The 57,579-nt window shown below is 40.8% G+C and overlaps 3 protein-coding genes and 1 long non-coding RNA gene across 5 annotated transcripts; 3 read left to right on the top strand and 1 right to left on the bottom strand.

The window, feature by feature from the left end:
* Window positions 1–10,311: 10,311 nt before the first annotated feature.
* On the bottom strand, window positions 10,312–14,700 carry LOC120020417. Its single transcript, XR_005472439.1, has 3 exons — window positions 14,362–14,700; window positions 13,935–14,002; window positions 10,312–11,123 (listed from the first exon to the last, which is right to left on the bottom strand). It is a non-coding gene; the product is annotated as an uncharacterized LOC120020417 (long non-coding RNA).
* An 8,919-nt stretch (window positions 14,701–23,619) lies between these two features.
* Window positions 23,620–26,351, top strand: mrps14 (mitochondrial ribosomal protein S14). Its single transcript, XM_038963447.1, has 3 exons — window positions 23,620–23,722; window positions 24,965–25,129; window positions 25,904–26,351. The coding sequence occupies exons 1-3, from the start codon at window positions 23,654–23,656 to the stop codon at window positions 26,084–26,086; spliced, it is 417 nt and encodes a 138-aa protein (XP_038819375.1). The 5' UTR covers window positions 23,620–23,653; the 3' UTR covers window positions 26,087–26,351.
* Window positions 26,352–30,058: 3,707 nt separating this feature from the next.
* On the top strand, window positions 30,059–32,822 carry LOC120020364 (calcyclin binding protein). The gene is made up of 6 exons (XM_038963962.1): window positions 30,059–30,208; window positions 30,664–30,871; window positions 30,999–31,095; window positions 31,226–31,325; window positions 31,422–31,516; window positions 31,686–32,822. The coding sequence occupies exons 1-6, from the start codon at window positions 30,191–30,193 to the stop codon at window positions 31,864–31,866; spliced, it is 699 nt and encodes a 232-aa protein (XP_038819890.1). The 5' UTR covers window positions 30,059–30,190; the 3' UTR covers window positions 31,867–32,822.
* A 1,845-nt stretch (window positions 32,823–34,667) lies between these two features.
* On the top strand, window positions 34,668–42,612 carry LOC120020363 (serine/threonine-protein kinase PLK3-like). Of its 2 annotated transcripts, XM_038963959.1 has the most exons (15): window positions 34,668–34,962; window positions 35,834–35,941; window positions 36,054–36,170; window positions 36,272–36,401; window positions 36,604–36,691; window positions 36,800–36,895; window positions 37,173–37,371; window positions 37,713–37,839; window positions 37,942–38,051; window positions 38,496–38,619; window positions 38,888–38,971; window positions 39,094–39,256; window positions 39,410–39,539; window positions 40,993–41,103; window positions 41,244–42,612. In XM_038963959.1, the coding sequence occupies exons 1-15, from the start codon at window positions 34,753–34,755 to the stop codon at window positions 41,436–41,438; spliced, it is 1,992 nt and encodes a 663-aa protein (XP_038819887.1). In that variant the 5' UTR covers window positions 34,668–34,752; the 3' UTR covers window positions 41,439–42,612. The 2 variants fall into 2 exon arrangements, with proteins under 2 accessions (XP_038819887.1, XP_038819889.1); XM_038963961.1 differs by lacking the exon at window positions 36,054–36,170.
* The last annotated feature ends 14,967 nt before the right edge of the window (window positions 42,613–57,579 follow it).

Below are 57,579 nucleotides of genomic sequence, written 5' to 3'. Positions count from 1 at the left end.
ATAAAACAATGATAACAGAAAGCAGTGTTTAACTTACCGTTGCAATTCCCTGTGACTCCGTCCTCTGAAAGCCTGAGAATCTGTCGCTCTATTGTTTCTCTCTCTGACACCTGTTGACCAGCTCAGAGCAGGAGTTTGAAAGGGCCCTTATAACCAATGCCTCTGTGGCTCCTGCAGCAACAGTCTTTCCTTCAAGTCGTTAAATTCCATCTCCGAAAGGCCTATGGCCAATGGGAAGTAGTTTGGGAGTGTCTCTTCTCTTGCTCCTCAATCATGGAATGGAGAGAGATAATGAGAGTCATTCCCTCTTCCTCAGTCTGGGGCTAATCACCTACATCAACATGACCCTCACTCATGTTGCCTCTCACCCCTTCACTACCATTTTTTTTTGTTTTATAAACTTTTTTATATGTTTTCTGTTACAATAGCAGCGGTGGAAGGAAATGAATCACTTGAGCAGGAGTAATATGTGCTGCAAGGCAACCAGAGAACGTTTGGATTTAGTGTTGAGCTCATGCCAAGAAAAATCCAGAATTCATTAAAAAAATAGATCTAGTCATATCTGTGACGTGAAATAAATTTCCCATCAGATTAGTCAACCTTTATTAGCCTATTTGAAGTGTGAATTTGGATTAAGAGATTATAGACTTTAGTTACAATATGATCTTATGCATCATCACATTAACTCCTAAAACACTACATGTGGTCATCCTTACAAGGATTGATAGGTCTGAAATAAACAAAAGAAAACATATTTAATCGTTTATACATACTGTACATGGTTTGGCTTATGCATACAGCACCATTATGAAATGTTCTTACCATTTGAAGAACAAGGAAAGACAGATATTTTTGTGAGAAAACAGCAGGCTAACACTTCTCCTAAGCTAGTACGAAACCACAAACACCACCATCAGAAATAGCCTTCAGACCATATTGTGCAACACTTCAAGAGACAATAGCAAATGATGGATAAAGTTAGATCTATTGTATGTACCAAAGTGTTTGGATTATTATGAATTGATTCCCTAAGTATTTAGATGAATTACATAAGAATATTTACACAAATACAATAGAAACCAATGCAACAACGTGAATTCACGCCCACACATCGACCCACCCTTGTCTAATGGACATGCAGCATCACCAAAGGCTCCAGGTGTCAAGGTTGGTAATATTTTTCACCGGCATCTGTTTGTCTCTAAATATATCATATGGTATCACATTACTGTGACATAGCGGCTGTCTGTGAAATAGTTCAAGTGAAACTGGAGCTGGGGCTGAGGCCAGGTGTGATGGTCTTTAAAGGACAAATACTTACTACTGATTGAAATCACAGGGTGGTGAAGGGTTAAGTTGCCCCTAGACACTGATCCTAGATCTGTACCTAAGGAACACTTCACCCCGGAGCTCACCGAGCTAGAGACTCACTGGTCTGCAGAAATGACTCAAATCAGATAATAGTTAGAAATGTCCCTTTTGGAACCATACCCTGTGAAGATTCTAGAACAACCAGATGGCACATGATAAAAGCCAGTAGAGGCAATTAACTCTTCCTCTGAGTTGAGAAATAACCTCGGAACATTCAACTGAATGTTCAAGCTTATCAAGTTTTCATGGCCCTTGGCATTATATAGCATGGTCTAGCATTGGATCATCTCCTCTGTAAAACATCGCTGAAACATTTGTGTTGGTGCATTCAGACCTTAATGTCTGACGACCTATACCAGTTGCTACTCTTAAAGCCAACCGTTGGAGGTAGAAGGGAAGGGAATTTAGTTTTTTTATTCAGGAACGCACTAAAGATGTTAACATGACGTAAAATGAAATTAAGACTTACTTCATTCTTGTTAATGAGTCTGAATCTTAGCGAGGGACTCAGCATGCACAGTGAAATTACAATGTTTTGATAAGGAAAGTGATGTGGGAGGTCTGGGAACAGAGAGCCAGGAAATAGCTGAAAGACATTGGCTCCATTTCTGTTTGGAGTAGGGGGATATCATCTGATAAAATGACATGCTACCGCCCCTCCCGAGTGGCACATCAGTCTAAGGCACTGCATCGCAGTGCTAGAGCCGCCACTACACAGCCGGGTTCGATCCCGGGCTGTATCACAACCGGCCGTGATCATGAGTCCCATAGGGCGGTACATAATTGGCCCAGCGTTGTCCGGGTTAGGGGAGAGTTTGGCCGGGGGGGCTTTACTTGGCTCATCGTGCTCTAGCGACTCCTTGTGGTGGGCCGGGCGCCTACAGGCTGACTTCAGGTGAACGGTGTTTCCTCCCACACAATGGTGCGGCTAGCTTCCGGGTTAAGCGGGTGGGTGTTAAGAAGCATGGTTTGGCGGGTCATGTTTCGGAAGACGCATGACTCAACCTTTGCCTCCCGAGCCCGTTAGGGAGTTGCAGCGATAAGACAAGATTGAAATTGGGGAGAAAAAGGGGGTAAAATACAAAAATAAAATTGATAGTACCTTTTTAGATACTATGTTCTTAGGATTGTTTTGAAAAAGCCTTTCGTATGATGAGAATCCTATCGCATTAAACTTCTGTCACTAATCATGAGCTCATAAGCGCAGGGAGATGTATTAATTCATTCAGGTAACATAATAGCCAGAGCTGCAGCTAGCTTTGCTGTTTGAGTTTGACTGTTTAACTCTCCTGTAAGATCAACTACATACTTAAAAATGTCAGCCCACCTTTCAGATGTTTAAAGTAATGTCTTGGATTTAGGTAGTACTTTATAGCAACTAATTTGAACAGTGTGAATGAGTCGCAGATGGCATGATTCCCCCATGCATTCTCCTACTAGAAGTAACCCAGTTCTGACATTATTAAACTCCTTCAGTGGGTGACGAGAGCCGATAACAGGCCCACTAAGCAAAACCTCCATAACCCTGAAGAGTAACATGACAGAAAGGCATGTATTCCACAGAGAGGAACATTAACTGTCAATATGTAAATATGGTTTCAATGTACTTGGGGAAGAAGTAGAGTACACTACAAAAGGCTGCTGTGTTTTAATTTTGTTCAACAGTTTTCTACATTGATGAGTCCCAGTCAGTCACGGTTTGAATTTCATGAGGATATTCCCAAATTCCCTTTTTGTTATTCACAGCCTCAAAGGAATGTTCATATCAGTGGCAAATCTTGTTTCTATTCCTTTACGCTTTTTTTTTAACCTCAATTTACACATTTTCCTCTCAGAACTACTGTATTTAACTTAAGCCATGTGAAATTCATTTTATCGCTGTTATTGCTGTCACCCTTCCGCTAGCTGCTGTTCAGGTGGTTGGAATCAGCAGATAGGGTTGGCTGCTGTGTAAATACTGGGCATAATTTATGGAACACCTTTGTATGCTCGCCCTAGCACTTATATTTCATCATGTTATTTTCTCCCCAGAAACATAAATAGCAAATCTCTTGATGGCAATATATTTCTTGTTAGGACAACCATATGTGAAAAGCGGCAAGGATTGCACAGAAAAATACAAAGACGTACTGTCAGTCTTTGCAATTTGTCATGCAAATTATCCAGTAACAACACAGATGTACTCCCTTGTAAACCTCATAAATGTCATGAATTACAGTTGTGTGTCTCTAGTAGAGTTTCAATGATACAAACTGCACACTCAATATTGATATATGATAATTTCTTTAAGTTTCAAGCATTTTCTGAGAAGTTTAACAAGAAATCCAGGCACTGTAATTCCAAAAGGATGTAACCTTGACTGACACTCGATGGGGAAATCCTCCCTTACACATTTTTAGGTTAGACTGGTCCTCCTTAGATTAATTATCTTGTCATTATCATCAGAGTGTTCAAAGCTGTCATCAAGGCAAAGGGTGTCTACTTTGAAGAATCTCACACTTTTTTGGTTACTACATGATTCCATGTGTGTTATTTCATAGATTGATGTAAAAAATAGTGAAAATAAAGAAAAACCCTTGAATGAGCAGGTGTGTCCAAATTTTTGACTGGTACTGTACATTTGGTTGAGTTGTCAACCAAATGTCCCCCTGTCATAGGATTTAGGTTAAAAATTGAGTGAAAAAAATATGAAATTCCCTTATTATGTTGATGACTTGGCATATCCAATCAGTTTTCCACGTTGATTCAACGTCATCAAAGTTCATTTTTGGTTGAAATGATGTGGAAACAACGTTGATTCAACCAGTTTTTGCACAGTGGGAAGCAACCTAAAATAACGACCCTACAACGCCTGATTTCTTTGGTCGAAAGTTTCTTGCTTGAGCTTTAAGGATCTCACTTTGGTCCTGGTGGTCCCACCCTAAGTGAGTTAACAGACGCTGCTCTGAAACTATTCAGAAACGTAATGTTCCCCTTATTATTTTGTTTGGCATTTTGGATCAAATCAAATGAAAGTGGCTTTGTTCTCTGTGTTTTGATGGGATTAACAGTTACAGTGGGAAATGGAGTAGCCTGGGTTTTATTGTGATGCTTGGCTGTGAGCTTGCAGCTCACTGGTGTCTTTATATCCTCGTTAATGCCAAAACGTTATATGAGGAGGACAAAACATCATTCGACTAATGGCTATACATGAAGGGTCAAACAAATTATTCAACATTATCAAACAAATTGAAAATGTGTCAATTTAACAATGAAAGCTTATTACCATTAGCCTACACAAAGCATGACTATAATGTAACCCCTCTTCGAAATTCAGGTTAATCTGAACAGAACTACACCCTTTTACTTCGCCAAACAAAAGTTCCAGATCACATATCATGATGTCTCCTATCGATCATAGTTGACAACAATTGCACTACATTATGTTTGATCGGATAGTTATCTATAAGAGATATAGAATATGGTTCATAATGACTATTAAATTGAGGAAATGGAGAGGGGAGAGACTCCTCTTTGGAACCCCTGAGTAATGACAGAGGGAGATATAGTCTCAGGACTCCTGATTGACACAGCCTCTCCAGGGCAATGCTGCACATTCCAAAGGTTCTGAAGTCAACTGCCCCCAAGGCAGACAGTGCATGACCTTAGGAAAAATGCACATGCGGTATAAATGCCTATTGAACACCCTCATTTGAAACACCTACATTGGCTCTGCCATTAAATGGTTGGTTTGAATTTATGTCATGTTAGTCTGTCCGTGGATGTTAAAGTAGGTGGACACGTTGTTAGATTAGTTTCACAGTTTATGTATGATTGCTTTGTCAATGATTGATTCAAACCTAAAAATAGGCCTGCACTGTTCCTTTCATTTGGCAGTCTTTCAGGGACATTTGGATGTAAATAATGGGCCTCTTGAATTTGTCCAGTACAGTAGCCAGGTCTGAAGTCTGCCTCCATCCCTGGTACAACCTTGACGACATCCTGCAGAAACTAAGAGTAATTTGTTTAACTGTGGAGTAGAAATAAAGATATGTGTCATTGCTACATTTTTTCATATTCAGGTACGCCTGTTACAGATTCTCTGCAATGATGATAATTATGGGATTATAATAAGCCATATGAATGAGCTGATTATAATACACTCCAGCTAAATTAATTATTACCACGACTTTGGGCACAGTATGCAGGCATTAGGCATTAGACTATCCAGTTGTTTTCCATTTAACAAAATGCTTATGCTTACAAAAGCGTATTTTAATTGGTATTACAGGATGGAATAGTATGTCCTTATTGTTTGGTTAGCCTAAACTGACATCCCCATCACAATGTAGATAATGCAACATGATGTATAGTGTTCAGTTTCTAGTACTCCATACACTTTTCTGTGGGGGGGAAATATGACTAAGGAACGCTTGTGTATTTATTATTAACCCTTTGTTGACTGCTTATCACACAGCTGCACTTTTGCTCAGTGATGTCACTGCATAGCAGCACCAAAGAGGGTACAGTTCCAGTATGTAAAAACTGTGTGCTAGCAACATTCTACCTGCAGGGTGACTCTGTGTGGTCTGTACTCTGCAGCCGAATACACTTTATGTGTTGACTCAAATCTTATAACGCCCACCCAGGTAGATGGACATTTCATTGTTTAGTCCTAATGATACATTTTCAATCACAGGATGATAGGTCCTATTTGATTACTGGTTTGATAGACTACTTTAATATATTCTATATTCTACTGAATCCTTATTAAGGCAAAGGTATGTAGGCTTCTGACTTCCCCACCAGCTGTCTAACTGCCCTATTGTTAGGAGGACATAGAAACATAAACAGTGTGGTTTAAACACCACGTTTTACCCTTCGATCCTGAGATGCTCCTGAAAGTAGACCGGCGGTTGAAAGTTTGCATTTTGTTTACACCTAAATCAGTCTGCTTTGTTCCATATCAGTGGAAAGAATGTCTAAACTCTTCTTGAGGAAGGTATTTGTGTTGAACTAGAGAGCTGGCTCTGACACTGATTAAGTCAATGTGGAATGATGTAGTAGATGGGAGTGAAATGTGCTGCATTTTACATCAGGCCTTTTAAAATACTACAACCATATGAAACAAGGGAAATACATATTATCTGAAAGTGTGTGGGTGAGGCAGGGTACTTTTAGGGGGCCTGAGTGAAAAAAATGTGGGGGACCCCCCTCCCACCTTGCAGGCAAAACCTTTTAGTGGCCTCCCATTTGATGGCCGAGGGGAAAAAATAAGTTTTAGAGTTTGTTTCCTGCAATTCTACACATTTTGCCATGGGGCGGAGAAAATATTTCAGTTTTACAGCTAAATTCCTGCTATTCTACACATTTTGCCATGGCTTATGCCATGTTAATATGATACCTTGGTGAGAGTGCCAAAGAAATTAAATGGGGGTCTGTCATGTCAAATAGTGTCCCCCTGCCAAAAAGTGTCCCGTCACTATGGGATTCGAGAAGCTATTATCGCACTTCGCTATATCAACGGTGTGATGAGCTAATGCGTTGAGATCATTACAGCCAAAAGGACAATATTTTCAGCCGAGGTATGTAAACAAAGCTCATTTCCGCGACAATTTTGCTGATTAAGATGAAAACATTACTTTGAACTACTTTTGGGTACCTAAACATTTAAACAACATTAAAAACTGTACTTAGTTTTCGAAATAGCAAAGAAAATTGTGCATTAACTTACCTTGCAGATCGCAAAGTGAGCCCCCATTAACACTTAATTCATGTGCAAATCAGTTCAATTCATACACTGGCTTCTCTGGCTGGCAGATTTTGATTTTGAGCTTCCCTTCCCTTGTCTTACTAAAGTATGCTATTAGTCCTATTATGATTATTTTTCCCTACCTCCCCTATTCCACCACATGGCATAGGCATAGCTCAGTAATACAGCAGTACACTTGTAGTTGAATATAATGCAGGACACAACAGACAGTTGAATAATGTTGAACTCACGAATACGAACAGGGATTTACAACAATTAATTAACCTCTTATGGCTGAGATTGGCTAAGATCCCGTTAACCTTTCTAGCCCAGGGGTTCCGCTAGCGGAACACCCACAACATTCCGCTGAAAAGGCAGCGCGCGAAATTCATTTTTTTTTTGTTGAAAAATGTAACTTTCACACATTAACAAGTCCAATACAGCAAATGAAAGATAAACATCTTGTTAATCTACCCATCGTGTCCGATTTTTTTAATGTTTTACAGCGAAAACACAACATATATTTATGTTAGATCACCACCAAATCGAAAAAACACATTTTTCCCAGCCAAAGATAGAGTCACAAAAGCAGAAATAGAGATAAAATTAATCACTAACCTTTGATAATCTTCATCAGATGACACTCATAGGACATCATGTTACACAATACATTTATGTTTTGTTCGATAATGTGCATATTTATATCCACAAATCTCGGTTTACATTGGCGCCATGTTCAGAAATGCCTCCAAAATATCCAGAGTAATTACAGAGAGCCACGTCAAATAACAGAAATACTCATCATAAACTTTGATGAAAGATACATGTTTTACATATAATTAAAGATACACTTGTTCTTAATGCAACCGCTGTGCAAAAAAAAAGGAAAAAAAAGCATACCATGCAATAATCTGAGACGGTGCCCAGAAATACACAACATTTCTCCGCCATGTTGGAGTCAACAGAAATACGAAATTACACGAAATACGAAATGCAGTGCCAGGAATCCTAGTTCCACAATAATTCGTTGTTTTGTTCGATAATGTCCATTACTAGTGTCAAATTAGCTACTTTTGCTAGCACGTTTAGTTCACATGTCCAAACGAAAACTTCAAAAAGTTATATTCCAGGTCGAATAAACTGGTCAAATTAAGTAGAGAATCAATCTTCAGGATGTTGTTATCATATATATCCAATAATGTTCCAACCGGAGCATTCGTTTTTGTCTACAGAGTAATGGAACACATGGCCATATCATGACTAGTGCGCGTGACCAGGAACTAGCATTCTGCCAGACCACTGACTCAAATAGCTGCCATCAGGCCCCACATCACACTAGAGGCTTCATTCCACGTTCTACTGACTGTTGACATCTAGTGGAAGGCGTAGGAAGTGCGAACGGATCCATATCTTACTGGGATGTGAATAGACGATGAGTTTAACATCAACCAACCACCCCAGAATTTCCACATCCTGTTTGGAAGTTTGCCTGCCATATGAGTTCTGTTATACTCACAGACATAATTCAAACCGTTTTAGAAACTTCAGAGTGTTTTCTATCCAATAGTAATAATAATATGCATATATTAGCATCTGGGACAGAGTAGGAGGCAGTTCACTATGGGCACGCGATTCATCCAAAGTGAAAATGCTGCCCCCTATCCCTAAAACGTTAACGGGATCGATTTGACAACAGCCAGTGAAAGTGGCAACAACAACAGAAATCTCATAATTAAAATTCCTCAAACATACAAGTATTTCACACCATTTTAAAGATAAACTTGTTGTTAATCCCACCACAGTTTCCGATTTCAAAAAGGCTTTACAACGAAAGCACACCAAACGATTATGTTAGGTCAGTACCTAGTCACAGAAAAACACAGCCATTTTTCCAGCCAAAGAGAGGAGTCACAAAAAGCAGAAATAGAGATAAAATTAATCAATAACCTTTGATGATCTTCATCAGATGACACTCATAGGACTTCATGTTACACAATACATGTATGTTTTGTTTGATAAAGTGTATATTTATATCCAAAAATCTCAGTTTACATTGGCGCGTTACATTCAGTAATGTTTTGCTTCCAAAACATCCGGTGATTTTGGAGAGAGCCACATCAATTTACAGAAATAGTCATCATAAACTTTAATATAAGATACAAGTGTTATGCACAGAATTAGAGATATACTTCTCCTTAATGCAACCGCTGTGTCAGATTTCAAATAAACTTTACGGAAAAAGCAAACCATGCAATAATCTGAGTACAGCGCTCAGACAACAAAACCATGTTGGAGTCAACAGAAGTCAGAAATAGCGTTATAAATATTCACTTACCTTTGATGATCTTCATCAGAATGCACTCCCAGGAATCCCAGTTCCACAATAAATGTTTGATTTGTTCGATAAAGTACATCTGTAACGATCGTCGTATAGAGGAGAAGGAGAAGACCAAGGTGCAGCGTGGTAAGTATTCATAATTCCTTTTAATGAATACGAATACTAGAACAAAACAACAAAAACGATAAACGAACAGTTCTGCAAGGTGACATACACTAAATATAAAACAACCACCCACAAACTCAGGTGGGAACAGGCTACCTAAGTATGATTATTATCAATTAGAGACAACGATAGACAGCTGCCTCTGAGAACCATACCAGGCCAAACACACAGAAATACAAAACTAGGACAACATAGAACACCAGACATAGAATGCCCACCCAAACTCACGTGACATCATCCAAATACCTCCTTTTTGTTCACGCGTTTAACCCAGTAATCCAAATTCATGAGGTGCGAGCAGACGAAAAGTCCAAAAGTTCCGTTACAGTCCGTAGAAACATGTCAAACGATGTATAGAATTAATCTTTAGGATGTTTTTATCATAAATCTTCAATAATGTTTCAACCGGAGAATTCCTTTGTCTTCAGAAATGCAATGGAACGCAAGCTAGATTTTTTCTCAGGTTTTTGCCTGCCATATGAGTTCTGTTATACTCACAGACATCATTCAAACCGTTTTAGAAACTTCAGAGTGTTTTCTATCCAAATATACTAAATAATATGCATATCTTATTTTCTGGGACTGAGTAGCAGGCAGTTTACTCTGGGCACCTTATTCATCCAAGCTACTCAATACTGCCCCCAGCCATAAGAAGTTTTAAATGAACAACCTGTGTAAAATACCAACCTGGCAATTTTTTGTGTAAGAGGTGTGTCATGAACTTGTTGATTTTATTGTATATACCCACATGGCAGTTACAGACTGAAATACATGAGTATAGGCAAACATCAACACAAACAATAAAATACAATTTAGTTGAGAAAACAGAAGTATGAATGACAAGTAAAGTACATAATATGAGATGGGGACAGTCTTGGGAGAAGTAGGGTCTGATTTAAAAAAATCTCAGTTCTAGCGTGTGGGATAGAAAAGAGGTGGGTGCTACAGGTGGTTCTGCCAGTCACTTTCCCTCGACAGGCAGCCAGTCTCAGAAGGTGGACTTGAAGACGGAGTCTGTAAAGTCCAGGCACAGCTGTTCTCTTTGCTCTTGGAGTGTTTGCAGTGCTAGCGTATGTGGTGCATCAGTGTATCTCACTGTGCCCAGGATGATATGTCAAGGTCAGGTCCATAGCAGATTAGATCAAACCACATGACATTAACAGTAGCTGTAGATAATGTAATGAAAAGTGGAATCTTGGAGGGTGGTTGATCATGGAGGACATCAAGTAGATCCAGGTCCGGGAAAGGGATACGGTAGGCTTCTCAGAGCATGACAGAACCCCTAGAGGACATCAGGTAGACCCAGGTCTGGGGAAGGGATACCGTAGGCTTCTCAGAGCATGACAGAACCCCTAGAGGACATCAGGTAGACCCAGGTCTGGGGAAGGGATACCGTAGGCTTCTCAGAGCATGACAGAACCCCTAGAGGACATCAGGTAGATCCAGGTCTGGGGAAGGGATACGGTAGGCTTCTCAGAGCATGACAGAGCACCTAGAGGACATCAGGTGGGTCCAGGTCTGGGGAAGGGGAAGGGATACAGTAGTTGTCTCAGAGCATGACAGAACCCCTAGATCCTGAAGAACAGGAGCAGAGTTAACGGGAAAGGGACAGAGACAGAGGCATAGAAGGATGCAGAAAGAAAACACACAGGTTACAGGTAGATCCAGGCCAGGTTAAATTGTCCCCATATTGCTTACACCTATCCAATCCGCTCAGGTCTACACAAGTGTATAGGGTGTAAGGGCTAGGGGTTGATTTGGGATTCAGGGATAAGCTCTTTCTCAATGTGTCTTTCTTCAATTCCTCACGTCCTCTTGCTTTGCCTCCTTTTTAAAACGAATTGGACGAGAATATCTGAGGTTCCTCGCATGTAAGGGCTAAAGGACTGTATTATTCTTATGTTGCTGGTTTGGTTTGGGCATGTTCACCTCCGGGCGCCAGTTAGAACGCAATGGTGGCAATGCACAGTGAACGGTTGACTTGTAGATTACTTGGAGGAATAACAGTATTTAACAGGCAAAGTATGTACAGGGTTAAGGGTTTATCACTAGGAAGGCTACTGCGTGTACCACTGATCCATAACTGTGGGTGTGGAAGAGTGAATGTGTGGTTTCTCTAGGAGAGAGCAGAATACAAAGTGCCATTAATATCAGGATAACATACATAGAAATACAGTGACATTATATGACACCACTTACAATATAAACTATAAAGGCATCACTATAACAATGTTATGGCATATAAAGGGATTAAACTAAAGCACCACTAGGTGGCAGTAGTAACACATTAATGACAAGGCCATTAAAAATTACTGGATGGATGGAATATGACTAATTCCTATAAGGACCCCGGAAAGGGTGGGAGCTAATACAATTTCCAACGTAACATGCTAGTTATGGCTGTTGCAGTCAAATTCCGTTAGTGTTGAACTCAAGTACACTGCTCAAAAAAATAAAGGGAACACTTAAACAACACAATGTAACTCCAAGTCAATCACACTTCTGTGAAATCAAACTGTCCACTTAGGAAGCAACACTGATTGACAATAAATTTCACATGCTGTTGTGCAAATGGAATAGACAAAAGGTGGAAATTATGGGCAATTAGCAAGACACCCCCAAAAAAGGAGTGATTCTGCAGGTGGTGACCACAGACCACTTCTCAGTTCCTATGCTTCCTGGCTGATGTTTTGGTCACTTTTGAATGCTGGCGGTGCTCTCACTCTAGTGGTAGCATGAGACGGAGTCTACAACCCACACAAGTGGCTCAGGTAGTGCAGCTCATCCAGGATGGCACATCAATGCGAGCTGTGGCAAGAAGGTTTGCTGTGTCTGTCAGCGTAGTGTCCAGAGCATGGAGGCGCTACCAGGAGACAGGCCAGTACATCAGGAGACGTGGAGGAGGCCGTAGGAGGGCAACAACCCAGCAGCAGGACCGCTACCTCCGCCTTTGTGCAAGGAGGTGCACTGCCAGAGCCCTGCAAAATGACCTCCAGCAGGCCACAAATGTGCATGTGTCTGCTCAAACGGTCAGAAACAGACTCCATGAGGGTGGTATGAGGGTCCGACGTCCACAGGTGGGGGTTGTGCTTACAGCCCAACACCGTGCAGGACGTTTGGCATTTGCCAGAGAACACCAAGATTGGCAAATTCGCCACTGGCGCCCTGTGCTCTTCACAGATGAAAGCAGGTTCACACTGAGCACATGAGCACATGTGACAGACGTGACAGAGTCTGGAGACGCCGTGGAGAACGTTCTGCTGCCTGCAACATCCTCCAGCATGACCGGTTTGGCGATGGGTCAGTCATGGTGTGGGGTGGCATTTCTTTGTGGGGCCGCACAGCCCTCCATGTGCTCGCCAGAGGTAGCCTGACTGCCAATAGGTACCGAGATGAGATCCTCAGACCCCTTGTGAGACCATATGCTGACACATGCACATTTGTGGCCTGCTGGAGGTCATTTTGCAGGGCTCTGGCAGTGCACCTCCTTGCACAAAGGCGGAGGTAGCGGTCCTGCTGCTGGGTTGTTGCCCTCCTACGGCCTCCTCCACGTCTCCTGATGTACTGGCCTGTCTCCTGGTAGCGCCTCCATGCTCTGGACACTACGCTGACAGACACAGCAAACCTTTTTGCCACAGCTCGCATTGATGTGCCATCCTGGATGAACTGCACTACCTGAGCCACTTGTGTGGGTTGTAGACTCCGTCTCATGCTACCACTAGAGTGAGAGCACCGCCAGCATTCAAAAGTGACCAAAACATCAGCCAGGAAGCATAGGAACTGAGAAGTGGTCTGTGGTCACCACCTGCAGAATCACTCCTTTTTTGGGGGTGTCTTGCTAATTGCCTATAATTTCCACCTTTTGTCTATTCCATTTGCACAACAGCATGTGAAATTTATTGTCAATCAGTGTTGCTTCCTAAGTGGACAGTTTGATTTCACAGAAGTGTGATTGACTTGGAGTTACATTGTGTTGTTTAAGTGTTCCCTTTATTTTTTTGAGCAGTGTATATTCTCTTTTACATATAGTTTTAATAAAAAATAGTAAAAAAAAAAAAGGACATCTTAGGCTTGACCAACTAATAATTACTAACTCTCTTAACAGGCCAAATACACTGAAAAGGCACACTAAGGTGCTATAATTCTCAAAATGGAATGCATGCACGAATATAATACCCAGAGTGTAAGAGCACCCTTATAACCGAAATGATCGCAACCCGTCATCCATTAATAAATTACCACCGACGAGCCCCACGTCACACCTAGTGTGAGAACAGCTCGAGAGAGGAAACCTTTCGTACAAACCATCCGTGCGACTTATTTACTGACCTGTGTCTGTGCCGGTTTTGCTATCTTTTTACCATGTCGGAGGGTATATCTGTGGTCAGTGGATGGTTCTGAAAAGATATGTGTTGTTTGCATCACCAAGCAGTGTCCAGGAAATAATGAAATAAATCTGTTAGATGCTACCACCCCCCCCCTTCAAATCAAACCAAACATAGATGTCAATGTTTGCGCGCACATGCTACATTCTGCTTCCTGTCTGCGGCAACATGTAATAAACTTGCATGATGGTAATTAACTCGCATGACGGGTTAGTGTTATACTGCTAGACCGACATACACAATCTCGGTCTTGAAGGCGGGCTAAGTTCAAGATATAGCACAAATGAATTGTGTGTTTAGTTAACAACTGAATCTGATTTGTTCAGTGCTGTTCCGACACAGTTTATAGATAGAAAAGAAAGAAAGGATACCTGTTTGAGAAGTGTTCGTTTCTTGAGGAGGGGTACGACTGGCAGTCGAAGTTGGAGAGAAAGCAGCCAGTGGTCAGACATAGGAGGGAGGAGGGGTTGGGGTCTGGTCGAGTGGGCAGGTTGTTGGGCAATCGGACGTCACTAGACACAATATTTCATCTGAAGGAAGAGGAGAGAACCACTAACAGGATGAGGACAGGAAGAGGCAGAATCAGGAGACAGGTGGGAGAATTATTCAAACAGAAGGGAGAGATGATAGGTTTTACATCGTCCAGATATGTTTCATTCGTGCAGATTAAGAAGACACAGGGAGAGAAAGCCATTTGGACAATTGAGATGTTACCCTTGTTTGTTTGTCACTCGTCATTTACTGACAGATAAATCTTGAGGGACAATCAAGGCGGAAAGACATGGTTGTGGACGGAATTGCAGAATCTCCACATGAGACCTGGATGGAGTCTGAGGACAAAGTGAGAGAAATTATCTCTGAGAAATTGAAGATGGACCACAGGAAGATTGAGGTGGAGCACGCCCACAGGACTGGAAAACCCACCATCGGCCCAGGTGATAGGCCCAGACCGATAGTGGTCAAGTTCCTGAGGTTCAAGGACAAGGTAGCTGTTCTGGAACGAGCCAAGAACTTGAGAGGAACATATATCTTCCTCAACAAGGACTATCCTGAAGCTGTGCACCAGTCATGAAAGCTGGCAGAGCGCATGGGGACATTGCTTACATCAGCTATGACAGGCTCATTGTCCACCCTGCCTCCCAGAAGCCTGGAAGGGATGAGAGAGCCAAGCCTATGGTTTTGTAGCCTCAACCTCACACCACACACACACCAATTGATTAATGGACTGCTGAATGTATATTTTTTTTCTCTTGCTTTGTTTGCTCTTTTCAGTATTATGTCTATTTCTGATAATCTACCCAGGAAAGGCCTGAAAATAGTCCATATTAATATTTGTAACCTTAGAAATAAGGTTCATGAAATCAGTAACTTGCTAACACCAGATAACATTCATATATTAGCCATTTCTGAGACTCACATAGATAATTAATTTGATGATACATCAGTAGCAATACAAGGATATAACATCTATAGAAGAGACAGAAATGCTCATGGGGGAGGTGTATCTGTATATTTTTAGAGCCATAACCCTGTAATGCTTAGAAAAAATCTTATGTCAAGTGTTATTGAAGTGTCGTGGTTGCAGGTTCACTTGGCACTTCTAAAGACTTTTCTTATGGGGTGGTGCTATAGGCCACCAAGTGCTAACAGTCAGTATCTAAATAATATGTGTGAAATGCTTGATAGTGTATGTGATGTAAACAGAGAGGTCTACTTTCTTGGGGACCTGAATATTGACTGGTTTCATCAAGCTGTCCACTCAAGAGGAAGTTTCTTACTGTAACCTGTGCCTGTAATCTGGTTCAAGTTATTAATCAACCTACCAGGGTGTTTACAAACACTACAGGAACAAGATCATCCACATGTATCGATCACATTTTTACTAATGCTGTAGAACTTTGTTCTAAAGTTGTATCCGTACCCATTGAATGCAGTGATCACAATATATAGTGGGTATATCCAGGAAATTATGGGCAGAAAGACAAATTCAACTCCATCATCGAATCAGATGGCTTATTCATCACAAAACCATTTGATGTTGCTAATTATTTAAATTATTATTTCATTGGCAAAGTGGGCAAACTTTGGCAGAAAATGCTAACAACGAACAGTCAGCAATTGTATTCATGCATAAAAAAACAAATAATGAAAGAAAAGCATTGGAAGTTTGAATATTGTAAAGTTAGTGTGGGAGAGGTGGAAAAATTGTTATCGATCAGTAATGACAAACCTCCTGGCATTGACAACTTAGATGGAAAGCTACTGAGGATGGTAGCTGACTCTATAGCCACTCCTATGTGTCATATTTTTTATTTGAGCCTAGAGGAAAGTTTTTGTCCTCAGGCATGGAGGGAAGCCAAAGTAATTCCGCTACCCAAGAGTGGTAAAGCGGCCTTTACTGGTTCTAACAGCAGACCTATAAGCTTGCTGCCAGCTCTCAGCAAACTGTTGGAAAAAATTGTGTTTGACCAAATACAATGCTATTTCTCTGTAAACAAATTAACAACAGACTTTCAGCATGCTTATAGAGAAAGGAACTCAACAACATTAACATAAATGACTGATGATTGGCTAAAATAAATTGATAATAAGAAGATTGTGGGAACTATACTGTTAGATTTCAGTGCAGCCTTTGATATTATTGACCATAACCTGTTGTTGAAAAAACGTATGTGCTCTGGCTTTTCAACCTCTGCCATATTGTGGATTCAGAGCCATCTATCTAACAGAACTCAAAGGGTTTTCTTTAATGGAAGCTTCTCTAATGTCAAACATGTAAAGTATGGTGTACCGCAGGGCAGCTCTCTAGGCCCTCTATTATTTTCTATTTTTACCAATGACCTGCCACTGGCATTAAACAAAGCATGTGTGTCCATGTATGCTGATGATTCAACCATATACGCATCAGCAACCACAGCTAATGAAGTCACTGCAAATAGTTGCAGTCTGTTTTGGAATGGGTGGCCAGTAATAAACTGGTCCTGAACATCTCTAAAATGAAGAGCATTGTATTTGGTACAAATCATTCCTTAAGTGCTAATTTGGAAATGAATTGTGTGGCTGTTGAACAAGTTGAGGAGACTAAATTACTTGGCGTTACCTTAGATTGTAAACTGTCATGGTCAAAACATATAGATTCAATGGTTGTAAAGATAGGGAGAGGTCTAGCCGTAATATAGAGATGCTCTGCTTTTTTGACACCCCTCTCCAAAAAGCAAGTTCTGCAGGCTCTAGTTTTGTCTAATCTTGATTATTGTTCAGTCATGTGGTCCAGTGCTGCAAGGAAATACCTAGTTAAGCTGCAGCTGGCCCAGAACAGAGCGGCACGTTTTGCTCTTAAATGTAATCAGAGGGATGATATAAATACTATGCATACCAGTCTCTCTTGGCTAAGAGTTGAGGAGAAAACGACTGCATCACTTATTTTTATAAGAAACAATGCGTTGAAAATCCCAAATTGTTTGCATAGTCAACTTACACACAGCTCTGACACACACCAGACATGCCACCAGGGGTCTTTTCACAGTCCCCAAATCCAGAGCAAATTCAAGAAAGCATACATTATTATATAGAGCCCTTATTGCATGGAACTTCCTTCCATTTCATATTGCTCAAATAAACAGCAAACCTGGTTTCAAAAAACAGATAAAGCAACACCTCGTGGCCCCATGCCTCTCCCCGAATTTGACCTAGATAGTTTGTGTGTATGCATTGATATGTAGGCTACGTGTGCCTTTTTTTTTTAAATGTATGTAGTTCTGTCCTTGAGCTGTTCTTGTCTATTGATGTTCTGTATTATGTCATTCTGTATTATGTTTCATGTTTTGTGTGGACCCCAGGAAGAGTAGCTGCTGCTTTTGCAACAGCTAATGGGGATCCTAATAAAATATCAAAGTTGCACTTGCTGCAGTGATTGTCACGCTGTTATAGAGGGATCGGGAGACAGGTGCAGGAATGCATAATAGGGTATTTTATTTCCCAAATTACAGCTTGCCGTGTAAAGGCACGGGGACGAAGACCCAACAAACACGTAAACAAAACACAGGGTTGAAACTAGAGGTCGACCGATTATGATTTTTCAAAGCCGATACCGATACCGATTATTGGAGGACCAAAAAAGCCGATACCGATTAATCGGACGATTTTTTTTGTTTTTTTGTAATAATGACAATTACAACAATACTGAATGAACACCTATTTTAACTTAATATAATACATCAATAAAATCAATTTAGCCTCAAATAAATAATGAAACATGCTCAATTTGGTTTAAATAATGCAAAAACAAAGTGTTGGAGAAGAAAGTAAAAGTGCAATATGTGCCATGTAAGAAAGCTAACGTTTAAGTTCCTTGCTCAGAACATGAGAACATATGAAAGCTGGCGGTTCCTTTTAACATGAGTCTTCAATATTCCCAGGTAAGAAGTTTTAGGATGTAGTTATTATAGGAATTATAGGACTATTTCTCTCTATACCATTTGTATTTCATTAACCTTTGACTATTGGATGTTCTTATAGGCACTTTAGTATTGCCAGTGTAACAGTATAGCTTCCGTCCCTCTCCTCGCTCCTACCTGGGCTCGAACCAGGAACACATCGACAACAGCCACCCTCGAAGCAGCGTTTCCCATGCAGAGCAAGGGGAACAACCACTCCAAGTCTCAGAGTGAGTGACGTTTGAAACGCTATTAGCCCGTACCCCGCTAACTAGCTAGCCATTTCACATCGGTTACACCAGCCTAATCTCGGGAGTTGATAGGCTTGGAGTCATAAACAGCGCAATGCTTGAAGCACAACAAAGAGCTGCTTGCAAAACGCACGAAAGTACTGTTAGAATGAATGCTTACGAGCCTGCTGCTGCCTACCACCGCTCAGTCAGACTGCTCTATCAAATCATAGACTTAGTTATAACATAATAACACACAGAAATATGAGCCTTAGGTCATTAATATGGTCGAATCCGGAAACTATCATCTCGAAAACAAGACGTTTATTCTTTCAGTGAAATACGGAACCGTTCCGTATTTTATCAAATGGGTGGCATCCATAAGTCTAAATATTCCTGTTACATTGCACAACCTTCAATGTTATGTCATAATTACGTAAAATTCTGGCAAATTAGGCAGCCCAAACTGTTGCATATACACGGACTCTGCGTGCAATGAACGCAAGAGAAGTGACACCATTTCACCTGGTTAATATTGCCTGCTAACTTGGATTTATTTATGCAGGTTAAAAAATATATACTTCTGTGTATTGATTTTAAGAAAGGCATTGATGTTTATGGTTAGGTACACATTGGAGCAAAGATACGCACCGCATCGATTATATGCAACGCAGGACACGCTAGATAAACTAGTAATATCATCAACCATGTGTAGTTAACTATTGATTATGATTGATTGATTGATTGTTTTTTATAAGATAAGTTTAATGCTAGCTAGCAACTTACCTTGGCTTACTGCATTCGCGTAACAGGCAGGCTCCTCGTGGAGTGCATTGTAATCAGGTGGTTAGAGCGTTGGACTAGTTAACTGTAAGGTTGCAAGATTGAATCCCCCGAGCTGACAAGGTAAAAATCTGTCATTCTGCCCCTGAGCGAGGCAGTTAACCCACCGTTCCTAAGCCGTCATTGAAAATAAGTATGTGTTCTTAACTGACTTGCCTAGTTAAATAAAGATTAAATAAAGGTGTAAAAATAAAAAATATATATATATATATTTATTTTTTTAATCGGCCAAATCGGTGTCCAAAAATACTGATTTCCGATTCTTATGAAAACTTGAAATCGGCCCCAATTAATCGGCCATTCAGATGAATCGGTCAACCTCTAGTTGAAACCCCAAAAAAAGAGCGAGGAGTACCTCGAATAAATAACACAAGTGCACAATGATACCTCACGGGACGAGACTCGTAATCATCTGTGCAATACACGCGGCACGAAAGCCAAAACAACACAGCACAGGTACTCACGCGACCAACGGACTTTGTAACAATAATTGACAATGGTGAACCAAGGGCATATTTATACAATTACTAATCAATGGGAATAGGGGCCAGGTGTGCGTAATGAAAGTTCCGGAGGGATCCGTGGCAGTGATGGTAGGGATTTCAGAGGAATGGAGCTTTAAAAAAGAAGGGCAACATACTGCTTGTAATTGAGACGTTATGCTAATTTAAACAATTACATAATCAGAGAATTAATTGTGCAATGTAAACATGGAAAGTATCTGAATGTCTTGCCTCCTGATTTTTGAAAGCTCAGCTGGCATTTCTATTGTTGCAGGGAGGAAGTTGTTTGACAGAAGCCCACGCCATGGCAGCCTGGTATGGAACAAAAAAAAAACTATGGTTAAACTACCTATCATGAATGTAGTAATTCAGCAAGAAATCAATTAATTTACACACATACATTGGTATTCAATAGGTACTGTTATTGCTAGTCTGAAATCAGCTTCTCTATTAGTAGACCCAGGTACAATCTGATCGCTCATGATGACCAGAAGACTGATTAATGGAGTTCACCTATTTCCCATAACATTTCACAGCTGATATAGCACTTGTCATAATACTTGTCATAGGCTACCTAGTATTCGAGATATCTATTTAAATCAACTGAATTTCTACAAACACAAATAGTACAAAACAAAGCTTAGCTTAGCTCGCTAGCTAAATAAAGAGATTTGGAAAAGCTTACCTCACAGTAGTGTTTGCAGCCATAGTTTGCAGTATCCATGCTTGCTTGCAGCATTCTCATGCTAGCTAAATCAAGGTTTGCAATCAAATTTTGCAAGCAAGGAAACACCAATGACCATGCATGGATCATGATTCGTACTTTATTCACCAATAATCGGTGAGATTTCCCGCTAAAACATATCATAAATAACCTGTAACAATGATCACATTTTCCCGTCTTTTGACGGCACACGCTTCTCTCTCTGCACGCCTCAGAACAATCAGAACATTGCAACGAAACCTATTGATTTTTTTCTTTCCTTACGTAGCCCAGGCAGAATTTGGTATGTTCTAGGAACAGATGATAGTAGCTTCTCGAATCCCATTGTGACACAGGGGGGGACACATTTGGGCAGTGGGACACTATTTGGCATGACAGGGCCCCTGGAGGTCAGAGCCCTAGGCACGGGCCCCCATGCCCGGTAGATAATTTGACCATGAGGACTATAAGTTCAGATAGCTGGCTAGAATAACTTACCAATCTTAAAAATGTGTGCTGACATGGCAAATTGAGTGACTGTCAGTGGCTGACATAACAAGAGAAAAACTGCTGATGCACAACCAAACGTTGATATTGCAACTTGTGTATTCTACTATTCTAACTCTCAACAGTCAACAGACTGAGTTCCAAAAAATAAACACTGAGTGGACAAAACATTAAGAACATGTTCCTAATATTGAGTTAAACCCCTTTTGCCCTCAGAAGAGCCTCAATTTGTGGGGCATGGACTCTACAAGGTGTGAAAGCGTTCCACAGGGATGCTGGCCCATGTTGACTCCAATGCTTCCCACAGTGGTGTCAACTTGGCTGGATGACCTTTGGGTGGTGGACCATTCTTGATACACACGGGAAACTGTTGAGCGTGAAAAACCCAGCAGCGTTGCAGTTCTTGACACACTCAAACCAGTGCGCCTGGCACCTACTACCATACCCCGTTCAAAGGCACAGTTGTGCTGTGACAAGGTAGTGGTGTTATGCAGAAGCCCTATTTGGTAAAAGAGGAAGACCATATTATGGCAAAAACAGCTCAAATAAGCAAAGCGTCCATCATTACTTTAAGACATGAAGGTCAGTCAATGCGGAAAATGTCAAGTTTCTTCAAGTGCAGTCGTAAAAACCATCAAGCGCTATGATAAAACTGGCTCTCATGAGGACCGCCACAGGAAAGGAAAACCCAGAGTTACCTCGGCTGCAGAGGATAAGTTAATTTGAGCTACCAACCTCAGAAAGAGGTTGCTTGGTCCAAGAAACACGAGCAATGGACATTAGACTGGTGGAAATCTGTTGTTTGGTCTGATGAGTCCAAATGTGAGATTTTTGGTTCCAACCGCATGTCATCTGTGAGACGCAGAGTAGGTTAACGGATGATCTCCGCATGTGTGGTTCCCACCATAAAGCGAGGAGGAGGTGTGATGGTGGGGGGGGGGGGGGCTTTGCTGGTGACACTGTCAGTGATTTATTTAGAATTCAAGGCACACTTAACCAACATGGCTATCACAGCATTCTGCAGTGATACGCCATCCCATCTGGTTTGCACTTAGTGGGACTATCATTTGTTTTTCAACAGGACAATGACCCTACACACCTCCAGGCTGTGTAAGGGCTATTTGACCAAGAATGAGAGTGATGGAGTGCTGCATCAGATGACCTGGCCTCCATAATCACCCAACCTCAACCCAATTGAGATGGTGTGGGATGAGTTGGACCGCAGAGTGAAGGAAAAGCAGCCAACAAGTGTTCAGCATATGTGGGAACACCGCCAAGACTGTTGGAAAAGGATTCCAGGTGAAGCTGGTTGAGAGAATGCCAAGAGTGTGTAAAGCTGTCATCAAGGCAAAGGGTGGCTACTTTGAAGAATCTAAAATCAAAAATGAATTTTGATTTGTTCAACACTTTTTGGGTTACTACATGATTCCATATGTGTTTTTTCATAGTTTTTATGTTTTCACTATTCTACAATGTAGAAAATAGTACAAATAAAGAAAAACCCTTGAATGAGTAGGTGTGTCCAAACTTTTGACTGGTACTGTATATATATATCATTTTCATTTTTTTGTTGTTGTAGGTCCCCTATCGGCCAGGGGTCCTAAGCGACCTCTTATGTCGCTTATGCCTAGAGCCGGCCGAGGGAGGGTATCTCACATTATACACATAGTGTATAATGTGAATTTGATGAGTTGAACTGTATTCAAAATTCCAACTTAGCTCCATATTGTGTCTCTTTATTGTGAACACATTAGCAGTTTATTATGTGTTAGTATTTATCCAGGAACGCATCTTCAAGCAGCTACATAAGATGATGGTCTGGTGGAAAATTGTGAAAGAATTCACTTGTATTGTTTTATAAATGATTAAGGACTGCCCTCAACCGATTTGATGTGAAACTGATTAAATCCAAACATTATTCAGACTGAGATATCGAATAATTTCATCACCGTGAACAAATACTGCCATCCTTAGGTGAAAATGGGGTTCTGCAGGGAATCTCTCTCTTTTTCCCTTCTCGATCTAGTCATTAAAACCTAATTTAATTATATTTATTATTGTTATTCATGATATTTTGTGTTTATTGCATTTGCATTGCACCTGACCTGAATGAGTTCACACAGTGTAAAAGGTCGTCACTCGTTACAATATCATAATTATGGCTAAACTCTGCCTATTTCTACAATTTCTCTCAAAACCTGATTTTAAATCTAACACGAACCTTAACCACACTGCTAACCTGATGCCTAACCCTAGCCTTAAATTAAGACCAACATTTTTTGTTTTCATGAATTGTTGCGAAAAAGACAATTTTACTTTGTGGCTGTAATAGTGACAACCCAGTGTAAACTACATGCAGGCCAACTCCCGCCTTGTCGCAAGGTGGTAGTATTGTGCAAATCAACATTTCGAGCATTACAGAAGAAGACGCAATTGTCAAGATGGCGGCGGCCTGTAGGACTGCACTTGCGGGGTTAAATGTTTTTCACTCCTTTTGTACACCTAAACAGGTATGACGTCGTTTGAATTATTGTTAAGGATTTCATCAAGGGTACATTTCAGTTGTGGACTTTATAACCTGAAAGAGGAGCAGAAGACGGGATTGCTAGCTAGTATGCTAACGAAAGCCTAACTCTGGTCCATCGCGCGACAACGACTAATTATTTGCCTCTACCGTAATAGAATTAGAATACTAGAATGGACATGAACCTTCTTATGATGGGATAAAGGTCAGGGAGTTGGTCAACCAGTGCTGTGATAAGATAATGTAAAATAATGAATTTATCTGCACTAGGCTAGCAAGACAGTTTGAGGAGTGATTCCATACATTTTGCCAATATTACATTCAGACCATGCAGTCAATCCACAGCCATACACTGGCTGAGGTCAGTTGATGATAGGATACATTCATGGTCTGTTTACATATGAGGCTATTTATACAGAAAATGTGTATAAAACCTCTATAAACTATTGTTAACTTTTTGACAATGTTTTAGGTTGACTAATTCTATTACACAATTTCTAATATCACATTTTATTTTCCTGCACAAGTAAAATCAGGGTCATGCTTCTACTGCCATTAATTCCAATTAGACTGGTTTGGATTTCTCCCTGACCAATATGGCTGCCATAATGCAACTTTGAGGGTTTATGACATTGACACTCTAGTTGACACTCTAGTAATTTAACAGGATCACTATGGCTTCTATGCTCTGATGCTTTCCATTTATCATTTCATAGAAGATGTTTGTTTCCCCAACTTTGTTAAGTGACTACTGGCTTCAATCTATTTTCGTAACTCACCAAAGTAAAGATGTTGCTAGAGTGCTGGATAGCTTTTCTCTGCATGCACGGCCATTCTTCTGTAGCCCAAAGGACGGCAGATGGCGATATTGAGTAATTTCAGCTTACCGTCCAAAGAGACTGCATGCAGCCGGTTATACACTCGTATCCCCTGTGGACCGGTTCATACATTCTCTATTCAGGCTGCAAAGGCGTTTCCTTTGTATGGTAAGATGAAATGACTATCGCCATCTGCCGGCCTTTGGGCTAAGTCTTCTAACTACGAAGGAAAACGTTTGAGCAGCACTTTGTGTGCCACCAGACTGGCTCTGCTTCTGATACACGTGCATGCGTTGGATCAACACTACGAGCTGTATGCGTATCCTACGAATGAACGTGGACCAGAGGTAGATCTCCTGTATGCTATCATCTGTGTATGGTTTCTCAACTTATTCATTTCTGTGTTCCAGACTCTGAGAAGCGGCTGGAGTGTGGTGGAGCAGGTCAGAGGGTACTATGTTGACTGGAGAATGCTACGCGACGTGAAGAGAAGGCAGATGGCCTTTGACTATGCAGATGAAAGACTACGGATCAATGCACTAAGGAAGAACACTGTTCTCCCCAAGGAGCTTCAGGTAGCCCACAATTATGCATATTGTGCTTCAACTATCTTTTCTGTGGTTGTAATGTTCAGAATTTTGTGTTTTGTTGAATAGTTTGTTGGGATGTCCTTGCCCCAGTATCTGTGCGTTAGAGATGCCGACGATGAGTATGACGTGTCTTCTCTAACGCCCAGGAAGTTTTGATTCAAACTCCCATTAGACAGCAACAAAAATAATATTTTTTAATTACAAGCAACTGAAAAAAATCCTATTTGGCACCTCCAATCACTCATTACTGCCACGCACAGGTCGTAAGTTTACAACAGCTCTGTACATTGGAGGTGCCAAAGTGGCATTTTTTTCAGTTGCTTGTAAATTTTTGGAAGTACGTACTGGCCGTAAAGGGAGTAAATTAAGATTATTGCCCAGTAAAACTCCATATTTGGTGAGTAAAGAATGTATTTTGACATTAACGCTAGCAGAGCTGTCGTTAATGAGAAAAGACAAGTCATACTCATCGTCAACATCTCGAATGCACAGATCATGTTCTTATTCCTTCCCCCCCCTTATGTTGCTTTCAGTGCCACACTGATATTGATTACTGCATTGTGGGGTTTAAAGCTAGCAAGAAAGGCTTTTCACTGTACTTGTGCGCGTGACATTGAAACTTGAAACTACTGGGGCGGGATGTCCTATGATAACATCAATTATAATTTAATTAATGGTAACGACAACTTGTTTGAGTAGCTTATGTTTGACGAATATTAAGCCTCCACTATTTTACATGACAAATAACTGTCCTTGCAGGATGTTGCTGATAAAGAAATCGCCGCGCTGCCACGTGACAGCTGCCCAGTACGAATCCGGAATAGATGTGTGATGACCTCACGGCCGCGGGGCGTCAAGCGCAGGTGGCGTCTCAGTCGCATAGTCTTCCGTCACCTGGCGGACCACAACCAGATGTCTGGAATACAGCGGGCCATGTGGTGATTTTATTTATCTCAATGATGTAGTGGTAAAAAAATAAAATAATAGGTGGTCATCGTTTGCAGTGAGTAAAGTAATGGTCCCTAAACCTGCAAAAGACAGGTGATTAGGGTTAGTCATTGTCGGACGACCGGACCAACACAGTACACTATGCTGTGAACTCTGTTTTTCTTTTCCACCCCACTTTGAATTATGTTAATTGAAGGTTGCAACTGGTAGCTTAAAGGTGTCAACTGTATTAAAACAAATAAAAGGATGTATGTTTGAATCCCCTCCTGATTGACTTTTAATGAGAATCGGTGCTTTGCCGTTGGTGTTGTAAAAAGCCTTATGTCAAGGATGCTCCTGAGATAACTTATCATTTTCTATGTTCAATTAAACATTTGGTATTGCTGAGAGCTCACAGTGCTCAAATGAGGTTGTCCATTCACTTGTTATCATTCTGACAAAGTGCTTTCACTAGCAAAGTGTCTTTTCCATTATTGAATGTAACTTCAATGGCTGCGTTTACACAGGGAGCCCAATTCGTTAAAAAAAATATGTTTCACTAACTGCTCTTTTGAACAATAACATCAGGTAATTTCACAGATCTTTTTCACAACCAGTGTGGCTCACATTTATCCCTGAGACATTAACTACGTTTACATGCACACCAGTGTCCCGTTATTATTCGGGATACTCAAGTATTCTGTTTTTGAGTTGACACATATAAACATCGTCCCGTTTACAATAACCTGAAAAGGCTTGTATCCTGGTTATGAGAAACCTGGATAAGATGCCTGGGATATGCTGATCTTAAACGGGATACTGTGGCATGTAAACATCTCATCCTGTTGACTGTTGTTTTTGCGGTCTGCGCAGGCTCAGTTGCACATAACAAATTACTGGACGAGCAAACAGCCACAAACTGAACACTCCCATGACACGCACAGGCCGTTATCAGAACTCTCCCATTCCATACTTCACTAAACAGATCAATGCACACCAAAGAGCCCAGGGCCTTAAAAATGCCTTCCTAAGAACTCTAAAGATGTATTTTCTAAAACTGCCAGCCCTAACCTTGTTGTCATAGTATTGTTGTTTTGTATACACAGTGTACAAAACATTAGGAACATCTGCTCTTTCCATGACAGACTGACCAGGTGAAGCTATGATCCCTTCTTGATGTCACATTTTAAATCCACTTCAATCAGTGTAGATAAAGAGGAGGAGAGACAGGTTGAATAAGGATTTTCAAGCCGTGAGACATGGCTTGTGTATGTATGCCATTCTGAGGGTGAATGGGCAAGACAAAATATTTAAGTGCCTTTGAACAGGCTATGGTAGTAGGTGCCAGGCACACTGATTTAAGTGTCTCAAGAACTGCAACGCTGCTGGGTTTTTCACACTTAACCGTTTCCCTTGTGTATCAAGAATGGTCCACCACCCAACATCCAGCCAACTTGACACAACTGTGGAGTCAACATGGGCCAGCATCCCTGTGGAACGCTTTCGACACCTTGTAGTCCATGCCCCGACGATTTGAGGCTGTCCCGAGGGCAAAAGGGGATGCAACTCAATATTAGGAAGGCATATTTTTAAAATGTATTATATTAAAGCTGCAATATGTAACTTTTTGGGCGACCTGACCAAATTCACATAGAAATGTGAGCTATAGATCTGTCATTCTCATTGAAAGAAAGTACTGAACAAAAATATCAACGCAACATGTCAAGTTGGCATGGGTCCCCAGATCCTCAAAAAGTTCTACAGCTGCACCATCGAGAGCATCCTAACCGGTTGCATCACCGCATGGTATGGCAACTGCTCGGCATCTGACTGTAAGGCGCTACAGAGGGTAGTGCGTACGGCCCAGTACATCACTGGGGCCAAGCTTCCAGACATCCAGGACCTATATACTAGGCGGTGTCAGAGGAAGGCCCAAAAAATGGTCAAAGACTCCAGTCCCCCAAGTCATAGACTGTTCTCTCTGCTACCGCACGGCAAGCGGTACCAGAGCGCCAAGTCTAGGACCAAAAGGCTCCTTAACAGCTTCTACCCCCAAGCCATAAGACTGCTGAACAATTAATCAAATGGCCACCTGGACTATTTACATTGACCCCCCCCCTTTGTTTTTACACTGCTGCTACTCGCTGTTTATTATCTATGCATAGTCACTTTACAAATTACCTCGACTAACCTGTACCCCTGCACATTGACTCGGTACCTGTACCCCGTGTATCTAGCTTCGTTATTGTTATGTAATTTTCTTGTGTTACTTTTTGATTTTGAGATTTTTTTTCTTCACTTTAGTTTATTTTGTTAATATTTTCTTAACTCTATTTCTTGAACTGCATTGTTGGTTAAGGGCTTGTAAGAGCATGTGCATGTGACATATACGATTTGATTTGTGTTGGTCCCATGTTTTCATGAGCTGAAATAAAATATATTGTATGTCTATGTATATTACTGTAAATGTTGATCACATTCACATTCCTTGTGTATGATCATATATTTTGATACATTGAATGTTAATATTGTGAACCTTTGTTATACATGTTTTACTTCCTGTTTCAGGAAGTTATGTCACTGAGTACTGCCCCTATATATAGGACCTTTCACCCCCACCTGGGATATGGATGCATGATGAAGACCTAAGGGTCGAAACGTTGTTATAAATAAATATCACCTGGGAGCATGAGCAGCAGTGTGTGGCGTTTTCCTTTCTGTTTTCCCTGAAATTAAAGAGCCCAGAATTTTTCCATATGCACAGAAAGCTTATGTCTCTCATTTTGTGCACAAGTTTGTTTACATCGCTGTTTGTGAGCATTTCTCCTTTGCCAAGATAATCCATCCACATGACAGGTGTGGCATATCAAGATGCTGATTAAACAGTATGATCATTACACAGGTGTACCTTGTGCTGGGGGCAATAAAAGGCCACTCTAAAATGTGCAGTTTTGTCACAACACTTTGCCACAGATTTTGAGGGAGTGTGCAATTGGCATGCTGACTGCAGGAATGTCCACCAGAGCTGTTGCAAGATAATTTAATGTTAATTTCTCTACCATAACCCACCTCAACGTCGTTTTAGAGAACTTGGTTTTAAGTCCAACCGGCCTCACAACCCCAGACCACGTGTAACCACACCAGCCCAGGACTGCTTTAATAAAGCCCCTTTGTGGGGAAAAACTCATTCTGATTGGCTGGGCTCCTCAGTGGCCTGTGGGTAGTCCTGGCTGCCAAGTGGGTGGGTCTATGCCCTCCCAGGCCCACCCATGGCTGCACAGTCATGTGAAATCCATAGATTAGGGCCTGATTAATTTATTTGACTGGTTTCCTTATATAAACTATAACTCATTAAAAGTCGTTGAAATTGTTGCATGTTGCCTTTATATTTTTTTGTCAGTATATAAGAAGCGGTAGATCAGTTCTTTGTGCACTATTTGTATGCTTTCTGTTCTTAAGTTTAGTTTTTGTGTCTTTACTTTCAGTTTTGTACACCAGCTTCAACCAGCTGAAAATACTATGTTTTGGGTTATTGACATATTTCACAGCGGTTTAGATGGTACGTTGATTCTCAACACTAATGAATTGCTTGTTTTGTCACAAACTGAAATTAGGCGAACTATTAGAATTTTAGCAACCAGGAAATGGCAGAGCAATTTCAGCATATTGCACAAGTGTTTTGCTAGTTTAGGAGTTTACTATTCGATAAAAGTATATGATTGATGTCATGATTGTAAATTTGTACAATTCAGTGTGACTGCGAGAAACCAATAAAACGTACTACTACTGCGTCTCAGAGCAAATATAGTGCTTTCATCTAAATACACTGTTGATTTTTATTCTGAGCCAAATAGTAGTTGTACTTGTTTCCTTCAACTCTAGTAATGTGAAAGAAAAGTTTAAAAAAATGATTCATAGGCTAATTGATTTTTAGGTATCCTTGGACATTGTACAGTGCACATTTTGACCGATAGCGAAAGGTGAAAATATTGGCGGAACTCAACTCAAACATCAATCGCTCTAGACGGAGCATTTTCATTGTTACAAAGGAGCAATTGGAAACTTCGCTGTTAATCTATCCAAACACACCCATACAAACCTTACAGAATAAACGACGAAATGGACCTCAGCGAACAGGTAATCAGCCATCTTGTTATGGGACTGCTGAGGATTGCATGAAAATAGCCCGGTCAAAGTCTTCTCAGCCTGGTTACTTGCCAGTTAGCTACCAATGCTTATCTGGGATGGTATCGTTAGCAAGCTAGCTAACGTTAGCTGATGTTGCGCCATAGAATTGGGAATGAGCTAGAATATTTAATTCTAGTTATTTTAATATGATCTAAATTGTACACAGTTTGTACGGACCAGTAACGTTAGTTAACTAAATATTAAGTCAACCGTGGCATGTCAAGTAGCTAGTCAACTTTAGTTAGCTTAATGTTGGCGTTTTGGTGTGGCAGCTAACTTACTTGTTAGCTAGCTAACGAGTGAGTTGCTTACTAGCTAGCTGTTGCAAATCAATGTTTGCTAGCTAACGTTAACTTTATTCTCGATGTTCAGACAAACGTTTTTATATATATATATACACTTAGATCAACCAGTTGGAGACAGACCTACAGGAGATCGCCAGTCTTCTGGAGAAGTCTGAGAGAACACGTGTTCAGGATGTCCTCAAACAGGAACAGAAGAAGATTGAGAAGGAGATTTCAGTGAAGCGACATCAGAAAGAGCAGCAGGCAAAAAGGGAGGCAGATCCAACGTCTGCCTCAAAAGCATACACAGTCAAAATAAACAACTATGGTACTACTTTTGTAATATCTAAAAGTATTAATTGCTTTCCTAGCAGCTCAGCTAGCAAACACTAATTTTAAAAATGTAGGCAACGGCAACTGCTGCTTTTACAATGAATGCATGTTCTTTGACGCAGGGTGGGACCAATCAGAACATTTTGTCAAAATCTACATCACCCTCAATGGTGTACACAAGATTGCACCAGAAAATGTGATGGTCACTTTCACAGAGAGGTAGGCTATGCTTTAGTCATGTCACATTGATAAATGCTTTAATCCCTTTTTTTTGCTCTCTCTTAGTCAATACTTTTGCCTGTTTATTTTTTTTTTTAATTTAAACTGATCTATTGTTTCCTGCATACAGGTCTTTCGTTCTACTTGTGAACGATTTGGATGGGAAGAACCATCAAATGACAATCAACAATCTTCTTAATCCTGTTGATGTTCAGGACAGCTCTAAAAAGGTGTTTGATTCTTTTAGATTTACATCAACATTGTAAACTGCAATACTTTATCTGGGCAAAGTGTAAATTACACACACCTTGTCATATTTATTATAGATTAAAACAGATATGGTCCTGGTAATGTGTAAGAAGAAGACTACCAAGAAGTGGGAATGCTTAACACAGGTGCAGAAACAGATCAAAGAAAAGGAGTAAGTCAAACACAATTTAGTGTGCTAAATAATTGAATGGTTCAAGATTAAATCACTCTTAATTGATTAGACTTGTAATGGATATTGAGCTGTAACTTTGACACTGTTCAAGATGTTTACTGCCAAACCTTCTTAGAGAAATACAAATAACATTGTCGCTTTTGCACAGTAAGCCCAGTGTAAACCCAGACGAGAATGCTGATCCTAGCGATGGACTAATGAGCATGCTGAAAAAGATGTACTCTGATGGGGACGATGAGATGAAGCGCACCATCAACAAGGCCTGGTCTGAGTCCCAGGACAAGAAAGCCAAAGGAGATGGAGACATTAGCAACATGGGCATGTTTTGAACCTGATCCACCCCTCTAAATCACGTGTCAACCTCATTGCACCTAGAGCCGAGTGTCTGCATGTTTTCGCTCTTCCCTTGTACTTAATTCATGAATTAAGATCACTAATTAGTAAAGAGCTTCCCTCACCTGGTTGTCTAGGTCTTAATTGTAATCAAAAACCTGCAGACACTAGGCCAGCGATTCACAAACTCTGTCCTGGGCTCATTCAAATTGTCTAAACTTGGTGATTATTTGAATCAGCTGTGTAGTGCTAGGGCAAAAACCTAAACGTGCACCCCTTGGGATCCCAGGGGCTGAGTTTGGAAAACCCTGCACTAGGCCTTCCATGGAATGAGTTTGACACCCCTGCTCTAAATCTACCAACCTTCCAGTCCTTCATTTGTTTTTTTATTTTTGTACATTGATTTTGCATTCCAATGCCCTCTTAAGTCTTTAGACTGATTGAAAATGAAAGTTTGCAGTACTGTTCATCCTCAAATCATTTAAAAGGTGATAACTGTGTTAAAATCCCACTTTATGAGGAAGATCACAAAGTATATTTGTGAAGGTAAAATTGCATGTATGTATTCATTCATGCATTTCAGAATAAAATGCAAAAGTTATTCACTATAATTAAATGTTTATTGTTGCCTTCCATAGTCTGATTCTGAAATGCAAGTGAAGTGATCAAGATGCAGACCCCAGAGACATTTACATAAAAAGGGATTGCCATTGTTTGAATTACAGGGGGGAAATTATTAGCAGGAACCTTTATTAAAAAGAAACATTATTTATTCGTAAAATGCATTTTATGCCTACAACCAAGGAAGCAGCTTTCCGATTGCTGAAAATTTACCGTTTTGAAAACAGCGTCTCAACATGTAAAGCTGAGAAAGGGTTGACCTACTGGGTGTGTCCAGATCCTGAATTAACCCAGGCACTGATTATTTGCCATTATAAACCAGGTGGTTTGAGCCCTGATTGCGTGAAATCTGTGATATATCAGACTCTACTGCAGGTATGACAAAAATCATTTTACGATGTTAACAAGTTTATAATAGCTATAAGGCACCTTAGGGGGTTGTGGTATATGACTAATATAGCTGTATCCAGACACTCCGCGTTGCGGTCCCCCCTTCCAGCATTGGGTAACACCGCTGTGCACCCCTAGACTATTTCTATGGCCACAGGCCCTGTTCATGACAAGCTGTTCGCACCCCTCTTATTGGTGTAGGGAATTTAGCATGTTTAAAGCTTATTTCCTGCAATTCTACACATTTTCTCATGAGGTGCAAAGAACATTTTGATGTTTTAAAGCTATTTTCCTTTCAATTCTATACATTTGACCATGTCTAATGTGTAGTCATGTGATATTTGAGTGACAAAAAAAGTACAGCAATATCTATAGGCTAAAAAAACTAAATAAAAAACGTTAGCTGGCATGGGCTAGTTGATCTGGACATTTCTGACAAGTTATAAATAGCTCGCTAAGGTATGCAATGACTAACATGACAAGAGGAACTCATGATGCACTACCCAAGTTCGAAATTGAACTTTGTGCATTCTACTATTACAACTTTCATGAGTACATTTAAAGCCGGACCCCCGCGCCCCCACTGCCGAATGTGGTATAGTTCATGCTGAAACCATTCAATGTTTACTCCGCTAGGTGGCATCTGGAATCACTTTCCCATGCACTGTCAGAAGTGAAATGAGTAGACGGCCTCAATATGTTCAGCCAAGTGATAATGTCAATGTGATAAAATGCTGTTCGTTGATTGCGGTTTTTATTTTATTACATGTAATTTAATTCCTAAGATACTGGTTACATTACAATTTTTGAGACAAAATCATACTAACAAGATACGTGAATAAATATATATTTAATCGTGAATATCCATGTCATGTGTGACGTGCTCTGATAGAATAGCAATGGTGGGAAATGTACCCAATTGTCATACTAGAGTAAAGGTAAAGGTACGTTAATAGAAAATGACTCAAGTAAAAGTGAAAGTCACCCAGTAAAATACTACTTGAGTAAAAGTCTAAAAGTATTTGGTTTTAAATATACTTAAGTATCAAAGTAAATGTAATTGCTAAAATATACTTAAGTATCAAAAGTAAAAGTACAGGTATAAAACGTTTTAAATTCCTTATATTAAGCAAAGCAGACGGACACATTTTCTATTTTTTTTATTTACAACTAGCCAGTTGCACACTAACACTCAGACAGGATGACCAGGGATGTTCTCTTGATAAGTATGTGAATTGAACCATTTTTCTCTCCTGCTAAGAATTGAAATTGTAACGAGTACTTTTGGGTGTCAGGAAAAATGTATGGAGTAAAAAGTACATCATTTTCTTTAGGAATGTAGTGAAGTAAAAGTTTTCAAAAATATAAATAGTAAAATGAAGTACAAATACCCCCAAAAACGACTTAAGTAGTACTTTAAAGTATTTTTACTTAAGTACTTTACACCACTGTATGATAGTGTTGTTGCTCTGATAATGTGAAAAAATGTCTTGCCTATTTTATAAGACAGGTTTAAACCGTCCATGTCTCTCAAAAAAATCATATCATTCAACAGCAGTGGAATCAATACAGTCACGTGACTGGATAAATTGTTCATGGGGACATTCAGTATTTCACACACACATAAAAATCACATTTATCGTTTCAATCAGCTTTGATTGAGAAGTATTTCGAGCAAATAGGGTTGGTTCATTTCAGGAATGAGCCACCTATTCATCCGCCCACTTCTGTGACGTCAGGGACAGTTTATATAGCTGAGGAATTTTCTGCTTGGGCATGTCAGATGTATACGAGTTGCATTTCAGGATACAACACCGCTAAAAGGATAAATTGTTTATTCAGAGGATTGTTGGATAAATATTTTTGGATGAATGGATACTGCGTGTTTTACCACCTCTCAGCGTACTTCATGTCTCACGATGAATCCGGATCTATTCAAGCCTTGTCCAGAACATGGCCAAGTTATTCTTCCTATTAAACCGAACAAGACAAAATCGGAACAAATCAAACCAGATCTCGCCCAGGTGGTGACTGATTCCAAGACAGGAAAATCTTACAGCAAAGGAAAACTTCTGGGAAAGGTATATTATTCTATCAATGTGATCTACGTGCTGCTATGTATCGCACACAAATCAATTAGACACCGTTCTGGTGGTAATGTGGCTTGATGGTAGTATGAAGAGATTGGCTATTGCTGCGTCAGTGTTACAACGTGGCAACTTTCATTAATTGGCATGATTTATTCCGGGTTGGTTCGCATGTTCTGCGAACAAGGGCTGGCTACACGTTACACTCAAATGTGATTGTTTCATTGCGGGGTAATGACCACGTGCGGGATATGACACTCTACCAGCTTCATTAATTTTCTAGCGAGGTATAATCAAGGCTACTATCGATTGTCTCTTCTGACTTTATTTTGAGGTCATTGGTAGGTTATCTTCCAGCCGCCTTTATATTTTATTAAAATAACTATCCTCATGATGGATGGCTTAACGTTCTTTTGCCAGTTGTAATGATGCGATGTAACGCCGGACGTGTCACTGATAATTAAGTAGTTGATATAATGTACATACATATTCTAAATGCATCTTGTATCATGATACAATGTATCAACACAGCGCGGTGTCTAAACATCTTCGCCTGTCTGCTGCCGCATGGGGAGGAACATTTTTTTGTTAAAATGCTGCAGTCGCATTATCCTAATTCGAATTACATTTCATTATAAACAAATGGTAGTGTAATTGACACAATTGCTAATGTCATTCTTATTTAAGAATTTGTTTGAAGAAAAAGGCATCACATTTTTGTACAAGATGTGTGGTTACAACATACGTCATTGGATAGGCAATGCCAACAGGCAGGTGCAAAGTAGCATGCATGAAAAGACATGTCACTGTCAACAGTAATTTTTATGGCCGATACTGATTTGTAGTGTATTGTTTTACTTCAAAGGGTGGCTTTGCAAGATGCTATGAAATGACAGACCTTTCCAGCAACAAAATGTATGCTGTGAAGGTGATACCACAGAGCAGGGTGTCAAAACCTCATCAGAGGGATAAGGTAAGGACACATTTCATTGTCAATCATCTGCAGACTAACTCCTTTCCAAAAAGGATTAGTCTTTATTCCTACTGATATATTTTGTGTACCTGTTTTATTACTCTTCTGACAGATAACAAATGAAATCGAACTTCACAAAACCCTACATCACAAACATGTGGTAAAGTTCTCCCATCATTTCGAAGACCAAGACAACATCTATATTTTCCTTGAGCTCTGCAGTAGAAAGGTGAGCTGTGCGGTTGCTTTGGTCTGTGGTGGTACAGCTTGTGCAGACGTTCTGAAGGGTGTTCACTGGGTACTAACAGCACTCTGACCTTGTCTTTGTAGTCCCTGGCACACATTTGGAAAGCAAGACACACACTGACAGACCCAGAAGTGCGGTACTACCTCCGGCAGATCATATCTGGGCTGAAGTACCTTCACAACAGAGGCATCCTTCACAGGGATCTCAAATTAGGTGTGTAGGGTGATTTGTGGAATAAGATGTATAGTTTGGATTATTTTACCACACAATCTCTCATTATGTTCAGCCATTTTGATAATCTTCATGGCATATTTTGAATTTGTCATTATTTGGTTGTACTTTTATATCAAAGCACTTCAGACTATTCCTCATGGGAGGCCTGGGAAAACTGACTTGATAAATGTTGCCCTTGCAGGCAATTTCTTTGTGAATGAGAACATGGAGTTGCGGTTGGGAGACTTTGGGCTTGCTGCGAAGTTGGAAACAGTCGAGCAGAGGAAGAAGTAAGTAAACTGGTGGAATATGTCCTATTCCTTTGGCGGAATATTCTTGTTTCCTTCAAAGCCAATCCGAGGTGAACAACTGCTCTAATGCAAATGGTTTCTCCTCAGAACAATCTGTGGAACGCCAAACTACCTTGCACCCGAGGTGTTGAACAGGCAGGGCCATGGAACAGAGTCTGACGTCTGGTCACTAGGTTGTGTAATGTAAGTATACTTGGAATGTTTGTCTTTTGGTGTCAGTTGTATTTGACTAAGTGCGTACTTGTCACACTTTGATATATGGTGGTGCTACAGCTCCTACTTAGGCCTTGAATGTAAATGATATACACAATTGAGTGTATTCAAATGGTTTAAGGGTTATGAGGTAGACCACTGGTAAGCTAGTTTAGGCTTTTATAACATTCCTCAGATAGAGGAATGTGTCAACAGTTTAAATCACCTGGCTGTGGAGAGACTTAATATTTTTATTTGCTTTAACCAGGTACACGCTGATGTGCGGGAACCCTCCCTTTGAAACCCTTGACCTGAAGGAGACATACAAGTGTATCAAGGAAGTAAAATACAACCTGCCCTCAACCCTGTCTCCTGCGGCTCAGAAGCTCATCTCTGGAATTTTGCAGAAGGACCCCAGTGACCGCCTCACACTAGACCAAATCCTGAACCACCAATTCTTCACCAAGGTATGTGGCCCATGCCTGGAATTAGGCGTGACTTTACAGCAAAAATTCCTGATGCTTTTTACTCATTGGATTATATTTTGAGCCCCCTCCAATGCCTTGATTTGTAGTTGTATTTTGAATGAAATTCCAATTGCATTATGCTTCATCTTTAGATGCAATTTGGGTACAATTGGAGGGCTGAGCCTTGGATATAAAGTGTACTTTCTAAAGGGCCACACTAGGAATAACAGCACGTGCCCACTGACTAAAGAGACTCGAGAGGATGGCACTATTAATTGCACTAAGTGGTTCCTTGAATTGCCGACCTTGCAGTTTCCCTGACCCAAACTTTTTTTTCTCAGGCTTTCACCCCGGATAAACTGCCTCCCAGCAGCTGTGTGACAGTGCCAGAGCTCAACCCGCCCAGCCCTGCCAAGAGGTTTTTCACGAAGATGGCCAAGAGTCTCTTTGGCAAGAGAAAATCCAAAGGTAAGCTTTGTGGCAAGTCATGACTGACCATCAAAAGGCTGCAGTTTAACCCCAGGATTAACTCTTGAATCAGGGTATAATTTAACGGGTTTGGTTTTATAGTGGAGAAGAACCATTGTGAAGAGCGAGAGAGCATCTCCAAACTTGTGTCCGGCATCGTCAAATGCTCCATCAGTCGGCAGATGAGTTACAAAACAGTCTGCACCGATGAGGTATGTATTTTGAAGGATGGATTGTTTTTAGCATAAGCTAAACTTTTCTATAGTGCAGGCTAGACTTAAGGTTAATTACTTTCAAACAATGTAGCAGTGTTGCTTGTTAGCCGAGATGAAGCAAGAGACCTAGACCATCAAGGGACTCAGAGGGCAGTCATAGTAGTGAATGTCTCAGAATAGTGTTGTACTGTACTTAGCAGAATCCCATTTCAGCCAGATGATCTATGGGGAGATTGTGGGTGATGGCTTGATCCATCTTTTAAAAGGTTTGTGAATCAGGCCTGTGGAACAAAATGCAATTGCATATGCACTCTGTAAATCATAGTTCTCCCAGCCCCCTGATGTCTGTAGCTCTCATTCAATACAACAAACTGCATTTGGCTCATGTGCCATTCTTTCTAAGGAAGGACAACCGCTCATGACAGCTGTTTCCTCTTTCAGGCTCCCCCTCCCACGGTAGGCCAGCAAGTCAGCTCTGGTCTGCTGGATACACCAGCTGAGGAGGAGTCCAGGAAGTCTGCAGCATCACGCTCCTTTAAAGGCACGGTGGCCAGCAGCACAGAACGTAAGTCACTACTCGGGTTATGTTTGATGAACCTCAATTGCTGAACGTGATGCTTTAAATGTGATGTGCCAATAATGGACCACTAACAGATCATGATCTCTTCCATATGTATAGCCGAGACAGCTTTTCATCTACATGGATTATATTTAAGTGCATGGCTTGTTTTGTAACATCTGAGCTCATGGGCCTGATAAGTGGTTGAATCAGTTTGCCAGACTGTCACACTGTTGGTGGGGAGTTCAACTAAACTTCACCCTCCCCTCTCAAGCGTGTGAAGATGGCCTTACCCCAGCGTCTATAGCGGAGTCGGCCATGAAGGTCCTCAACAGCTGTTTGTCTGCCATGCCTGCAGGTGAGCTTTAAGCCTCTCCACAAGCTATTCTAGTACTATACTTCAAATGGCATTTAAACAAGTTGATTATACTGAAATCTTCTATTACTGAGCCATTTCTAAACTAGTGTCTTCCTCTCCAGCTACAAGAAACCCGCCATGTCTTTCCAGGCCCAAATCCTTTATCTGGGTCACAAAGTGGGTTGATTATTCCAACAAATATGGCTTTGGCTACCAGCTCTCCAATCAAAACATTGGTGTGCTCTTCAATGAGGGGACACACTTGAGTCTGTGTGATCAACGCAAGTAAGAGTCCTTTTCAACTTGATAAATTATGATCAAGCAGTTATTAGCCTTAGTTTATTGATTTGCCAACCTGTGTTCTGCTGGTTTATTGTAGCCTTTTCAATGTCTCAAACCCTTGTCTCGTTTAATGCATCTCCATTGTTTTCCCCACAGGACTGTGCACTACTGCTTGACCAACAACAAACACTTCACCTTTCAGGCCAGTGCTTTACCAGAGCAGCTCTGCAGTCAGAAGCAGATCGTGGAGCTGATGGCCAACTACATGGAACAGAACCTCATGGAGGTAAGGCATTGAAGGTTCTCTATTAACCACCTTATCAGGGTATGACTAATCAGGATGTACAGTGCTGTGCAAAACTATTCATCCCCCTCTGCTTTTTTCCTATTTTGTTGCGTTACAACCTGTCTTTAAAAAATATTTTTATTTGGATTTCATTTAATGGACATATAAAAAATAGACCAAATTGGTGAAATTAAAAAAATAACTTTATTTAAATAAAAAATGTAAATGGAAAAGTGGTGTGCATATGTATTCACCCCCTAAATAAGATCTGGTGCAAACAATTACATTCAGAAATTGCAGAATTATTTCGTTTGCACACAGGTGGACTTGATTTAAGGGTCACATGATCTCAGTGTGTATATATACACCTGTTCTGAAAGGCCCCAGAGTCTGCAACGCCTCTAAGCAAGGGGCACCACAAAGCAAGCAACACCATGAAGACCAAGGAGCTCTCCAAACAGGTCAGGGACAAAGCTGTGGAGAAGTACAGATAAGGGTTTTAAAAAAATATCCTAATCTTTGAAAATCCCACGGAGCACGACTAAATCCATTATTTAAAAAATGAAAGAATATGGCACCACAACAAACCTGCCAAGAGGGCCGCCCACAAACTCACGGACCAGGCAAGGAGGGCATTAATCGGAGGCATCAATGAGCTCCACAGCGGAGATTGGAGTATCTGTCCATAGGACCACTAAGCCATACACTCCACAAAGCTGGGCTTTACAGAAGAGTGGCCAGAAAAAATCCATTGTTTAAGGGAACACGTTTTGTTTGCCAAAAGGTATGTGGGAGACTCCCCAAACATATGGAGGAAGGTTCTCTGGTCAGACAAGCCTAAAATCTAGCTTTTGGCATGTCTGGTGCAAACACAACACCTCGAACACCATACAACAGTGAGGCATGGTGGTGGCAGCATCATGCTGTGGGGATGTTTTTCATTGGCAGGGACTAGGAAACTTGTCAAAATTGAAGGAATGATGGATGGTGCTAAATACAGGGAAATTCTTGAGGGAAACCTGTTTCAGTCTTCCAGAGATTTGAGACTGGGATGGAGGTTCACCTTCCATCAGGACAATGACCCTAAGCATACTGTTAAAGCAACACTCCAGTGATTATTAAGGGGAAATATTTGTCTTGGAATGGCCTAGTCAAACCACAGACCTCAATCCAATTGAGAATCTGTGGTATGACTTAAAGATGGCTGTACGCCAGCGGAACCCATCCAACTTGAACGAGCTGGATCAGATTTGCCTTGAACAATGTAGATATTTTGCATCTTCAAACTGGTAGGTATGTGTAAATCAAATGATACAAACCCCCAAAAATCAACTTTAATTCCAGGTTGTAAGGCAGCAAAATAAGAAAAATGCCAGGGGGGTGAGTACTTTCCAAGTCACTGTAGTTTGATCTAAATGGGGTTGTAATGTAACAAGTTTCTTGTCTCTTCCAGGGTGGCGACCTCCACTGTGAAGACCAGCCTCCCTCCCAGCCACCGCTCCTTCTGCAGTGGGTGAAGACCGACCATGCTCTGGTGATGCTCTTCAACAACGGTACCCTGCAGGTAAGGCCTTACAGCCACACTGTCACAACCTGTAGATGTAATGCTGCTTTTAGAGAACCAATTTAGTTTCAAAGCCCTCTTGTGATAGCTTAGCACTGTAATTATGCCCCGTGACTTTATTTACCTTCCCCCCTCCCCAGGTGAATTTCTACAACGACCACACCAAGATCATCCTGTGCAAGTCCTCCGACTCTTACCTACTGACCTATATCAGCCGCGAACGCGTCTCCTACACATACCTCCTGAGCATGCTGTCAGAAATGGGCTGTTCTGCCGAGCTGAGGCACCGCATGCGCTACGTGGTCCAGCTGCTCCAACATCACGGAGATTCATAATGGACCCACAGCTCAAGTGAGGTGGGGGGGGGGGGGGCTGATCATGGCTCTGTACCTAGGGAAAACTTCTCCCCCAGGGCCATGACTCCGGGCGCCATCCAAGTCTCAACCAACCTGCTGCTTTCTGCTTCCACTGGGAGCAAATGACCAGGAGGCTCTGTTCATTCAGGGAGTCCTCCCCAATCTTAGGCTAGTGTCTGGACTATGGTGCCCTTTGTTTTGTTTTTTGAATGAACCTATAATCTGACTACAGTATCACACTACTGGCTTGATTCACTTCATGCACACAAAAACCTGACCCTGTTCTCTCAGCTAATGCTCAGACCTGATTCTGAAATGGCAGAGTGAGATCACAAGCTGCCAAGTGACCACCCCCCAATGTCAAAACTGTGAAGTTGGTCTTCGCTTTTTTTTATGCTTTGACATCGCTTGCCTTTATGATAATTACTCTTCACAAATTGGTACACAACAGCATACGGAGGGCAATGGGTGTGACGACTTTCACTTTCTTTGGATTCGCGGTAATTTTACCACTATTTTAGTTTTTAGCTATAGATACCAAAAGGTCATTATTTTTTAACCTTAACTGGGTAATATAGATTTTTAGTGTTCAGTTGAGAAAGGCTGCGCTACATTGCATTGCGATTTGGCAAAGGGGATAAAGTGCCTTTGAAGGATGTCTGCCTGTATTGTGCAATAACAGCCCTTTTGAATGTTGATGTGGTGGCATGAGATGGTCTACGGAGGCAAGTACTTTTTACTTGGAATTGGTTAACTTCAAATGTCTGAATAGCACTAGTGTCACTACCTGGTATAAGATTTTGATAAAATGGTATAACCCTGTAGTATCAGTATGTAAAAAATAAGTATTGTGTTTATCATACTGTACCATCCTCTTTGGTTTACATTGCCCTCTCTACCCAGAGTTTGATCCTTAAACTGTGATTCCTGAGTGCAAGTACTATACGACTTCCAGGTAATGTCTTGTCAAATCCAATGTTTTGAAAGGATCTGCTTCAGAATCTTTATTTTTGTGCACAATAATGTCCTGTATTTATTTTATTTATACATTTATTTATTGTGTAATTGTATGGTCTTGACACATGGGAAATGTTCAATATGATCACATTTGTGCTATATTGGCGTAAAATAAAGTTTATGGAAATCACATTGACCATTTTGAATTATTTGACAATTTGCTTGACTTTAATCTGAAACTACAACTGAATGGTTGCTTTTTTTGCCCCATGAGCAAAATGTCTGTACAAGAGCGCAACATTTGACAATGGTGTTGGTGAAATACAAATTGATCCACAAACAAGTGTTGGCCATACATTAGAACTAATGTTCTAGCCCTAGGAATTTACCAGCAATCTTCCAGGTGAACTAGATGCAACTTAGATCTAATGGTTGTCACTCAGTGCCTATTACTCACGCAAAATAAACCTAATGGACCAAGGAAATAATAGGGGTTTTTGGAACATGGCAACTGCGAAGTCATCAGGCTGCGAGTCCCACAGACAGCAACTGGCCACCCATGGGTCCTGTCTCCTGTTCTGCCCCACGACCTGATGCACCAGCATGTACCGTGCAAGACTGATCTTTTACTTTTCACTGTCTGACAAGATGGCTGCCGGAGTCTGTCCAGTTAACTATCCAACATGGCTTGCACAAGCTTCTGGATCTTACTGGCTTTAAAAAGATGGCCCTTCTCTGGTTGTCTACTAGGTGTTCTCTAGCTGGTTCTCAGGCTAATGGAGAGGCAACCAAGAAGCTGGCCAGACTGCCCTGAAGCCAACCGCCAAAGAAAGTGTTTGTCAGGGCGATTGAGTCCCGGCATAAAAGGGTAGTTGCTGGCTCCTGGATGAGGACTTTTTTTTTCTTACCTTTATTTAACTAGGTAGGCAATTTGAGAACAAGTTCTCAATTACAACTGCGACCTGGCCAAGATGAAGAAAAGCAGTGTGACAGTTACACATGGAATAGACAAGCGTACAGTCAGTAACACAATAGAAAAAGAGTATATACAGTGTGCAAATGGCGTGAGGGAAGGCAATAAACAGGCCATAGTAGCGACGTAATTAGTTTAGCAAATTAACACGAGTGATGAGCAGATGTGCAAGTAAAAATACTGGTGTGCAAAAGAGCAGAAAAGTAAATAAAAACATAGGGGGACAGGCCCCAGGGAAGCCCCTCAGGAGTAGAGTGGGGGTGTTGTGGGTGGTGCTCCCGGACCCCCATGGTTCTGTGGCTTGCTGGTTAAACTGGGCCGGGGGCTGCTGGGTTATCATATCGAGCCAGACCTGAAAGTCAAGGGAGCTGTACTGTACAAAGATGCTGGTGCATTCATTTCATCGCATGAATTTACGTCACTATTCTGTGCCAGAGGAATCAATCTGTCTTGAACTATTGATTTCACAGTGCTGCCCTAATACTTGTCTATGGTATTAGTAAAATCCACATGGAGATTGAAAGTGGTCTTGAGATAAAATGTAAATCAGACACGAACACCTTTTCACGAGTTCTTTCTGAATTTCCATAATCCACACCAACATAGCATTTTGGATTACTTTAACTCTTTCATCCCATTGGCTAATACCCCCATGAATTCCTATCAGCATGTGTAAAATGCCATCATTCAGTACAATTTCTCCTATTCAACAGTAGCTTTAAATAGCCTCTTTAAAGCTACGTACAGTATGTAAGAACATGCATACAATAGCAGGTGAGAATTAGCTTTTAACAAAACATGGCATCACATTTTGTACAGTAGCCTACTACCCTTCTCTTCAAATTAGTCAACCATGTAGCTGGTGGCATAAAGTGGATATATACCACACCCACCCTAAAAACAACAAATGGACTTACTGTCACTAGCCCGCTACAACCAATAACGACAGTAATATTATGACCTTACCTTTTAAATTCACCTGAGACTATGATGATAAACTCTCTCGTAAAGGCAACAAAACATTTCAATGTTTTTAAATTAGAAATTTGGTGAAAAAAATATGAAATCCCCTTACCTTGATGACTTCTGCAAATCCAATCAGTTTTCCGCGTTGATTCAAAGTCATCACATAGATACATTTGTTTTAAATGACACGGCAGCAACTCGTTTTTGCCCAGTGGGTGACTTACTTCCACGTCCTCTGCTGTTGTCATGACAAATCATTTTATTTAACCTAAAAGGAGTGACCTTCTGAATCAATAGTGTCTGTGTTTGCTGTCTTTGGAATCATTCGATTAAGAATTACATATACGAATGGATGAATATGACATTGTCAATAACTGGAATAGTGAACAGGATCCATCATGAGGGTATTTCATGAGGGTATTTCATTGCTGAGTTTCTATAGCATTGGTGTTGGAGACACTATTTACATTGGACTATTTAATTTTGAGATTCGTGTGTGATTAACAGATGACCTTCCCTATAGTACGATGTCTTTGTATTTATAAAGCACAAAAATCTGCGTTTACACAGGCAGCCCAAATTTTGATATTTTCCCACTAATTGGTCTTGACCAATCAGATCAGCTCTTTTGCCAAAAATCTGGCAAAAGATCAGGATTGGTCTTTTGCCAGATTTGTGCATGTGTCATGAGGTGAAAAAGTGACAGATTCTTTAGGATATGGGTTAAGCAACCAGGGTGAAGTAGAGGCAGACAACAAAGGCATTTATCAAATATTTAATAAACTAAAGAATGGTTTCACAGGGTCACCTTTTCAGCATGGCCTTTCACTCTGGCCCAGGAACACATTCACAAACCATGCAATTTAAAACATACAATTTTCTTTCCCACATCTTCACTCATACGACTCCATTACCCTCATGCCCAGGAACCACTATACCTCTGAACTCCATCACCACCTCTGAATTTTTTTAATGTGAAATAAAGATCAGAATTGTGCTGCTTGTGTAAATGCAGCCTAAGATCATTTGGGTAGGCAAGAATGGCCAGGTTATACATCAGAGTAACAGGCTGTGTTTACACTTTTTTTTCACTAATTGGTATTTTGACCAATCAGATTAGCTCTGAAAAAGAGCTGATGTGAAAAGATCTGATGTGATTGGTCAAAAAACTAATTAGTGGGGGAAAAAATCTGAATTGGGATGCCTGTGTAAACGCAGCCACAGAAACCCATGGAAGAGAGTGTGTATGATGTGGACTGGGGATCTAGCTAACTCCAGAGTATCTCTCACTTGATTGCATAAAAAAAATGTAACCAAGTCAGTTAATTAAGAACAAATTCTTATTTACAATGACGGCCTACCCTGGCCAAACCTGGACGACGCTGGGCCAATTGTGCACCGCCCTATGGGACTCCCAATTACGCCGGATGGGATACAGCCTGGAATCGAATCAGGGACTGTAGTGACACCTCTTGCACTGAGAGCCTTAGACCTCTGCGCCACTTGGCACACTCGCAACATCCAAGCAGCGGAACTGGGGCACCAGCGGGTGGTCATCAAAAGACATCTGCCACCCATTGGGAGAGAGAGTGGGTTTACGCCTGCCTTACTCAAGCTAAATGTGCTATTCCAAATGCTTAATTGCAATGTCACTTTAGCTTTTAATTTCAGGGCATTCAGAGTAATGCATAGGTACAAATGAGAATCCTTCTTAGTTTTTAAGGAGGGTATTGTTTTACTCTAACCAAAAATACCCCCAAAGCATCCATGAGAGTAACTCTGTCTGTTTAGTCTCTAGGCATTTAACATTGTGACATCAGAGGAAGAGAAGAAGGGCAGAAGCACTGATGAGCAGAGGACCATATAATTAACTTGCCTAATTAACAATGTTATCTCCTCATGGTCGCATGTACTGTACCTCCCTATTTTCAGGGCTGCAGAATAGTTCTGAGGGCTTCTGAAGGGATGACTCAGGGATTTCCAAGGTCTTGCAGTATCATCTTCAGATGGAAACTGAGGGTTTCTGCTTTCTTTCATGTCTGTTCTGTTGAAGCTGATAGGGATCAATAACTTTGATGTTGAACAACAAAGAGGAGAGGAGAGAGGTTGATGACTTCATTCTCCTTTGAATGGAAAATATGTTTATATACTATAGCTAAGGGAACTTTTCTGTCAGACTTTGAAGACCTTGTTAGGTCGGGTTTTATTTGCTTTTGTCTAGATTAAACCTTTTTATTTTATCTATGTGATGGAGTGTGAGGGAAACTGTATTGACTCCAACCACTTCAGGAATACCTTCTATTCATTTCTATAATTTCTATGGCCTATTGGCCAAAGGATGCTAAAACCTGACATGGCATAGAAATATCAGCCAGCCCACAGTTTTAGTAACAATAGGTGATCATTGGACCCTTACGACTCTTCAGAGCTGAGGTTGAAGCACAACTGTAATGTCAGCCAAACCTACTGTTTTTATCCATTATTAAATTTAAGGATTCTGTTGCCTTGAATTATTAATATTGATTCAAGATGATACATATTTCATCTAATTTAATCATGGCTTCTATGTGACCTCTAAAGTATACAATAGGCACCATTAAAATGTGTTGACAACCCACAGTGATTGGATGTTTGCATCCTGTATTTTGTAACTAAAAAGACATACATCCCTTTATCCAATGCTCTCGGTGCTTAAAACATAATCACATAATTTTAGTGATTCATGCACAAGTAAGCCATGGAGAGACAAAACAGAGAGCTAGGGGCACACTTTGTTATCAGTGATTGTAAACCCTTGTCTCGGTTTTGACCTTTCTGCAGCAAGCTGAAGGATTTCTTTGGAGTGCCACTCAGTTTTGGCGGAGAGTCTCTTTCTGGTAAAAAAAATAAGAAACACTCAAATCTTTCCCTAAGGAGAACACAGCATCTTTTTCAAAGCTGTTTCAAAGCTTGATGTTCCAACTTCTCATCATTCCTTTCATACAGTGCCAGTATGTGCCAATATGCTTCTGTATAATCATGGCATGCTACTTATTGTATGTTCAGGGAGGATCATTTGAATGCTAAATGCAATATTCTAAATGTGAGTTCAATGGATGTATTTGCATGTGTCCCAAAATGTATAACTTTGTAGAAGAGATGTAATCAAGTGACAAAGACATAGTTCAGAACTGACCAACTTGGTCAGATAAAGGTTAAATAGAAGAACATTTGGACTATGAAAGTTTATTGGAAACTATTCTCTCGTGGAAAGACTATGTAACCATAAATGGTATCAAGCATCTGACCAAATTACGTGAGATTTTAGTTCTGGGTTAGGCAACATTTTTAGAGACAGGAAGAGTAACTGAGAGTAACTGTACCGAACGACCAGTTCAAAAATGGTGTGATTATATTAGCCTAGAGGCTAGTTACCATATGGTGTCCTGCACGAGTTTTGCGATATCAGATGGTCACACCCATATTGATCTAGCCACACCTACCAAACGGGAGCAAACATACCTCAAAGACTGTTGAAGTACGGTGCGAATCGTTTAGGGGAATGTGTCGTTCAGTACAAACCGTCACATAATGTAGCAAGCGTTGAAGCAAACTGAACACACTCAGGTGATACTTTAAAGGCCTAGTTTTCCTCATGTGATACAAGTGAGACATTCTCAAATACTGAACAGTGCAACTGAACTGGTAATATTAATCCGTATTTAATTTGTTATGATTTTTGCACATTTATAGGGATTTCTAACTGGATTAAACATTTACTTTAATTGGAGGGCAAATACACTGTTTCCTTATTAAAACAGAGACTTGATTTAGCATTTTTATTTGTTTCAGAGACTGAGCTATACATTTTATTTTATTTTGGGAAATGTTGGTTGGAATTTTGGTCCGTATGCAGCTGATTTACAGCTGCATCCCTGCTGCAGTGTGTGCAAACCTGGTCAAGAACTACAGGAAACGTATGATCTCTGTAATTGCAAACAAAGGTTTCTGTACCAAATATTAAGTTCTGCTTTTCTGATGTATCAAATACTTATGTCATGCAATAAAATGCAAATTAATTACTTAAAAATCATACAATGTGATTTTCTGGATTTTTGTTTTAGATTCCGTCTCTCACAGTTGAAGTGTACTAATGATAAAAATTACAGACCTCTACATGCTTTGTAAGTAGGAAAACCTGCAAAATTGGCAGTGTATCAAATACTTGTTCTCCCCACTGTATATGTGAAAACACATAATTTTTTACATGACATTTGTGCCCTGCCTTGTATTTATATTAGTGGTGTTTGATTTAGTGCTAATTTACCATTATAATGAAATGCTCTTGAGCAGGGATTAAATTGCGATTTTGTTGTTAATAGGACTGTTTTCACTTCACTGTCTCACATCCTAGTAATTTCCATGTTCCCCCTTATGTGAACTCTGCTCAGCTCAAGTGCCTGCAATCAATTTGTTCTAAGAGTCGACCTGGGATTGACTGACTGATGTCATAGATGTACCATTAACGACTCTAGTGGCCCACGGGAGGACTGAATCACACAGGGAGAGTAACGTCACTCTGGAAGCCCACAGCAGGATGTGCTCTGCCTTTCCTTCCTTACATCCTTCCCTCTGTTACTCATCATAAAAACAGAGTAAATCCTAGCACCCCCCTTCCATTTACATTTCCAGTTTTTAGTCATTTACCAGACGCTACCATCCAGAGTGACTTACAAGAAGTTACAGAGAGGAGTGAGGTTTGTGTTTATGTAAAGTATTAAGAGTTACTGACAACTTTACTCTCTGATGATAGTGTCTCCTCTGATCCTGTACCTGTGATTCTTTAGAATATTCTATTTCTCCTCTGATTGGACTATTCTACTTCCGTTCCTATCACTATTCAGTCCTGTCTAGTGATTAGCATGGCTTCCTAGTATGACAGCAGCCGCAGAATGGAAGGCTATGAACAATGGTCTAAAGTAACTAAGTAAAAATACTTTAAAGTACTACTTAAATAATTTTGTGCATATATCTGTACTTTACTATTTCTTTTTTGACAACTTTCACTTCTACTCTATTACATTCCTAAAGAAAATACATACTTTTACCACCATATATTTTCCCTGACAGCCAAAAGTCATTGTTACATTTTGAATGCTTAGCAGGAGAGTAAAATGGTCCAGGGGTCCAACACGTGGTCATACCTACTGCCTATGATATGGCGGACTCAACTAAACACAAATGCTTCATTTTTAAATGATGTCTGAGTGTTGGCGTGTGCCCATGGCTATCCGTAAATTCAAAAAACAAGAAACTTGTGCTTTTAAATTATTTATAGCATTTACTTTAACTTTTGATACTTAAGTATATTTAAAACCATATACTTTTAGACTTTTACTCAAATAGCATTTTACTGGGTGACTGTCACTTTTACTTGAAACATTTTCCATGACAGTATCTTTACTTTTACTCAAGAATGATATTTGGGTACTTTTTCCACCACTGACTATGAAAACCATCTCAACAGGAAGTGAAACATCTGGAAAAAGGCATTCAGAAATTCAGGTCTGTGGGTTGGAGAATGTTCCTAATTATTAACTTGTGTTTTCCCGGCCACATGGCAGCTCTGGGAGAGGCAGCCAGATCAGGGCCTATTGAGGTGTTGGCGGTGGGTGATTTCCTTATGAAGGCAGGGCTTGTGTGGGTGGCTGGGAGGTGGTCTGAGTGAACTGACTGACTGAGTGGGTGGATGGGCGATGGGGGACTGACTGACACTAGCTTCCTCTGAACAGAGGTGCTGCTGCTGTTGGGCAGGCAGAGGCCAGGCTGATAAGCAGCCATTGTGATGAAGGTCAGAGTGGAAGATTTGGAATGCCATTTTCTCCTCACAGCAGACTAATAGAGGCCATGTTTTTTTAACGACATAGTGTATTTCTTCTGGAGGCATGGAGTTCATCATGTAAGGGTGGGAAATGGGAATGAATGACCTCATTCATTTATCATACGAGTCAGCAGAGACACTCTAGTCTGTGTGTCCCAAATGGCACCATATTCCCTATATGGTGCACTACTTTTGACCAGGGCCTATGTTGGGAATAGGGTGCCGTTTGGCACGCAACCCAATTCTGGTCAAGTGAGCTGTCTACTCTCAAAGACCTCACTCAAGATGGTTGGGGTGAAATTGACCACATTCACGTTATTGTCACATGTTAGGCCCCTTGCTTTTTTAAATTTCTACTAACGACATGCCACTGACTTTGAGTAAAGCCAGAGTGTCTATGTATGCGGATGACCCTATACACGTCAGCTACTGCAGCGACTGAAATGAGTGCAACACTCAACAAAGAGCTGCAGTTAGTTTTAGAGTGGGAGGCAAGGAATAAGTTAGCCCTAAATATTTCTAAAACTAAAAGCATTGTATTTGGAACAAAACACTCACTAAACCCTAAACCTCAACTAAATATTTTAATAAATAATGTGGAAATTGAGCAAGTTGAGATGACTAAACTGCTTGCAGTAATCCTAGATTGTATACTGTCATGGTCAAAACATATTAACGCAGTAGTAGCTGAGATGGGGAGAAGTCTGTCTATAATAAAGCGATGTTCTGCCTTCTTAACAACACTATCAACAAGGCAGGTCCTACAGGCCCTAGTTTTGTCGCACCTTGACTACTGTTCAGTCGTGTGGTCAGGTGCCACGAAAATTGCAATTGGCTCAGAACAGGGAAGCAAGGCTGGTCCTTGGATGTACACAGAGAGGTAATATTAATAATATGCTTGTCAATCTCTCCTGGCTGAAAGTGGAGGAGAGATTGACTTCATCACTACTTTTATTTATGAGAGGTATTGACATGTTGAATGCACCGAGCTGTCTGTCTAAACTACTGGCACACAGCTCGAACACCCATGCATGCCCCACAAGACATGCCACAAGAGGCCTCTTCACAGTCCCCAAGTCCAGAACAGACTATGGGAGGTACAAAGTTCCACATAGAGCCATGACTACATGGAACTCTATTCCACATCAAGTAACTGATGCAAGCAGTGAAATTAGATTTAAAAAACAGATGAAAAAACACCTTATGGAACAGCGGGGACTGTGAAGCAACACAAACATTGGCACATGCACATGCATATGCATATGCATATGCATATGCACACGCGCACACACACGCGCACACGCACACGCACACACACACGCACACACACACACACACACACACACACACACACACACACACACACACACACACACACACACACGGATTTAGTACTTTAGATATGTGGTAGTGGTGGAGTAGGGGCCTGAGGGCACACAGTGTGTTGTGAATGTATTGTAATGTTTTTTAAATTGTATAAACTGCCTTCATTTTGCTGGACCCCAGGATCCATAATAAATACAAATACAAATAATCCCTTGCTTTGACTGACTATCTGCATTATCCATTCTTGTCTTCATGGTGTGTAGAGCATTCAAGGCACGGTTTAAACTCTACCCCTCCATTTTTTGTCTGTGTATTTTGATGTGTCAGCAGCAGCATTTGCCAAAGACATTAGGGGATTAGATCAGTATGTCACACAAGGTGTCTCCACATTATTCAAGGGTGTGGACACGCTGTTCCAGAAAGTCTTATTGTCTCTCTCATCAGGGAGAAAATAATTCAATGTGGTGTTCTCCCTGATAAACAAATATCCCACTGGGCACAAACTGTTTGAATTAATGCTGTTTCAACGTAATTTTTTACGTATTTTGATATGGAATCAACAAGGAAAATACATTGGATTTGAAAAAAGTCGTTTTGAGGGTGAAATTTCAACCACAGGATTATGTCATCATGGTAATCAAATTTCAACATAGACAAACCTTGTATAAAATATGTTGAATTTGTACCTTTAAAACAACATCAGATCTTCAACATTATATCCACTATCAGAAAAAATATATAGGCTGGGCAGCACCTCCTACTGGAGAATTGATCTATCTACAGATAGAACAGCACACGACGAGTGGGGGCGGTCTGTACATATTTGTAAACAACAGCTAGTGCACGAAGTCTAAGGAAGTCTCTAGATTTTGCTCACCTGAAGTAGAGTATATTGTGATGAATTGCAGGCCACACTACTTGCCTAGAGAGTTTTCAGCTATACTTTTCGTGGCTGTTTATTTACCACCACAGACAGATGCTGGCACTAAGACCGCACTCAGTCAGCTGTATAAGGAAAGAAGCAAACAGGAAATCACTCACCCAGAGACGGCGCTTCTAGTGGCCGGAGACTTTAATGCAGGGAAACTTAAATCACTTCTACCAAATTTCCATCAACATGTTAAATGTGCAACCAGAGGGAAAAAAATTCTAGATCACACAAAGACGCGTACAAAGCTCTCCCTCGCCCTCCATTTGGTAAATCTGACCACAGCTCTATCCTCCTGATTCCTGCTTACAAGCAAAAATTAAAGCAGGAAGCACCAGTGACTCAGTCTATAAAAAAGTGGTCAGATGAAGCAGATGATAAACTACAGGACTGTTTTGCTATCACAGACTGGAACATGTTCCGAGATTCTTCCGATGACATTGAGGAGTACACCACATCAGTCACTGGCTTTATCAATAAGTGCATCGAGGACGTCGTCCCCACAGTGACTGTACGTACATACCCCAACCAGAAGCCATGGATTACAGGCAACATTCGCACTGATCTAAAGGGTAGAGCTGCCGCTTTCAAGGTGCGGGACTCTAACCCGGAAGCTTACGAGAAATCCTGCTATGCCCTGCGACAAACCATCAAACAGGCAAAGCGTCAATACAGGGCTAAGCTTGAATCATACTACGCCGGCTCCGACGCTCGTCTTATGTGGCAGGGCTTGCAAACTATTACAGACTACAAAGGGCAGCACAGCCACGAGCTGCCCAGTGACACAAGCCTATCAGACGAGCTAAATCACTTCTATGCTCGCTTCGAGGCAAGCAGCACTGAGGCATGCATGAGAGCATCAGCTGTTCCAGACGACTGTGTGATCGCGCTCTCCGTAGCCGACGTGAGTAAGACCTTTAAACAGGTCAACATACACAAGGCTGCGGGGCCAGATGGATTACCAGGACGTGTGCTCTGGGCATGTGCTGACCAACTGGCAGGTGTATTCACTGACATTTTCAACATGTCCCTGATTAAGTTTGTAATACCAACATGTTTCAAGCAGACCACCATAGTCCCTGTGCCCAAGAACACTAAGGCAACCTGCCTAAATGACTACAGACCTGTAGCACTCACATCCGTAGCCATGAAGTGCTTTGAAAGGTTGGTAATGGCTCACATCAACACCATTATCCCAGAAACCCTAGACCCACTCCAATTTGCATACAGCCCAAACAGACCCACAGATGATGCAATCTCTATTGCACTCCACACTGCCCTTTCCCACCTGGACAAAAGGAACACTTATGTGAGAATGCTATTCATTGACTACAGCTCAGCGTTCAACACCATAGTACCCTCAAAGCTCATCACTAAGCTAAGGATCCTGGGACTAAACACCTCCCTCTGCAACTGGATCCTGGACTTCCTGACAGGCCGCCCCCAGGTGGTGAGGGTAGGTAGCAACACATCTGCCACGCTGATCCTCAACACTGGAGATTCCCAGGGGTGCGTGCTCAGTTCCCTCCTGTACTCCCTGTTCACCCACGACTGCATGGCCAGGCACGACTCCAACACCATCATTAAGATGGCAGATGACACAACAGTGGTTGGCCTGATCACCGACAACGACGAGACAACCTATAGGGAGGAAGTCAGAGACCTGGACGGGTGGTGCCAGAATAATAACCTATCCCTCAACGTAACCAAGATTAAGGAGATTATTGTGGACTAAAGGAAAAGGAGGACAGAGCATGCCCCCATTCTCATCGACGGGGCTGTAGTGGAGCAGGTTGAGAGCTCCAAGTTCCTTGGTGTCCACGTCAACAATAAACTAGAATGGTCCAAACACACCAAGAAAGTTGTGAAGAGGGCACGACAAAGCCTATTCCCCCTCAGGAAACTAAAACAATTTGGCATGGGTCCTGAGACTCTCAAAAGGTTCTACAGCTGCAACATCGAGAGCATCCTGACTGGTTGCATCACTGCCTGGTACGGCAATTGCTCGGCCTCTGACCGCAAGGCACTACAGAGGGTAGTGCGTACGGCCCAGTACATCACTGGGGCTATGCTGCCTGCCATCCAGGACTTCTACACCAGGCGGTGTCAGAGGAAGGCCCTAAAAATTGTCAAAGACCCCAGTCACCCCAGTCATAGCCTGTTCTCTCTGCTACCGCATGGCAAGCGGTACGGGAGTGCCAAGTCTAGGACAAAAAGGCTTCTCAACAGTTTTTACCCCCAAGCCATAAGACTCCTGAACAGGTAATCAAATGGCTACCCGGACTATTTGCATTGTGTGCCCCCCCAAAACCCTCTTTTTACGCTGCTGCTACTCTCTGTTTATCATGTATGCATAGTGACTTTAACTATACATTCATGTACATACTACCTCAATTGGGCCGACCAACCAGTGCTCCCGCACAGTGGCTAACCGGGCTATCTGCATTGTGTCCCGCCACCCACCACCCGCCAGCCCCTCTTTTACGCTACTGCTACTCTCTGTTCATCATATATGCATAGTCATTTTAACCATATCTATATGTACATACTACCTCAATCAGCCTGACTAACCGGTGTCTGTACGTAGCCTCGCTACTTTTATAGCCTCGCTACTGTATATAGCCTGTCTTTTTACTGTTGTTTTATTTCTTTACCTACCTATTGTTCACCAAATACCTTTTTTGCACTATTGGTTAGAGCCTGTAAGTAAACATTTCACTGTAAATAAACTTTGATTTGATTTGATTTGAGCTACCCTTTGGTCTCCCATTCAGGGTTTTAACCAATCCCTGCTTAGCTAAACACATTCACGGTTGGTATCGAAGTCATTTCAAAAGGGTAGGTTTAACAGATTAAATTAAATGTGACCATACTTTATCACTCATATATCATCAATGATGCTATTTAGGCCTGCATAGCATTTGCAAAGTCATAAAAAGCCATTGTTTTAATTCAACCCAGAATTCAACTAAAAATAGAGATACAACAGGGTTTCAAGCTCTGGTTGATTTAAAATGTAATGATATTTAGTGATATTGAATTGTGTATGTATCTTCTGCTTGGATAGTTCCATCTGTGCCACTGACTTAGTCTGCCTTTACGTCCAGTTGATCTACAAATGAATAATTGATATGTTCGATTCAAGCCGCCATCTCAACCAAAAATCAAAGTTAAAGAATATAAATATATCAAACTTTATTAAAAGGGCATTTTCAAGGCAAAGGGGGATTTATTCCTATTCTTTAACTTATATTGTTGGTTGAGATGAAGAGGTGAATCCAACATATAAATTATTAATTTGTAGACAAACTAGAATTAAAGCCAGACTAAGTCAGTGGCACAGATGGAACTATTCAAGCAGAAGATAAATCTCCCTCGAATGTTGATATTTGGGTGTTGACAATCAAACACAATTCAATATCACTTTTGAAATACAATAAATAGCCTACTAACTTGTCGACAAGTTAACAAATTAAAATGTTACATTCATGTCTCCAACTCAACCACAAATAAAAGTTAAAGAATAGGATTAAGCCAGTGGCTTAGATGGAACTATCCAAGAAGTAGATACTGTACATCTCCTTTAAATGTTGATATTTGGTTGCATTGTCAATCAAACACAATTCAATATTACTTTTGTAATAGAGTAAATAGCCGAAAGTTAAGGCTATTTTACAAACTAATGTAGCATTCAACCTTAAAATGAGTAACACATCCATGGCCACATATTGAGGTTACTGTATCCATACATTTCTTCTTATGTAATCATATAAAACGGGCATGTTCTAGATCGCCTGCACAGGTTGTCGCAGGTCTGTGGAGATCTTCAATACGGCTGTAATAATGTGAGCAGAATATCGAACTGCATCGATCACTTGCACCATGTACTTTGAATGTAATCTCAACTGCAATCCAGGTAATCTGGTTGTGCTATTAGATGAAGAACAGTGATAACACATTAAACTGTTGTATAAATAAACAAAATATCTGACATTGTATTTCCCATTTGAACTTTACTGTGCTTTTAAATGGTTGAAAGCGAAGTGATAGTCATTTGGGTGACAACTAAACCAAAAATCAGACATTGTTTTTCCATTGGAAATTGGTTGTGCTTTTAGATGGTTGAAGGAAATTGATAACACATTGGAAATTCAACTAACTTTTGGCTATCTTTTTGAGTGGGTGAATATAGGTTGTAATCTCAATGATCAACATCCTAACCAAATATTACCTAATTATCCACGTTGAAATGAGATGATGTGCCCAGTGGGATAGGTCTAGACTCAGAGATATAGTGTATGCTGACAAAATTACATACGGTACAGTACACTTTCAAACAGAGTTAGAGGATGAATTTATGATCTGTCTTCGTTTATGATCTATCTGAAGATCTGTCTTCATTTATGATCTATCTGACGATCTGTTTTCATGTATGATCTACCTGATGATCTGACTTCATTTATGATCTGTCTGAAGATCTGTCCTAATTTATGATCTGTGATGCTTGCTCATTTCCCAACCAAAGTAGGCTACAGTAAAACAATGCATCAGGTTGAAATTATATCAACACTAAAATGGCTTTCATTTGTATATGTATTTATGAGTGTCTACTGCATTCACCTTCAACTGCCAATGAAAGTGAAGTGTTGCAGAGCTGATGGAAAGCACTGCAACATATGATGGAAAGTACTGCAGCAGGTGATGGAAAGTACTGCAACATATGATGGAAAGTACTGCACCAAATGCATCCCCAGACTTTTTGTTGTTGTGTTGCTTTGTTTTACGTGGGTGCTGGTCATACGCATGACTTCTGCTGTCAGTACATGACTTCCTATGCACCTGGTAAAGAGGATGTAAGCTGTTAATTCATTGATCTCCACAAGCAACTGCACACCCACAATATTTATTTTATATAATATCTTATAATATACAGTACCAGTCCAACGTTTGGACACATCTACTCATTCAAGGATTTTTCTTTATTTTTTATATTTTCTACATTGTAGAATAATAGTGAATACATCAAAACTATGAAATAAACAAATAAATATATTTGAGATTTGAGATTCTTCAAAGTAGACACTCTTTGCCTTGATGACAGCTTTGCACA

This window comes from Salvelinus namaycush, chromosome 25 (genome assembly GCF_016432855.1).
Source record: "Salvelinus namaycush isolate Seneca chromosome 25, SaNama_1.0, whole genome shotgun sequence".
In the NCBI taxonomy this organism is placed as follows: domain Eukaryota; kingdom Metazoa; phylum Chordata; class Actinopteri; order Salmoniformes; family Salmonidae; genus Salvelinus; species Salvelinus namaycush.
The sequence above is the reverse complement of the archived record's forward strand: the minus strand, read 5'-3'. Positions and strand labels throughout refer to the sequence as shown.

Coding starts and splice junctions, on each gene's coding strand:
- mrps14 (XM_038963447.1), top strand. CDS start 23,654: ATGGCGGCGGCCTGTAGGACTGCACTTGCGGGGTTAAATGTTTTTCAC. Junction 23,723..24,964: donor CCTTTTGTACACCTAAACAG/GTATGACGTCGT, acceptor TCTGTGTTCCAG/ACTCTGAGAAGCGGCTGGAG. Junction 25,130..25,903: donor TTCTCCCCAAGGAGCTTCAG/GTAGCCCACAAT, acceptor CTGTCCTTGCAG/GATGTTGCTGATAAAGAAAT.
- LOC120020364 (XM_038963962.1), top strand. Junction 31,096..31,225: donor ATGGTCACTTTCACAGAGAG/GTAGGCTATGCT, acceptor TCCTGCATACAG/GTCTTTCGTTCTACTTGTGA. Junction 31,517..31,685: donor AAACAGATCAAAGAAAAGGA/GTAAGTCAAACA, acceptor GCTTTTGCACAG/TAAGCCCAGTGTAAACCCAG.
- LOC120020363 (XM_038963959.1), top strand. CDS start 34,753: ATGGATACTGCGTGTTTTACCACCTCTCAGCGTACTTCATGTCTCACG. Junction 37,840..37,941: donor TGGCAAGAGAAAATCCAAAG/GTAAGCTTTGTG, acceptor TTGGTTTTATAG/TGGAGAAGAACCATTGTGAA. Junction 38,620..38,887: donor GGTGGCCAGCAGCACAGAAC/GTAAGTCACTAC, acceptor TCCCCTCTCAAG/CGTGTGAAGATGGCCTTACC.